At 47.7% G+C, this 70,205-nt stretch overlaps 3 protein-coding genes across 5 annotated transcripts; 1 reads left to right on the top strand and 2 right to left on the bottom strand.

The window, feature by feature from the left end:
• Positions 1–14,015: 14,015 nt before the first annotated feature.
• THNSL2 (threonine synthase like 2) lies at positions 14,016–22,779 on the bottom strand. Of its 2 annotated transcripts, none has more exons than XM_082050968.1 (9): positions 22,652–22,779; positions 21,823–22,050; positions 20,861–21,055; positions 20,464–20,616; positions 19,579–19,809; positions 18,579–18,727; positions 15,755–15,880; positions 14,643–14,782; positions 14,016–14,517 (listed from the first exon to the last, which is right to left on the bottom strand). In XM_082050968.1, the coding sequence occupies exons 2-9, from the start codon at positions 22,043–22,045 to the stop codon at positions 14,250–14,252; spliced, it is 1,485 nt and encodes a 494-aa protein (XP_081907094.1). In that variant the 5' UTR covers positions 22,046–22,050; positions 22,652–22,779; the 3' UTR covers positions 14,016–14,249. The 2 variants fall into 2 exon arrangements, with proteins under 2 accessions (XP_081907094.1, XP_081907095.1); XM_082050969.1 differs by lacking the exon at positions 22,652–22,779 and adding an exon at positions 22,259–22,314.
• A 12,419-nt stretch (positions 22,780–35,198) lies between these two features.
• FABP1 (fatty acid binding protein 1) lies at positions 35,199–39,097 on the top strand. Its single transcript, XM_082051253.1, has 4 exons — positions 35,199–35,284; positions 36,338–36,510; positions 38,369–38,461; positions 38,987–39,097. The coding sequence occupies exons 1-4, from the start codon at positions 35,218–35,220 to the stop codon at positions 39,035–39,037; spliced, it is 384 nt and encodes a 127-aa protein (XP_081907379.1). The 5' UTR covers positions 35,199–35,217; the 3' UTR covers positions 39,038–39,097.
• Positions 39,098–40,793: 1,696 nt separating this feature from the next.
• On the bottom strand, positions 40,794–69,109 carry SMYD1 (SET and MYND domain containing 1). Of its 2 annotated transcripts, XM_082051391.1 has the most exons (10): positions 68,919–69,109; positions 57,196–57,372; positions 56,289–56,502; positions 54,216–54,346; positions 52,264–52,302; positions 49,638–49,830; positions 45,924–46,016; positions 44,580–44,743; positions 42,856–43,024; positions 40,794–41,363 (listed from the first exon to the last, which is right to left on the bottom strand). In XM_082051391.1, the coding sequence occupies exons 1-10, from the start codon at positions 69,053–69,055 to the stop codon at positions 41,205–41,207; spliced, it is 1,476 nt and encodes a 491-aa protein (XP_081907517.1). In that variant the 5' UTR covers positions 69,056–69,109; the 3' UTR covers positions 40,794–41,204. The 2 variants fall into 2 exon arrangements, with proteins under 2 accessions (XP_081907517.1, XP_081907518.1); XM_082051392.1 differs by lacking the exon at positions 52,264–52,302.
• Positions 69,110–70,205: the final 1,096 nt, after the last annotated feature.

The following is a 70,205-nucleotide window of genomic DNA, read 5'->3' as shown; positions in this document are numbered from 1 at the left end:
CCACCTGGAGAATCAGCAAAAAACACCAAATTTCAACCCTAAAAAAAGAGCCTATACAAAACAAGCAGCACTGTGGTTTGGCAGCATTGCCTGAGGTTTGGGCTGATGATCGTTGACTCATCTTTGGGCGCTGAACCCAAGAGGAAGGCAACCTCCAGAAGGACAGGACTCCACAGGGACCTTGGAGACCCCCTGCCCAGCTCCTGGCATCGGTTAGCCACAGTCCCCCATGGACCCCATGGCTGGCTCCTGGGGCCAGTGGGGCTCTTGGGAAGCAGCTCGCCCTCTGTCTGGTGCTTCTCCTGCCAGGTCCACCTCATGGTTCAGAGCAGTGGTGGGAACCACCTGCATTTATCACAGAAGAAATAGTGCCATCTACTGACATTAATAATTCTTTTCCTAGAAAGCGAGGGGCAGATGCTTATCTCCTTTATGCTGATGGGTATTTGGGCTCATGCCAGCCCAAGAAATGCACACACTGGGCCATACTGGTAGGGCAACCCCACAAGTGACCTACATGAATGGCTGGGGTGCACAGGTAGCCCAAGACCACCACAGACATCCAGGGTGACCCTGTGGTTGGGGTGGTCTTGGCACCCAGCATGCAGACCCCGAGCAGCCCCAGGAGAACGGCTGGAGGGGAAATCAACTTCTTATTCCCTTCATTGTAATTGATTATCAAAGCTAAACCCCTCCAACAGGCTGTTCTTCAAGGGTTATACCCCATAGTCCAGCTTTTTCCTCCCTGATCTATGGTCCTGTCTCCTCTGGTCCTGTGAGGTGCTAGAGTTACTGGGGCTCCTGGAGGAATTACTGGACAAAGTCTCTTTGCCACTATGGTAGTGGCTGAGATTTTTGTTTAATGGTCCTTCCCAGACTCATGAAAGCCTCAGCTCCCATCCAAGTCCCCAGGAGGTAGCTCCATTCAGCACAATGATCCCTATAGAAGTTTCAGACTAGATATAAGGAAGAAATTTTTTACGCTGAAACTGATGAAACACTGGACCAGGTTGCCCAGAGAGGTGGTGGATGCCCCATCCCTGGAGACATCCCAGGCCAGGCTGGACAAGGCTCTGAGCAACCTGCTCTGGGTGAAGATGTCCCTGCTCATGGCAGGGGTTGGACTAGATGAACTTTGACAGTCCCTTTGAACCCAAACTATTCTATGATTCTATTTTTATATATCTATATATATATATATACACTATATATAGATTGTATTTATAAGATAGACCAGCCCCACTCTTTTGGTCTGGTGCTGAGGCCATCTTCTCACACAGGCACCATGGCAGAAGACACCACCAATCTCAGACATTAGCAAGGCCAAAGTCACTGCTCATGGCCAGAACTGCTGGGAGAAACTCCTTCGTGGGATCATCCCTTCCCATGCAGGGAGACACCAAGGACCCTGGGTGAGGAGAGCCCCATGTTGGTGAGGCGATCCCAACCCACCACCTCCACAGGGAGATGCAAGTTGCAGAAGACTGGGCTGAAAGAAGATGGCGTGAGCTGCGACGAGTTGCTGAAGCTTGATGGAGCTTGGCCTGGGAACAGCCCGTGGAAAGCGAAGCTGCTGATTTTCCAAGCTGACCTACCAATACGGAAATCATCAAAGCAGGAGGCGCATTCCTGAGGTCTGATCCAGCGCGCCAAAGTCAAGGAAAGGTTCCCACTGAACTCAACGGACACTGGACCGTGGCCACGACACTTACATACAAACAAGATTTATTTGTTATTTTTCCCCATGGTTTTATCCAAGACTTCATCCCAGCAGGGCTCTGTCTCATCCTGCAATGAGGAAGTCAAATTTGTCTTACAGAGTCATTTTAACATAACAGATATCCAAATATATATAGTTAGAAACATTACCATGCATGTGCATATACAAAAAACACATGTATATTATATACACATACAAGTAACCTTTTAAATGAGAGGCCAGTATAAAAAACAATCAGAGTAAACACTGCAATAATTCTAATTATGCAACATATTCTGCCTAACATATTTATTTTTAATGGTAGTCATTTTAATAGCTCTAAGGCCCTGAATTAGTCCAATATGTACTTAACAACGTTCACTTTAAATACAAATGTTAATGACTTTTCCAGAGGATCCAGTGCCTTGGATGAGCTTGCTGCACACCAGTATATTCTCCTCAACATGTTTACTTTTAATAACAGGTTTAATGATGCACTCGGGGCCTAATAACCGTGTTTAGTCACAAAGAGAAAAACCAGCTACAAAATACTTTCTCTAAAAACTAGGCTACAGGGGATTGCCGTGCCATTCCAAAGCCACAGCAGCCAGCCTTTAATGTGCCTCTATGTATTTCAGCTCTGCCCTGCTCTGCTGGGGACCCTGGCCACGGATGAGAAGACCTGATGGATTTTCGGAGCAGGTTTTGGGGTGATCTGGGGACCTTGCACAGTGGCCAAGCTATTTGGGGTGGAGGACCGGCGCCGAATGTGGCCTCGCCTCCTCCCACCCGCGATGCTCGGGGGTTGGATTTGGGGAGACACGCGAGGCGGGTTTCAAAGGAAAGTGTTTCTGGGCTCAGGCAGAGACGTCCTGGGGCTCTCGCTGACGTTGCCGGCAGAGACGTGCCAAAGGGGAGCACGTTTGAAAAAATCACACCCACCATCCATTAAAAAAAAAGAAAAGAATAAAAAAAAAACACCAAAAAAACCTAACAACAACAACAACAAAACCCCAACTCCTACTTTTAGCTTTAAGCCACTCACCGAGAGCTGGAAACACAACCAAATTAAGAGGTGGGCGGCAGCTGCTCTCTGCTTTCATGCCCAGATCAACCCATTCCCAAGAGCCCACAGCCAACCCTGCTCATGTCTCAGCTCTCCCGGCTGGGGCTGGGGTCAGGCGGGACCCCTGGGAACATCCACCCCATCAGAGAGGACCTTTTGGCTCCCCAAAAACTGAGATTGACCCAGCGGTGGGGCTGGCAGGGCTCTGCTCTCCCTGGCTGTGTCCAGACATGTCTGAGCCCAGACTTGTGTCTGGACCCATGAAATCTCACATGCTGGGGAGATGCTCAGAGCCGCCTCCGCGACCTGCAGGCGTAGAACCAGCCTGACCCATCCCTTTTTTGAAGGGCCAGCCCATGGGGTGTCACGTAAGTCCCCAATACACGTTGGGTTCACAGCAACATGTGCTGACAGGACTGGAGCTACCTCGGGGGCAACACACATCTCCCTAAAGCGGGACCGTCCCTGGGAGTGGATTTAGCACTGAAAACCCTTACACGTGGTCCTAAACTTAACCACAGCAGACTTCATCAGGCTTCAGCTCCTCTCACATGAAAAACACTTGCAAGGCTTGAACCAGGTCGAATTTGTACACCGTCTGCCCCAGGGCCCGAGCGAAACGGGAGGGTGGAATCCAATAGCATGTTGTGCATAAAAAGATTATGCCAAAGATAACCTTATTGCTAATAATAACCCTGGAATCCGATCCTGTGAATAGGCCCTATTGAATGTTTGAACACAGGCATTCCTCGGTTAGGTTTTTCTGCCTACAAATATTTCTCTTGTGTCTTTAAATACTAATCACAGAATTCAGGCGAAGGCTTTTTATCTTCAAAGTGCTGCAAGAAAAAAAAAATAATAATTCATTAATCAAAGATAATTAAAGGGCATAAATATGCTTCTTTTTTTCCAAATGCGGGCAGCCAACCAATGCAGCGTGAAGCCATCGGGGGGACTCCGAGTATCTCTCCCGCCGTGAACGTGATTTTCCCAGAGCGGCGCCCGGGCAGTCGCTTTGCTTGTTCCCAGCAGCTCCGCTCAAGCTGTCTTCCTGACATGTGTTAGGCTGTATGTCTTGCCACGCAGGAAATAGGGTTTGAAGCTCACAGCCAGGAGCAAAAGCTGAGATTGAGGCTTTAATGAAGCTGGGATTGAGTGGCTAGGGTGGTTCAGTGAAGCAGTAAATGCAAACACATTATCACCTGAGAACTTGCTCCAATTTCACACCAATTAACTAGGAATGAGAGAGGAGGGCTGGGGCTGGCTGCAGAGATGGCTGATAATCCCGTGAATGGGCAGAAATGGCGCTTGTGCCAAAACTAGTTTGTTAGATAACGCCAGTCCCGACAATTTTGTCTTGGGAAGCAAGCATGTCATTACCGGAGCTGCTTTTATTAACAAATATTAAAAACATTTACAGAAATACAGGTGCCCGTGAGGGAAGTACGGGTGGAAAGTAATAAAGCAATAGCTGATTGTTGCATTTCTCTGCCAATGCGTCATATCACAGGGCAGGGAGGGGTGAAGGGAGAGGAAGAAGAGGGCTGGGATGCGAAGGACGGCTGGTGCAAAGTCAGGAGCTCCTGGAGGGGAATATCCCATCTTCAAGGAGCCCCTTGGGATGCTCAGCCTGGATTTGGGGTGGACTCGACCCACCACCTGCAGAACTAGGTCTGAACCCCACAAGGAGGGCAGAACAGGCCCCCAAAAATCACCTCGGCAGCAACGATGGGACCCATTCCCATCACTGCCTGCACCCAGGACCCTGCTCACCTTCACCACTTTTTAAATATTTGAGCCATTTTCCTTTTTTTTTCCTGCTGGCATTATTTCCAGGTTAGGAGTTAGAGTGGAAAATGGAGCAGAAATTTAGGGGAAGTGCTATTAGATGGATTTCTATGGATTAAACCAAATCACACCTTCAGTGTGTTGTGCCCCGTGTTGTCCCTTCATTAACTGCTGGGTTCAACTCTGTAAGCAGCCAGCCTGATCCTCTGAACCACACCAGCCATGAGATGTCCTGCAACCAGCAGGACGAACTAGAGCAATTTCTTGCATTTAGATGAAATCTTCTCTTCATTTAAAAATGCATCATTGGTAAAGAGGTTGCTACAAAAGCAAGGGCAAGAAACCATTGCTGAGTTTCATGCTGACACATCAGGCTAGAGAAGATCTTAAGAAAAAAAACGGGGTTTGGGTTCTTTTTTGCACTTGGAGAGGAAATATTTGAGAGATGGGGAGTTTCTCATCTCCTGGGGAAGGTGGCGGGACAGGGTTGGGAACGCTCCTCATCCTCTTCAGCACGAAGTCAGATGGATGAGAGCGAAGCCAACCAGGCTCATCATCATGCTTCACCACTGCTGCTCAGCTGGTCCCATCCGTCAGAGGGACGTGAACAGCAGCAGCACCACCTTAAACCATGGCAAAACAACGGCCTGACTGGCAAATCATCCTGGTACCCTCAGACATGTAAGTCTGTACGGATTAACTCGGATGCTCTGAGGTTGGGCGCTCAAGCCGCACTTCGTTAGGGGAGTGCAAGAGACTGCAGCATTTTTAGAAGAGAAACTCTGTGTACACAGTGAACCCGGGGGAAGGCCTGTTCCTCGAAAAGGGTTCCTCGGTGCTGTCCCGGCTTCTCTGCAGCCAGGCAGCACCTGGGAAGTTGTGTGATCCCTACAGCTGGTGGGGAGCTCTAACAAAATCATTGCAGGAAAGGTGCAAACAGGGGAAAAGGAGTCACTTTCATGCAATATTGGATTACTCCAGGCTACGGGAGGGACTGAGATATCTCTCTTTATCATCAGAAAAATGTATTCTTTGGTCATGGAGGATGCGCACACGGCAAGGGACCAGCACAAACCATAATATCCCAAAATAACCCTTATGAAGGGAGACCGAGAGAGCTGGGGCTGTTCAGCCTGGAGAAGAGAAGCTGAGAGGGGATCTCATCAATGTTCATAAATATCTCCAGGGTGGGTGTCAAGAGGATGGACCAGACTCCTTTCACTGGTGCCCAACAACAGGATGAGGGGCAATGGGCACAGACTGAACCACAGGAGGTTCCAGCTGAATATGAGAAGAAACTTCTTGACTTTGAGGTGCCAGAGCCCTGGACCAGGCTGCCCAGAGAGGTTGTGGAGTCTCCTTCTCTGCAGACATTCAAACCCGCCTGGACACCTTCCTGTGTGATCTGCTCTGGTGAACCTGCTTTAGCAGGTGGGTTGGACTGGATGATCTCCAGAGGTCCCTTAACCCCCAAACACTCTATGGTTTGCCTCACTAAGAGCCAGGGAGAGTGCTGGGGCTGGGTGAAGTTGACACTTCATCTCTGGGCACCACTCTGAGTCTGATTTTTAGCATGCTGCTCATTTCAGGTGTGGGTTCCCTTCTGAACAGGCTTGGGAGGGACGAAAAAGCCATGGCTTGAATGAACAAGAATCATCATCTGCCAATCCCAGTCCTGGAGGATGCTCTCCTCTGAGGCAGATGGAGTGGGGTGCCAGGAAAACCCCTTACTACAGCTGTCCAGCCATGGAGAGCAGGAACCTGTGGTCCTTCCCTCCTTGCAGGAGAAACACAGCCGAGCAGCAAATCTCCCATCCCATACACAACGGTTTGCCCAAGCCCTGGTGTGAATCCACAGGGCTCTTCCTGTCCGCTCTCTCTCCAGCCTGTAATTATCTTAAAGGCAACAATTAAAACTATTGAAACGCATGTGATGTGTTTAGGGAGCACAGCCCGGCTAATCCCCACAAGCATCCCGGCGCAGCGGAAGCGAGGAGCTCCCAGGGGTTGGATGCTGGTGCTTTGTGGGGCAGGTAGGGACCGAGTGGAGCTGCAGAGGGCCAAGCTCAGGGTGAGGAGGTGGTAGCACCCCAGTCCCCACCAGTGCGGGACCCCAAGAGTTGCCCATGTGGCAGCACCCTACTGGATGGGCTGCAGGAGGGTGCCCCCAATCCTCACCCCATCTCGATGCTCCCCAGGGTTATTCAGAAAGTCAGCAGCAGCAAAGACCCCATCACCAAAAGCTGGAGCTTTTGCTTAAAGCTCTGATTGTAAACTTCAATGGCAAAAAAAAAGGTCACTTTTCTTTTTCTATATCGGTCCAGGACCTACACAGCAAGTCCTGCTCCGCCTCGTGTGGCAGGTGCCAAAATAATGTTGTTTATACACAGCCCCCTCTGCCTTCCCGTGCTGTGCTGCAGCATCCCGCTGCCGTTTCATATTCATCTGCAAAAGGCTGTGCAAGCATCCACAATACTCTCTGCTCAAGGAGTCCCAAAGCAAAAGCAACAAGATGGATAGCAAAGAATTGCATGAAATATCACTGTCCTCCTGTACTCATCATTTATTAATTATATATTTTCCAGTAATCATAATTTTTTGCTATTTTTCTCAAAGTGTCACCCTCCTGGAGCCAATTTGTATGTGATTTTCCACTCTGCTTTCTTTAAGAAGTGGTTTCTAACCTACCCTAAAAATACTGAACAGCTTTGGGAGCCCCAAAAGGCAAGGAAGCTAGGGAGTGAAAAGGAGAACACAAACTCTTTGTTCTCAGTATCTTGTGATCTTAAACTGCTCGGGGTGATCTCAGGGGTGTCAGGGCAAGGACAGAGCCATGCAGGGCAGCCGCTGGCTCCTCTCTTTTCCCACCCTCTTGCTCAAGAAAGGCAACACTTTTCCTCTCCTCCATACAACCTTTTTTTCATGATACAGTGTTTTAAAGATTTCTAGAATTTCCAAAGTTCCTAAATTTGCTTCCTTTTGTAAAACTCAAACACAATTTTAACCATTTGAAATAAAACTGAGTCAGTTTAGCTTCCAAATATTATTCTGATTTAGCCTAAAATAATTTTTAAAAGTTTGTGCTCATTTTTTTGGTAGAACAAAGTCTTCTGTTACAATCCAAATGAATTCAAATTCCTTTTCAATTAAATATTTAAATCCTGAATACGAGTTAGCTTCTTTTTTTTAATCGATTGCCTCCTCATTTCTCTCCCTTCCTTATTTCTAAAATGCAAACAGTTGGGATAAATCCTCTTCCGAGCCACTTCTGCTGCTGCTGACAGCAACATTCCCAAGGATGCTCCCAGCCCGGTGGTCCGCCCTGCAGAGGGTCCCAGACCCCCTTCCCTCGTTCCCTATGCGTACCCGTCAAAACCATGGGATAGACCCATCCACAGCGATGAGGGGACGGAAAGTCCCATGACCAATCCAGTCTTGGGTTGGAATGACCCCAAAAGCACCACGGCTGTTTTCTGGACTGTGTAGGGAGTTGTTAAGGTGGAGGAGCATCACTTGGGGGGCCTGAAGGGCCGTGCTGCCCCAAATCAGGGATCGCTTCTCAGACAGGCAATGCAACTGTCTTATATTCTCTGTATATTTATTACACATACTCTACAGATCTCAGTTTATGAATTACACATATGCATCTTTAAATGTTTTTATTAAAAAAGCAGTATGTGTGCAGCTTTTGAACAGGTTCCCCGCTGTCTTTGCCATGGTGAAGCTCTTTGCTGCTGTTGCTGATTTGGGGTGACCAGCAGCAGCTGGTTCTGTTCCCCCTGCACTCCTCGTCTCCCTCCCCTGCTCCATGCTGTGGCTATGGGACAGAAATTTGTCTTTCATAGCCCAGCACCAACCAGGGCATCCTCCAGGTGAGCTGCATCTTCCCCCACTGCTCTCATAAGTGATACAGCCGATGGCCAATGTCACTTCATGTATTTATTGATTAACAGCAGCAGCTTGGATAAGCAAAGCCCAGTTGCCTTTGAGGGCAGGAATAATGTTGGAAGCAGCTGCCATTCAGCATCACAGGCATATGGCAAATTTTATTTGGGGGTTGCCTTCCACCACGTGAGCATCTGACTTTTTTATTTCCATTTCTAGAGGGCTCTAGTGCTGAGTTTCTATTTGAAGCCAGGGAGGCGAGAGGGCAGCAGGGCTGGTGGGAGCTGAGGTTTCCCCGGGAAGCCCACCCTGGGTTGGGAGATTAATTTTGCCCATGGGAGCAGCACAGGGACAGGGATTTACAGCAGTGCCTGTTTTTTTTCACAGCAAGGGTGAAAAAAAAAATGAGGAAACCAAAAAGCAAGTGGGAGGGATGGACTCTTATCTCCAGATCTTCAGATTGAGATGTTCATAAGCCAACAAGTTTTTTCTGGGCTTGATGAACGTGGCAGAGTGATGTTCAACAGCCTGTGTTGCACCGGAGATCCAACAAAGTGATCTCCTCTGCCTTTAAAATGTATGAAGCTGCAAAATCTTAAGGGCATATCAACTTACTTTGATTGCAGGGCTGAGATCTTGGAAGACGCATTCCTTTAATTTCCTTGAGCTGGTTGCTTTCCCCGTGAAGGACATGCACAGAGTGGTGAGTTTTCAATGGAAACTGGTTTTGCCTCATTTTCCACTTCTGTTACAAGGAAAGAAGTGCAGAGCTCCAGAGGCCTGCCTGCCTCTTTCTATGCAGACAGAAAGGGCTGGGTGTCTGTCTTTAATTACAGCCTGAAAGAACTGCATTTAAAAGACAACAGCAAGCTATTTAATTAATACTTATCATTAGCACACATAGGAATGCCTAGCAGCAAATTGCAACAACAAAGCAACTCCTTTTTTTTTTCCCTAGCACTTGGGATAAATTAATTTTAAAAAAGAGTAAACAAACCATCTGCACCAGATTTGAGATGTCTTTCTATGGAGTGGGAGTACTGGGATAGTAGGTATTACCCTAGGACAGCAGAGATCTATGAGAACAGGCTTTTCAATCTCCAGCTCTCTTGGCCAAGAAGCTTATCTTCCTCTATCCATCTATCTACCTTTCTATCTTGGCATTTACACTGGGCTCATCCCCCTGTCTGAGCGCCTACTTGTCTTCATACCTGTCCATAAATTACACGGTGCCCTCAGGGCGTTATAAATAATAATTCAACTCCCAAACGTTCAGAACACTATTTTAAAGAATTGGCTTAGAATTTACTGCAAACTCCTCCTCCCAACCCATAAAGGTGACGTTGGAGCAGGACGTGACACCCCGGTCAGTGGAGGAAATGCCCCAAAATCAGTTCCTTGGGTGGGAAGGATGGGGTGGCCACAAGTTGGAAGATGGGGATGGACACCACGACATAGCACAGGAGAAGGCTGTACTGCTCTGCTCATGGAAAGCAGCATCCTCATCCACAGCTCACTGGGGATTTGTATTATCCCCCCAATTTTAGCTCAACCAACACTGCAGGCAGACAGTCATACCATGTCCCCCCTTAATTAATAGCACTCTTAACAGCACTGTTAGTGGCTGGAGTGATGAACCACAGTGTGGCTCTGCTGCTGATGTCTCCATGGGGAGCAACACCAGGTGACGACCGCTAGCTCAGACAGATGGTTTAAAGGGTAGACCCCACGTGTAGCCAGACAGATCCCAACCCATGCTGGGACAAACACCCTAATCCCTTGTTGGACACACCAACAAATGGCTACAGGACAGCAAGATGTTTTGGTATGTCTAAGCTCTTGTGTGGAAACCTCCAGCTGAACCATGGGGAACCCTATTCCTCTATCCCAATACATTGCATTTCCATCCCCATACCTTGCATCTCCATCCCAATACAATACTTCCTACTTGAGGTACTTAGGGGATAGGACCACATCCCAGCCTTGTCCCTTAGTGTGAAGGGTGTCTCAACCTCCAGAGAAACGTCCCTGCCAAGACATGGGGTCTCTGCAGACAATGGCCACTGGCCAGTGGGCAACGCTGTCTTCTAGGATGTATGGGTCAGATTTGCTCAGGGTGAGAAGCCAGAAACTGGAATTTTTGCTGGGCAAAAGTTAGAGCAGTCGATGTATGAGATAAATTATTCCACAAATCTGACCTGAACAGCTCTGAAAGGTGCAGAAGTAAACTATTGCTAACATGGGAACATGTCAAGCTGTCAAAGCTTGCAAAGCCTATCGAAATGTTGAGCAAGGAGGTACCGCCTTTCTGCATGACATTCCTCCTTGTGTTTTCCATCTTTCCATCAAACAAAGCTGACCTTCCCTCTCAGTCAGAAACCTGAAGAGGAGCAAGGAGAGCCCTGAGCACACGTTTTGGGGCAGAAGTGGGAGCTCCTGCTGTGGGAGCTGCCGGGGATGCCATGGTCCCTGAGCAAGGTGGTGGGACACAGCAAGTTCTTGAGGACAGGTCACATAGAATCACAGAATCCCAGAATGTTAGGGATTGGAAGGGACCTCAAGAGATCATCCAGTCCAATCCCTCTGACAGAGCAGGAACACCCAGATGAGGTTACACAGGAAGGTGTCCAGGTGGGTTTGAATGTCTGCAGAGAAGGAGACTCCACAACCTCCCTGGGCAGGCTGGTCCAGTGTCTGTTACCCTTACTGAGGAGAAGTTTCTTCTCAAATTTAAGTGGAACCTCCTGTGTTCTGATTTGAACCCATTATCCCTTGTCCTGTCATTGGTTGTCACCGAGAAGAGCCTGGCTCCATCCTCCTGACACTCACCCTTTATATATTTGTAAACATTAATAAGGTCACCCCTCAGTCTCCTCCAAGCTCAAGAGCCCCAGCTCCCTCAGCCTTTCCTCATAAGGGAGATGCTCCACTCCCTTCAGCATCTTTGTTGCCCTGCACTGGACTCTCTCCAGCAGTTCCCTGTCCTTCTGGAACTGAGGGGCCACAACTGGACACAATATTCCAGATGTGGTCTCACCAGGGCAGAGTAGAGGGGCCGGAGAACCTCTCTTGACCTACTAACCACCCCCATTCTAACCCGCCCCAGGTACCATTGGCCTTCCTGGCCACAAGGGCCCAGTGCTGGCTCATGGTCATCCTGCTGTCCACCAGGACCCCCCAGGTCCCTTTCCCCTACTCTGCACTCTAATAGGTCATTCCCCAATTTATAACAGAAGCTGGGGTTGTTCTTACCCAGATCCATCCCCACATCCCCCACTCAGGCTGCCACGGGCAACCATGCATTGCCCTCTGCAGAAGCATAACCGCTCTGCAAGCTGAGCCTGCCCATGCTCCCTCCGACTCTGCTCCGGCTGTGAAACAGGCTTTTCCTGCTACGCTTCTGCCCTGGAAATCTCAGAGAGAAGTTTTGTATTGTCCTGCCCCCAAAAAATCTGGTTTTGACTGGGGGAGAAGCAGCACCCTCGCCCCATAGGGGTACCCTCAGGGATGGCTGAGAATTAAACCCCTTTTCACTCCACATGGGCATTGTCTGATGCCTTCCCTCAGCGAGGCTGGATCCTTTTCCATCCGGCTGCTTGCTGGATGGAATATACCCCCAGAACATGGGGTTGTAATTGCCAAATTTGCTGCTTGCAAAACACACAGGCTAAGAGAGTTGGTGTTGTTGAACCTGGAGAAGAGAAGCTCTGGGGACACCTAATTGTGGCCTTTTTGTACATAAAAGGGGCCGATAAGAAGGATGGGGACGGACTTTTTAGCAGAGCCTGTTGCGACAGGACATGGGGTGATGGTTTTAAACTAAAAGAGGAGAAATTCAGGCTGGACATGAGGAAGAATTTCTTTACACTGAGGGTGTTGAGACCCTGTCCCAGGTTGCCCAGAGAGGTGGTGGATGAACCATCCCTGGAGACATCCCAGGCCAGGCTGGATGGGGCTCTGAGCAACCTGATCTGGGTGAAGATGTCCCTGCTTATGGCAGGGGTGGCACTGGATGACCTTTGAAGGTCCCTTCCAACACAAACTATTCTATGAGTCTATGATTTGGCAGGCCACAAGCCCAGCACCCCTCACCCAGTCCATCCCCGTGCTCCCCGAACAGGGTCCACGTCCAGCCCCTAACCCTCTCGCCTCCCCCTCCTGCTCCGGTCCCCACCAACAAGCTGGATTTGCAACCTCTCACTTGGATGTGGAGCTGGGTGCAATTTCAGGCCTCTCCCCCTTGCAGGGTGTCTTAAGCTATGATTAAGAGCTAAATTACAACCGGGCAGCCGTCCCTGGCTGAGAACTGCAAGATTTGGGGAGGCAGTTTGTTATTAAGGTGGTGGAGTCCAACGAATACAACGTGTACATCAATGAAAGGGGCAGAGGAACATGGGGATCAAATGGGATCGGGGGGTTTCTCATCGACACCACCAGTGACTCGCTGCATCAGCCCCCAGCACAAAGCCATCCTTTAGGGCAAGGTTATTCTTGAGGATAAGACGGCATTGTTCCTTAAATAAGACATATTTTCTGGTTGGTTTGGCTTGTAAAAAGGGATGAATGGTAGCCTCGCAAAACATAGATCTTCCCCGGACCTCACCACCATTTTCCTCTCAACTGCTCCATCCATGCAACTAGTAGAGCTGTCAGCATTAAAAATATTCAGCACCCAAGCACTGTGGGTTTTTTGCTTTATTTTCAACTAAGCTGCTTCCCTTACCCCTGTGAATTGGGATGGGGCAGCCTCAGCCCATCTCGGTGGAGATATGGGTCTCTTTTCTCCTGCAGAGTTTCGGTGGGATGGAAGGAGGCGGCGCGAGGGGGATCCAAGGAAAAGGTTGCCCAGGTGCCAGCAAGGCGGCTCACAGCCCAGGCAAAGCTTCCCACTCTTCCCGCACATTCTGCAACATCCCATGCCGATGCACTTCACAGAATTTACTTTACCCCGCTAAATGCCACTAAACATTCAAATTAATCCTCCCATTACGGGACTTCTTTTGATGTCAAAGGGGGAATTTTTTTTTTTTTAATGGCAAAGGGGGATTTTTCCCCCCTGGTGTAATTATTCCTATTTTTTTCCCCCTCTTTTTAGGCACAAGAGATCCCTGCCAGATGCATGACTTGTGGAGGCAGCTCCCACATGAGGTATTTATATATTTATATGTGTATGGTGAGAACGTGGTATTGAAAGACCTGAAGTTTCGGGCTGAAGGGGAATTTCCCATTTCCTATTTGTTTCAGTGGAAGAGTCTGCAGCAGGACGAGGACCAAAAGCTGTGAAATACGGCACTGGAAAGTAACTCCTTAAAATAAACAAGTCCAGGGAAAACTATTGCTTTTTAACACTATCGCTGAACAAGTTTCAATGCCCAGGAATGACCCCTGGCACTGCTTAATTTATAGGGACGGGGAAAGCAGATCCCCTCCAGCTCTGCATAATTTTCCTGTTTAGCATGTTAGGTGCTGCTGAACATCCCAGCACGGAGCCAGAATCACTGGAAAATGCTTAGGAAGATGGTAACTGGGTAATGCTAGGAGAACTTTCCGTAACAGCATGTAATGATGAAACGGGCAGCTTTATTCAGAGTTTCAATCAGTTTTTATGAATATGTAAGGAAGAGAGGATACAATTGCAGAGCTCTTCACTGGAAGCATTATGAAATATTCTACATAATTCAATGGCGAAGGGTGTTCCTGCTAATAATTCATTGCATGGAGACCCTAGGCTCCTCTCCCAGTGTAACACGGGGCTCTCCTGGGCATGGAAAATGAGCCCTGGGAGGCACTGACCAGCTGTACCCTGGTAGCTCAGGTCCGGGTGACTCCCTGCCTGGTGACCTCCCCTTGTCCTGGGGGTGCTGACTGACCCCCCTGTGTCTCCCACCGTTGTGCCGCGGCTTTGATCCGCTCCCGGAGCGCCTGTGCCCAGTCCTGCCCCCGCTCCAGGGGGATGGACCTGGTCTCCATAGACGTTAAGGTGGTGATTTCAGGGGGAAGCTGGGGAGCCAGCCCAGCTCGGAGCACGGCGTCCTGAAATTTGGCTGCAGAGGCTGGAGCTAAGCAACACCGGGGCGTGCTGGAAAGGAAAAGAAAAGCAAGAAAACTTCTGATGGAAGCAAAACTCAACCTGGAGGTGCAGCAGGAGCAAAAGGAGAAGTGATGCTCCGCACCCCAATGCTCCTGGACCATGTCTGTCCTTACCTGTCCAGCTGTGAGTAGTGGTAGTGAGCAGCCACGGCAGAGTGGGGACACAGCAGGTAGCGGTTGTTCTCCCAGCAGCGCTGCATGGCTCGCACAATGTCCTCGTCAGAAGCTGAGCATGACTGCAGGGTCTTGGAGAGCTGCAGTCCCAAGGGGAAAAGGGGAGGTTTGCTCAGGACATCACCACCCCAGGCATTCCCAGCAGGGGCACGCAGCAAAGCAGTTCGAAATAGGGAGGCTGGGGGATGAGACTTGCCAGGGACTGAAGGAGAAGGGGTTAGTGATGCAGCCAGGGGATGAGGCACTGATGGAAACCACCACAGGGTCAGGGCAGGAGTGAGGGGTTTCCTTCCCAGGTGTTGGGAGCGTGGGTGGAGAGGAGCCGAAACTCAGCTGTTCAGCTCCACGCTGCTATTTGCATGCTCCGAGGGAGTTTCTGAGGGCTTGTAAAATGCACCTCAGTGTAATAGTTCATCTTTCTTTGAATAATGTATTTTTAAGTACTTATTTTGCCCCTGTGCAAGCAGGAGTGCATGACAGGCAAAGGATGCACAGTACGGGACAGCACACCTTGAGTGGGAAGAGTCAGGACTTTGCATCTGGCCCAAAGAGCCTCACAATTCAAATGTTCGGTTTCCTCTTGTGTTTCTCTCTGCTTTGTGTTTGTGTTTGTCTGCTTTGTGTTGCATTTATCGAAATACAGAGGCTGAATTACAGCACCAAACCCAGCAGACCCACTCCAAAGCGCCCCATCAGGTTCAAGCCAGCACACACAACGTGATGCCCTGGTGCATGGCCAATGCCAGAGCTGGAGTGGCCAAGGAAGGAGAGGTTTCATATCCTACTCAAATAATTGTAGGCATTTTAAAAAATATTTTTGCAAAGAAGAAAGAGCTTTCTTTCAAAAAGCATAATTTAAAACGGTCTTTTAACATCTCTATGCACACATGTTGATATATAGCTTCTCTGGCCTCATGCTAAAATTTTTGGTTGGAAAGTCTCCACTATGATATTTTATTCTGAATATGAGTTGAAAACAATTGGTAGTGGTAAATCTCCTTGCACACTCACACACCCACACACACATGGTGCCACACACGTGAGGAACTGACCTTCCTGTGCAAATCCTCTGGCAGTTTCAGGCTTTTTGACACGCTGAATTGCTCCATCAACATTTTCGTCAGGTGGCTGTCGGAGCCTGAGAGCAGCCAGAAGATCCTCTCCATGTTGTAAGGCTCCTGGGATAACAACACAACAGGTAAGTAGTGGAAATTCAAGTGTATATCTCGGAGGAATAGCACCTGTGTGGATTCTCTGATGTCTAATTAGGGTTGAGGTCCTATTGCCACCTTTTTTTTTTTGATGGAGTCTGAGGTGGGCTTTGCGTCTTCTCCTTGCACACCTACATCCTAAGACAAGCCTTTGGGAACCCAGCATCCTTCAGTACTCTGACCTGTCAGAGCAGTCTGGCAGTGACCATCAGATTAAAAAAAAACTTAATGAAAGGACAACTGATAAATCAATGGCATGACCACATCTGTACAATCACCTTGAGGAACCCGGGCTAATAACACACTATGTATTTGAGAACCAGAAATATCCAGCTGTTTACTCAGTGTTGCAGATGCTGCTGTGAGTCACCCAGCTTCCGCGTGACTTAATGAGACACCCAGCTCCCTGCAGGGCTGACCGATAAGCTTTATGAACATATAATGTACATATAGGGCCTGACTGGCCTGTATGGCCATGTAGCAATCGGTGTTGCAACACTGCAACTCTGTGCAAGACCATGCAGGAGGGTCCCAAACCAATTTCAGTGCTTGCTGCCTCATTCCTGCACGCTCACAAGTGCCAAGAAACGTTCATCCAGGTGGTTTGGCCAAGACACCTTGTAGGGACAGACAGGAGAAGTGGCACTGACTACTGAGTCCTCATCACATCTCCTGGGTTCCAGTGCTGGTTTTGGATAAGCTCTTTGTACCTTTTAGCAGCTGACAGTATCCATGACCTTTTGTCTCTCCATCCTGTCCCACCTCAGAGAGTCATCAGGAGTTACTCAGATTTTAGTGTCCTTATTTGGGTGGCTTATGACCCCAGTCCTGTTCTTCATCTTCCCACCATCATTTCCAAGGGCCTCCAGCCTGCAATCTTCAGTCTAGTCTGGGCATAGCTTGCCCTTTGCTTTAGGCTGTCCCCTGGTTTAGGCTGTCCTCTGCTTCCCAACCTGGCTGTCCTGAGAAGCTACATGTCATCGTATCTGGACTTCAATGACCTGCTACCAGAGGTGCCGCCAGTACCATCCTGCTGACATCCCTTCTCCTGTCCTTCCTTCTACTGTTTCCACATCTAGACCTTCGCCTTCACCATCCATTTGTACCAGCCTTACCATTTCCACTATAGATTACTACATTGACACCAGTAAGTTGAACTGGGCCAGGACACTGGTGTGAGCATTGGCCTTGCTGCTGATTTTGCCCAGTGCCATTAGAGTTGTCCAGAAGAACACTGGGGCCCAACTTGGAGGACAGATCATGCTGGAGACTGTTCCCAAGGAAAGTTTTGGCACATGGACGTAAGTTACATGGTGCTTCCTGACCTCAAGGCCAGAGAACAGCTCCTGGTTGGTTTCAGGTACCACAAGGACACAGTGTCTGCTGTAATTCTCATGGAATTTCTCCTGAAATTGCAAGGCTCATTCACACTAGAGTTTCTGCTTCAAGTCCTCAATTAGTGTCTAACTGGAAATTTTTCTCTGCTTTGGCCTGACTGCAGTATAGGCAACCTGAAGAGGTTGTGCACTCTCCATTCTTTAAGATTTCCAACACCTGACAGGACAAGCCCTGACCTTGCTTTGAGCAGGTCCCAACTGGAGACCTCCTGAAGTCGCCTCCAGCATGAATGATCTGTTGAGCTGTGGAAATATTTGTATGGATGCTTCAGATGTGAGCTGAATGATGATGTCCCACACAGCCATGGAGAAGGATACACCCATCCAGCTCCTTGGGAATCTTTGGACAACCCCTCACCCAGCTGCCTTCCCTCATGACCACAAAGTCTGGCACAAGCTTAGATGTCTCAACAGACCAGTGCTACTGAAGGGACACAGGAGCCCAACTACTCTTTGAGCTCTGAGGAGCCCCATAAATTCACATCACAGGAGGAAAGTCAAGCTGCAGACCACAGCAGCCCGGTGACAGGGGCATAAGGACTTCTGCAAAGCATGGCAGTTCCTCCAGGCTCCCAGATCCTCCCACTGTGTTTGAACAGCTTTTGGGAAATCCAGGTAGCTTAAGGCCACAGTGATACAACCCCAACTGCTTCACATTTTGGTCATTTGTTTGGAAGTAGATTCAATTCCTGTGGATCACAAGGTAGGTATGAAATGGGAGGTATTTGCTTCCAGGTGTTTGGTTTCTGCACCTTCATGACTCTTCATTTCTGAGGCCTCTGTCTGCCTGCTGAGACTTGTTTTGCTCTGAGCAAACTGTAGATGGCCATAGATGAGGCATTTCTTCTGGGCTTCCCTTCCTTCTTCTTGGTCTCTTCTCCTGCTCCTGGTGGAGCCTTTTAGGAGCACCAAAAAAGCCCTTGAGACGTGATGGGCTTTATAATTTCCTAAGTCTCACATTTTCAGAAGAAACATCCCTCTCTTGCTAACTTTGCACATAATGAAACCCCAGAAACCCAGCATTTAACAGTGAAGATTACTAAGTCAAGCCCTGAAAAGTGAGGAAGAAGGTGTTTGATCTATCCCAGCTCAGCAGTCTGCAGCATAAATGCTGAATATGAGTCACACCTTTTAATGCATCGCTGAAAGGCATTGCCAGCGGCAGAATTCTGCTCTCATAAACCAGGTAAAACAGAGTACGAGGAAAAAAACGTTAGAAAAATATATAACATTTGGTATTCTTGCATTTTGATCAATTCATTACATACCTGAATGTCCATGGCTGATGCTAATGTAGCCTTCACACTCTCTGACACTGAGAGATCTCCATGTTGAACAGTTCTGTGAATTATGTCATTGCTGTTAACAACGGCAACAAGCCGAATTGGGAGACCCATTTTCTGGGCAATACAGCCAGCTAGGAAAAAAGTGAAAAAATATGTGTGTGCTTGATGAAGAAACATTCAAAGGAGATTTAGTAAAGAAGTCACTGTACAAGTTGATTGAGCATATAGCTCAGAAGCAGACACAAATGGCAGTCCCCAGCAGATGCTAAGATATCTGTCTTTAATGTTTTGGTAGAGCACTAGGGATGCAATGCTCCACCTGCCATCGAACGCTGACCCTTGGGCATCTCCACATTTGAAGATGGGGACCAAGAGGGGACCAAGAGGTCAGGCAGCTGCCGTTCAAGCACGGGAAATGAAGCTTTTGGGCTCTTGCAGCTTATTAATGCTGCCTCAGATGGGCAGCCTGGAAATACAGTGAATGCAGTTGGGTGCATGGAATCCTTTATTGCTTTCGTGAGACAGTTGTACGCCTGTTTTGGGATGGAGGCAATCAAGGACTCATATTTAGAAGGCCAGACTATGCAATTAAAAGTGGTTCTCTTGGCTGTGCACTACCACGCAAACCAGAGTAGGACCAGGAAGGACTCCACACCTCTGTTAATGTCTCACTTAGGAAATAAGAGCCACAGTATTTTCCCTCTTTCCTGGATCAAACACATTCTGTCCTCTTCTAAAGTGACCATCCTCAAGATAGCTACAGTCATCATCAGAAGGTGGTTTGGGATTTTCTGCACCTTGCATCAGTGACACCTAAATTAGTAATAACCATGCATGAGTAATAAAATATAAGTGGTTCTGAAGAAATCCTACCAGACAGTGGGTGTTTTAATAAATAACAATACCCAGCATCTGCAAAGTGCTTTCAGTCCATAGGTCACAGTGTTCTCTTCCCTATCTAACCTATCTTTTCTCCCTTCACCTGTGATATTTCCTCCTCCTCCTGTTGGCACAACAATTTCCACCACTGGCAGCGGGGTGGTATCAAGGGACGGGGCACACTGAAAGTAAGCGTAGAAGTGGTGAGCGATCTGGACCATAATCCTAGACCAATTGATCGAATTCAGGCTCATCAGATTGTATTTTCTGGCAAAATCGACATCAGCAAACAGTTCCTTGATCGGCTCATCGATTTCATCACTGTTCCCATGAGCTGGCAAAGGAGAAAGGAAAGATTAGATCTGCCAACATCAGCGCATCAGACATAAAGTATTTCTGCTCAAAAATAGGGCCAGTTTCAAGCCATGGGGTTTTCTGGCATGTCCTGAGCTATAGGAGCCAGGGGTTGAGTAGCACCACGTGGATGCCAGGTGGTTTCTATAGAAGTTGCACTCTGGGATCTTGCTTATGCCAAGAATATATATTTGCCAGGATAGGCCAAGGTGAGACCTGTTTGAGCAGAGGAGTCCATGGGACAGCTCAAGCACCCCATGGTGATCCCCACCATGAGGCTGGTGAGATGGGAGGGGATGGACCACCCATGAAGTTGAGGTGACAGAGGGAAGGGGTGACTCTCCATCCTTTTAGTGCCAAGAAATGGTGCTGAATTCAGTGCAACTAAACATCAAGCACCTGCATGGAGACAGCTCTGATCTGTGGTCAGGAGAACAGGACGCCTTGGACCACTTTTCATCCAAGTGGGGACATCTGATATAGGCTCCTGTTAGCCAGATATCTGGGCACGGTGGCCATGATAGCAATGGCCCAGCTGGCTGCAGGTGCTAAAGCAGCAGCCCCCTGAGACTTTTAGGGTCACAGTTCTGTCACAGCAAGGCCATAAAGTAGACAGTGCAACAGCAATGCCAACCAGCAAAGACGTGGACGTTGTCTTCAATGACAGTGGTCATCTGAAGTTCCTGTATCTGAGTGCAGAGGCCCTTGGGCAGCAGAACGAAGATGTCCATGTTCTTCTGCCCTCTCACGCCCTCGATGGCCGAGCTCCCCGTGTCCCCTGAAGTCCCTGTTTCAAAGTGAGGAGGAGCCAAGAAAAGCAAAAAACTGATTCACCAGTCAAACCCGTATCACTGCAGAGATGCTCTGTGAGATGTTTTTGGCTAGATCTGCCACCCTGGCATCGCCCAGAGACCACTCACCCGATACCCACGTGCAATACCACCCTTTGGCATAAGGAGGGCAGTGGAATAATGGCTCTCAAGGTAAAGGCATGCCCAAAAGTTCCATCATCTACAAAGAGGCATACTCACCCACCAGAATAGTGACATGCTTCTGCTTTTTCTCCAAGAAGTACTGTAAAAACTGCCCCGTACAGGACAAGGACAGATCCTTAAATGCGTAAGTAACCCCATGCCAGAGCTCCAGCACATTCAGCCCGTCCTTCAGCCTGGACAGATGGACAACATCCTTGTGCCTGAACCTGCTGAAGGCCCTGTTGATCAGGTCTAGAGGGAAAACCGTTAAAGAGGCTGTTAGGTAGAGGAGTATTCTTTTTCTGAGCAACCTGTTCTAGCTGAACATGTCCCTGCTCATGGCAGGGGGGTTGGACTAGATGGTCTTTGAAGGTCCCTTCCAACCCAAACTATTCTATGATTGCTGCATCTGTGCTCTTCATGCTCCTGGGAATCTCTCTGCACAACCAAAGACTAAGTTGCTGGAGAGGTGACAGATATCCAGCAAGTTATTCTTAGTTATTAGGAGTAAAACATCTCAGATTTATTATCTTCAATAGCTCTATGGCAAGAGACCCCAGGGGACACCTGACGCAATCAGAGCAGACTGTGTTACAATGTAAAATACAGGAAACTGGAATGTTATGAATGCGTACTGTTTAGACAGAGGTTGCAGCTGCCCTCTGGTGGAAGTGATATCTGTTAAACGTAAAAAACATTAAAGATTTAATCTCAATGAGAGTGTGGAGCAGCAGAGAGCTGTGGCATCAGGACAGGTCTGGAGCCCATCAGAGCAGCAGTGTCCCCCAGCAGTGAGCAGGACCCATCAGCCATCCCTATTGCACAGGGGACACCTTTTCCAGAAGGTAACAAGCCCCAGCAAGGTGAGAGAGAAGAAGAGAATAGAGAAAGGAGCAGGTGAGGTGCAGCGCTCCATTCTCTGGGGGCTGTAAAGGGGTGAAGGCAGGCAGGTGCATCTGAACACCCCAAAATCCTCGCACACATCACCGCGAGCAGCTCCCTGCGTGGCTGGGGCTCACCATTGAGCGTGTCCCGTGGGACCAGCTCGGCCGTGATGAAGAGGGAGCAGAGCTCCTTCACCAGCTCCCGGTAGGAGAGGCGGCTCCATCTCTGCAGTGTGTCCCGGTCCAGCGTGGGGATGCACTGGGGCATGAAGAGGCCCCCATCGGGCGCGTAGCCGGAGAAGAGGGCTCCCTCGAAGTCAACAGCCCCCACACCTCCCCGCGTGCTGATGTACTCCATGGGTGCTGTGGAGGCACCAGAGTCACTGCTGGGACCCCTGAGCATCCCCTCACTGGGGACACCCCCACATCCCAGGCTGACTCCCCCCAAGACGTGGATGGGCAGAGCTCCTCAGGGTGGAAACCACTCCCTCCCAAAAGAACGCCACGGGGAGTAGGAGCAGCCGGGGCTGGGGAAGGGTGCACAGAATTGTGCACAGGGTGGAAACGCCACCTGGGATTCCTCCTGAGGTGGCTGGAGACTCCCGGCCCCTCTTTCCCCACGTCCTTCCCACCCTGCCCCGGAGACACTTCCCGGCCGGAGCTAAAGCCCTGCGGCGCAGGAGTCGCTGCAGAAGCACGTCATGTCCCCTACAGGCCGTTTGCGAAAGCTGGAGTATTACAAATAGAATTAATAAATAAATAAAAGGAAATAAGGACGTGTTTAGAGCAGGCTGATTCTGTCCAAAGGGGTTAAACGAAGGACGGGATTTAACTAAATGTGGGAAAGACTGAGCTAATTACCCCGGATTCATGCAAATCCCACCGAGCAGCCACCAGCGTTGCTGGGAGAGACCCCCTCCCCCGCCCTCGCCCCGATCCCGTGAACCCCCACAGCCGTTCTCACCTGGGGCGCTGGAGTTAATTGTGCAGCCCCTCTGAGTGGCCACAGGACGCTCGACCCCACGCGGAGGCAACAAAGCAGCTGAGCAACTCGCCACCGCCGCTTGCAACCCCGCCGCCCTTTGCGCTTGTGCTCATGGAAAAGTTCTCCCCGTTGCACGCCGCTGATGTTCCCCTCGCTGCGGTGCTACCGGCCGCCCTGCACCCGGCTTGGGAATTGGGAATATGTGGGGAAGAGGGAGCTGAGATGCTGCTGGCGGTGCTGAGCACTGGGGCAAGGGGCAGCAAGCACGGGCTGCGGAGAGATCTGCTTAAATATTAGGAGATAATAGCTTTTTCCACGAGGTTGATCAAGCATGGGGCATAGAAAGCTTGTTGTCTCCAGTATAACCACAGAAAAACTGCAAACTCAACTGGGAAAAGACTGAGCCACCTGGTTTCAGTATGAAGTTGGCTTTAAAGTTGAGATTGAACCTGCTTAAAGCAGGGTTTGGGTCAGAAATCTCCAAAAGTCCCTTTCAAACAAAATCAGTCTGTAATTCAGCTGTGCAAAGCCACTGCAGCCTGCGAGGCTGGGATGTCATAACAGCTCCACCCCACTGACGGGGAAACTGAGGCACGGGAGAGAGAGGGGACTTGTGCGGGGCTGTGCAAAAAGCCTCAGCTCATCTTTGTAGTGGGGGGCTGTGCATCCCTTTCCTTACTTTTTAGTTTAATAAATAGTGTTTTTTGAATGGCGAGGTCAGCTCAGGACCGGTGGCTGCGCGGAGCTGGGGTGCAGCACAGTGTGCGCTCCTGGAGCATGTGCAGGGACTTCAGCCCAGGAGGGCAAGGGGCAGAGGTACAAAGGATGGCTGATAACAGCCAGCCATGAGCAAGGAAGCCCACGTCTGCAGTAGGGGACACATCGCCTGCCAAGGCATCAGAGTCCAACCCACCATGTGTTGCTTCTTTTACTCCAGAGAGTAACCGGAGCCATGAGAAAAATCTCCACGGAGAGTGGTCCAGACCTTGCCTTCAGCACCAACATGAAAAACCTCTTCTACACCCAACGTCCAGCTTGTTACTACAAGCTCCAGTAACAAGCTCCAGCTTGTTACTACAAGCTCCTCAGCAGGGGACAGAAGCTAAATTTCAGGCTCTGGTGCGCGAGTTGCCCCTGATGGTGTTGCTCAAGGTTGAACAGGGCAGCGGTAGCAGAGCAGGAAGCAAACAGCAGCTTTTTAATAATATATTTGGTATAATATATATTAATTTTATATATATATATATAAAATATAATATATTAATAATATATATATTGTAATACATAAGCTCAGGCTTATCCAGTAGGCCAGAGCAGTGTTAATAGTCTCTATTTTCTGACCACCTCTAGGAACTTCTAGGGATCTAATTATCTACAATTATATCAATTATATCACCCAACCAGCCTGCATCTTCCCACTGTAAAGAGATCTCTGCTCATCACGTTCCAAAGATGAACTATGAACCACCCAAACCCACTGTAGCCCCAGGGTCCTCCTTGTACCTGCAGCCACCAGCTCCTCATGGCACATAGGGGTGCTGACCCCAGAATTGGGGTTTGTCCCCATCCCAAAGCGGCATCCAAGTCCTTTCACAAGGCCCTGGAAAAACAGGGAGCAGGGATGGACCTTGTTCTTCAGGAACCGCTGATGGTTAAATCAATGGTGAAACTTTTGCAGGGCCATCCCTAGAGTCACCAAAACCCTCCAGGGTCACCTGGCGAGCTGAGGCGAGCGGACGATGTCCCCGAAACGGAGCTTTAGCTCCGTTTCGGGGACATCGTCCGCTCGCCTCAGTTTAGTATCATAGAATCATGACCCCCAACATACAGGGCGAATCCCACCTTGACAAAGTGGTGTAAAGAGATGATGTTCTCAGTCCCATGTGGTTTTAATGCCCTGTGTATTTTTTGGAAGGTAAATGACCCTTTAATACCCAGCTGGGTTAGTTATTAGTCCCTTCCTCATCTACCAGCTCTGAAAGGGTTTTTTCCCCATTGCGATCCAGTGGTAGCTGACATAAAAAAATTCAAGAAGCATTTCTGAAGAAATAGTGAAGTAATAGAAATAAATAAAGTACTGAAAGCTGTGGGATACATGATTCATCTCCTCTACTCTAACCTCTCCCATGACAACATATCGAGCTAAATTCAGGATTTTCCATCCTTGCAGTAATCTCTGCCCATGCAGAGGTACACACTTTGGCCCAAATTTAGGCCAGAATGAGGAAAGGATCAAATCCCTGGGAAAAGCTGCACAAGCTGATATTAAATTATTACACTGGTAATAAAATCCATCACCAATGTGCATCTGAGCATCTCCACAAGGGACACCTGGCACATCCCAATGGGACCTTACCTACTCCCAACACCATGGGACTTGATGCCTCTGGGCATTTACTCACTGTGCATCTAATACTTTCAATGTGTGCATTAGCTGTGTGAGATAACTGCAGTGATTCATCTAAAAAAGATCTTTTATTGTTCAAGTGCTTACAGTGAGATCAATGAGCCCTTCAGCATCACATCCCTCCGGGGTGCATGCAAGTACTCTGCAAGAAAAAGGGTTATACCAGGACATTTGCTGCTCCGTGTTCACAGACAGAAATAGCAGCAAGGGTGTTGCCACAGATTTATCTATGGCCTGGACCTCTCGGCAGTGACAGCTCTCACTAATGAGATCATAGGTTAATGCTGTGATGGCAGGGACAGTTGGCAGCCACAGGTGAGTGCAGAGCGCAGTGGAAGCACTAGGGACATGCATCAGGAACACAGTGCCATTTATTTTCCCATACCCAGCCTTGCCATTTCCATGCACTGATGTTTAGAGCACCATTTTTTGGGTGTTATTTTGAATTTTAAAAGAAAGAAGGGGAACAGCATGCCCCTGCTGCTGCACACCAGCCCACCAGGGCTTACCCACTGCAGCAACAGATCAAGAGTTGGAAAACATAACAGGTTTTCATTAACCCAGTCTTGCCTCCGTTTTCCTGCCAGGATTTGCATTTCCACTTTGGACTTTGTCTGTTCTGAGCAGTTCATGCACTTTGGACTCACCTGTCAGAAATCAGCTGTATTTGCAAACCCTAGATAATGCAGCTGTCAGACTTCTACAACTTTGTTGTTTTTTTTCCCACTGCGACAGCTTTCATCCCTCCAGACACAATTTCCTCAGCCTCTCCACCTACCAAAAGCATCCCAAAGTGTGCTGAGGACCAAGGAAGCAGAAGAGCACATATAGCAGTGAGAAACCAGTTTTTTTTCCTTCACAAGTTCCCCCAAAATTTCAGGTGTCACCCCAGAGTGTTGCAGCACCTGAAGGAAATCACTGCAACACCCTCAGCTTTGTGTTTGCTGAGCAGCTTTCTGTCCTCTCCACCAATGGGCCCCTCTGTATGTTTCAAGAACAAGCAAGGCGTTGAGTTTGGGCCCCCTTTTGATAACCCCAGCAGAGCATCCCCAGGTCCAGGAGCACTGGGGACCAGAGGCTCGGCCAGAGCCACCAGAGCTGGGGTTGTTCAGCCTGGAGAAGAGAAGCTCTGAGGAGACCTTATTGTGGCCTTTCCATTCTTAAAATGAACCAATAAAAAAGACAGAGACAGACCTTTTAGCAGGGCCTGTTGCGATAGGACAAGGGGTGATCATTTTAAACTAAGGGAGGGGAGATTCAGGTTAGACATGAAGAAGAAATTTTGATGCTAAGGGTGGTGAAACCCTGTCCCAGGTTGCCCGGAGAGGTGGTGGATGAACCATCCCTGGAGACATCCCAGGCCAGGCTGGACGGGGCTCTGAGCAACCTGAGCTGGGTGAAGATGTCCCTGCTCATGGCAGGGGTGGCACTGGATGAGCTCTGAAGGTCCTTTTCAACCCAAACTATAATTCTATGATGCTATGTCACTAGATGGCGGCAATGCCTCATATCCATGGAACAGATGCACAACCCCAGCCTCGGGGCAGCCTTGTCCTGCTTGCACCCAGCCTTTCCCACCCTCCCACAGGTTCCTCCGTGTTTTGGGCCACGTGCACTCAGCCATCCCACTGGGATTTCAAGCAACAGCCAGGAAACACCTCTCCAAAGAGCCCCATTCTGGAGCTGAGGAAGAGGAGGTAGGGGCAGTGTCCTGCAGCAGGATGGCAGGCTATCAAGGTGGGTGGCCTGAGCCAATGCAAGGGCTTGTTGAGGGAGAAAAGAGGTTGTTCACGTTCACCCCATCTTCTCCCTGAGGTCCATCCTGAGGTTTTATCAGCATTCTTCCAGCCTGGTCGCTCCTCCCTGGAGGGTCTCTGGATCCCCTGGAAAGATTCAGAATGGAGCACGTGGAAAGACCCCAACTCGCAACCAGGACCAGAATGCTCCAAATTTAATAGAAAAGCATCACATAAGCCTGACCAGCATGAAAATCTCCCCGTATCTCCCAGTCCTGTCTCTGTCCATGAGCTGGCCAGTGTCTGCAAACCATACACAAACAAAAGCTTTCAGATCGACGAGTGACCCAAGCAACTCCAGGCAGGCCCAGTAAGTGGGTGACAAGGATGTTTGGGGTTTTTCAATGTCATTTACTACTCTGTACAGAGTAGTCCCAGTGGAAAGCGTGTTATGTTGTCTGAGAAAAAATATCCAAGGCTGTCACTGGGGGTGAATGAAGAAGTTGTGTGTCCCCTTCCCTTCTCATGTGCAGAAGCATGAGCTTTCACAGAGAAAATGGGAGTTTCCAGGTAAAAACTGTGAATTTTTGGCCAGAAATGAAACTGTTATTTCAGTTCTGGCTTTCTCAGAGGCAGATCCATGACTTGGTGAGGTTTGGGGACCCGGAGCAGGAAGGCCGTCAGGGAAGTTTGCAGAGAGAGTCTGCAGCTGCAAATGCACACCCAGAATAATTTGTTCAAGTCTCTTGTCAAGGAGCTGTTAGGCAGAAATGAAGCTGTCCCTTTGTTACAGCAAATGTGGCTCTTTTGTCCTCTTTCTAAGTCTGATATAGGTCATCAGTATCTCAGCTGACATGAAGTAGGACTTCCACATGGGACAACACCCCTTCTCACCTACAAATGTGCACACAGACACACTTTTCCACCTCCACCTCTGGTGATTTTGCAGGGCAAGAAGCTTCCAGCACTCTGCCCCTTTCCCCATAGCTGGGTGCAATGCCCTTTCCTTACTGTGAGGTGTTTCACCAGGTCATGGACACCTGTGTTGTAGTTTGGGTCTTGTAAACCAAAGTGCAAGACCTACTCATAAAGGTAGAGGAGAAAGAGAGCACGAGGATGGGATTGTGCAATGCCGGCTCCTGTGGTGGGACACTGAAGATGCTGTAACCTGGAGAAGCTTGTGCAATCTGGTGCTAGTATGTCAAAGTTTACATTAAGCCACAGGGACAAATTTTATCTCAAAATCTGCAGTCCCAAAGAATATGGGGTCTATGACCACCCACTAGGGACTTGACAAGGAAGATGCTGTGGTGGCTGAGCAGTTACAGCATGTTTGCTTTATCAGCTTCTCCAGGTGACTTTGGAAAGCCACTCAGTCTCTATGCTCCATTATGTCCAAAACAGGGATACCTGTGCTCAGGGAGATGATTTGTAGCAAATATGGCAGCATTTACCAAGCAGGACATGTGCAGTGGCAATCCTGGACTTTGTCCACAGCTCTGGCCTTGCTGGCACCATGGTCGTTTCTCATGGAGCAGCTCCCTGGCTGTGAACCTGGTGAAAACTCGGGTGCTCTCAGACCTCCTGAAATCTCTCTGCCCTCCTCGCAGCAGCATTTTACTTCAGCACTCAGCCTCTGGTCGGTACATCGCTCTTGTGTCATTGTTTTCCCCAGTCAAGGAGCACCATCTGCTAGGGAAGGTCTCTGGGGACTTTGTTTGGACTTTCCTTAAATTAAATGCAAACTGTGGTTACATATTTGGCTCAGAGAGAGACAGGAACAGTGGTCTTTGGCACAGCGCATCTGCACATTAACTCTGGAGCTGTCAAGCTACCAGGGTGATGATCATCCCAGAGTGTGAGGTTTTGCTAGATGTCATGGGTGTAGAACATCATGTCAATTGCTTTGACAATGATATTACATTTATAAAAAGCCATTTCGGGACACAAGACATTCATATAGTGCACGTGTGTGGTGAGATGCACATCAGGACTCATGTGCAAACAGCAGGTCATGCAGATGCACAGGCTTCTCCTCATTCCTGTATAGGCCTGAGAACTTCTTCTTGACTAATTAGCTGCAACCCACTGTGAGCAGTCACTAAGTGAGCTGCTGTGCTTCATAAATCATGATTGAGGAGAGCTCAGGCCAGCTGGAGAGGTGAGCACAGGCCCAGAGTGACAGCCACGTGTCCCTCCAGGACTGAAGATCATCTGACAACCTGTAGACACTTGGAGGATGCTGCTCTTTGCATCCCAACATGCACGTTGCCCTGTGGTCAGATGAAGCTTTGCTTATCCCGACTCAGGGGCTCTTCATGCCCCTGGATCAGGTGCAGACAGCTGCACTGCAGATGTGCGGTGGGGTGAGACGAAACACATCTGCACTGGTTAACCATTTGTTGGTTCTCTTTTGGCTCTTCCAGATCTTCCTCACTCAAGAACATTAACTGCTAATGGTTCCATTTCTTTCCCAACTTCTTCTTTCCCTGCCCTGGCACAAACTAGCTCCATAACTAATGGGCACTGTTTTCAGTCCATAACATGGGTGATGGGTTGGAGGACAGCCTCATCCCACCACAGGCCAAGCTGCAAAGGCAATACCTGCCCTCTGAGGGCATGAGCAGGGGTCCATGTGCCCAGAGAGAGGTCACAGCACAGCATTGAAGAAGTTTGAGGTAAGAGAGGGGAGTATGAGTGTCACAGCCAGCAGTTTTGGTCCTGCTGTAAGGCAAGACCCCAAGCCAAAGGCCAGCTCTTCTGCAAGCTCTATTCCTCAGGTGATCATCGGCAAGCAAACCAAGGCAGCGACAGGTCTCTTCCTACAAGGAAAGAACTGTCTTGACACTAGATAAGCAATACTGAGCCTTTACTCCCTTTGGGACCTTTGTGATAAGATGACATGGGTTGAGGGCTGCCCTTCGCTGAATTTCAGCCTTAATGGAAAGATTTATCAAGTGGCAGTGTTCTGTACAAGCTGCCGCTTTCGGAAGTCTTATCAAGGCTCTGATAGTGGCATATCTAATCTAAACCAATATGAACCGGCGCTTGCATGTCTACAGCTTGGAAGTTACAGCTTGGAGGCAGCCAGCCCCCAGTGGACTGCCACAGACATTTAGAAAAGAGAAAAAGCTGGGAAAGGTGCTTTATTTAATCCCAGTGCTGTCTTGGCAACGCAGCACGATGAAAAGTTGGTGGAAACTAAGAGGGAGAGAAAGTTAATGGAAGCAGCAGCAACTTTTCCCATCCCATCCAACCTTTTGAAGCAATGCAGCCATGTGGCCTGCGGAAGAAACCTTTGTTCCTCAAGGTTAAAAATAATCAGAACAAAGATGTGAAAACTGGGCAGCGGACCAGGTTCCCAGGTACAAGCACAGCAGAAAAAGGGATGATCCAAGTAATAATATGAGTTGAGGCAGAGGGAAAGCCATGTGGGGATTTGTGATTGGCAAGCTTGTGATCAAGGTTTTCAAAAAGTGACTAGGGCTTTTGGGGTCTCCCACTGCACCTGCATTGGAGAAATCCATGACTGAATCAGCAAGACACCTGGCTTGTAGCCTTTTCTGCTGTAGAGTCCAGTCCCAGCTTCCCAAAGCACTGAGGTGAGGTCTCACAAAGCCTGGGGAGTCACTGGTGGGATAGATAAGAAGAGTAAGAGAAGAGGCAGAGGCACATGAAGACATTCCCAGACCTCCACAGGGCTGCCAGGTACCCCATCCCAGGCTACAGCAAAGTGCCTCTCCCCACACAGAGCTCCAGCTGTAAAGTCCTTTTCAGAGCTCAGAGCTTAAATCAAAGTTTTGGTTCAAACTGGAGGAGGCAGAGCAGGCTGAACGTGAGCCAGCAGTGTGCCCAGGTGGCCAAAAAGGCCAACAGCATCCTGACTTGTATCAGAAATAGTGTGGCCAGCAGGACTAGGGCAGTGATCATCTCCCTGTACACAGCACTGGTGAGACCAAACCTTGAATCCTGTGTTCAGTTTTGGGCCCCTCATGACAATAAAGACATGGAGGTGCTGGAGGGTGTTCAGAGAAGGACAACGAAGCTGGTGAGGGGTCTGGAGCACAAGTGTGATGAAGAACGGCTGAGGGAACTGGGGCTGTTCAGCCTGGAGAAAAGGAGGCTGAGGAAAGACCTTATCGCTGTCTGCAACTACCTGAAAGGAGGTTGGAGCATGGAGGGTGTTGGTCTCTTCTCCCAAGTAGCAAGTGATAGGATGAGAGGAAATGGCCTCGAGTTGTGCCAGGAGAGGCTTAGATTGGATATTAGGAAAAATTATTCACAAAAAAGGTTGTCGGACATTGGAACAGTCTGTCCAGGGAAGTGGTGGAGTCATCATCCCTGGAGGTGTTTAAAAGATGCATAGATGAGGTTCTTAGGGGCACAGTTTAGTGACAATATTAGGTTAATAATCAATGATCTTGAGGGTCTCTTCCAACCAAAACGTTTCTATGATTCTGTGATTTTCGCTGCAGGAGCCCTGAGACTCAAAATCCTGTTCCCCACCACAACATCCATATTGTCAAGAAGGAGTGCACATAGGAGGAGGATTTCCAGTGCCCTGGCAGACACTGAGTGAAAGTGTTTAGTTAATGGGAGCCAGGATGGGCATCCCAGGCAAGGGGATTATTTTTGGTTATAGCAGTTGTTATAACCGAAGGCACCAGCCACAGCTTGCCCTTTGGGAGGTTTGGGTTGGACACCTCTTCTTTGAGAGGTGGGTGGTGCAGCCCCAGGATGGTACCCAGAGAGCCAGAGAGGTGGCTTTTGAGATTTGAGTAAGGCCATGGCTGAGCTGCTCTGCTGTTGGTGATGTTCTTGCTTTGAGCAGGAGGTTGAAACAGAGACCTTCAGAGGTCACTTCCAACTGGTTTTTCACCTATTCATCACCTTGGGACACAAGATACTTCCATGGCTAGTAGGGAGCTGAGAAGTTTTGCATATCCATATCTTTGACTCCGGTGCAAAAAGCAGAAATGGGACACTTGTGTCCTTTTTTCTGACAGGCTTCTAAGATCCTACGCTTTATTTTCAAAGCAACTTAAACATGGAAGTACCTGCTGTCTTCCCACAAGATATAGCCTCCTTGATGATTTTTGAAAATGACCTATGCCTTTTCTCTTTCTACAAACTGGGTCCAGTTTTTATGGTATGGATTTAGTTTTAATCAAATGGTCAGTTGACTCAGTCTCGTGTTCATGCAGTCAGGTGTATTTTTTTGGCTCTGGAAAGTTAAAGTGATGTCATGTTTTAAAAGGCCCTGTATTCTGATGGGGAGATGTACAAGGATTCTGAACTTTGCTATTGAGATTAAGTTTATCTCACCTACTGTTTGCCCAGCAGGCGTGGCTAGATAATAATTACCCTGGATAAATTTAATTCAGTAACTGTTTCTTCTTTTTCTATAAGAAATTTTGCATTTCTTTGCTACAGGAAATAAAAGAAGATGAGTCCAACAGAACACTTGCAGACAAAAACAAAACAAAAAGTTTTATTTTTGATCATTGATCAAAAATCAGTTGGTTGCATTTCCCAACCACAGTGACCTATAGTCCACATTTATCCAACACGCCGAAGCTGTGAGCATAAATGCATTATATCTATCCACAGTAAGTGAGAATAGGAGAAGATACCAGCGGAAAACAAGTTTGGTCCTAAGTGGGGTGAATTGTCTCATGAGTTGCCATTTATGCCAACTTTCTGAGAGAGCATTGAACAATTCTATTCTCTTTTAACGTTTGGTGGGTCACATTCAGACCTTAGGAGCCTGGCTTGTCCAGTGGGAGTTCTCACCCAATTTCTGGTGGTTTTTTAAGTGGTTCAGCTGCCCAGATCAGGCATGATAACTGTTTAAGAGCTTGTGGGACAAAACCTGGTGGGATTTATCTAATCCTTTCCCCAGCACAGAGCTCATTAGCTTGGTGGTTGTATCTCATTTCAAGCTGACATGGGTCTCCCAGACAGAGTGTGGGCCTGGGAAGTCTGTGGTGGCTGAGATATCCAGCTTCCTTGGGGGCCGGGAAGAATAAGGTGTCACTTCAGGCACTTAATATTGGATTAATTTTGGCTAATATGAAATGTGGGCTTCTTTTGGAGAGGCCAGAGAGGATAGGCACCCCCGGGACACTGGTCATGAGTTGTTTCTCCTATTTCTCTTCTTTGGCTCATCTAGACATCAGCTTAAAGGTTATCATTGCACTGGATGTGGCTGGGGTTACCTGAGAAAGGTCTGTCCCCACTGACATAGTGACCACCCCCTATCGCTATCCCTCATGTGTAAATGGGTGAGGAGTGGGCATCTGCACCAGCAGCAGGATATAGAGTCATATAATCACAGAATCATTTTGGTTGGAAAAGATCCTCAAGATCATCAAGCCCATTCACCTCCAGGGATGGTGACTCAACCACTTCCTGGGCAGCCTGTTCCAATGCCTCACAACCCTTTCCAGGAAGAAATTTTTCCTAATATCCAATCTAACATGATCAAACGTGGCCAGTCTGAGGGTGCATCTCACTTTAAAAGTCAATGAAAACTGCAATTTCAGGAAGGTCCGGTTGATGACAGTGGGGAAAATGAGCCATACAGAGCAGGACCTTTCCTGTGGTGACCACTCCACAACGCATCAGGAGCTCTGGGCTCCAAAATGAGTCAGATGATAAAACAATATTCAGGTGTTTTTACAAGTCTGGATCTCTTTACTCCTTATGCAATATGAGGGGATGTGAATTGCCTATAGGAGCAGGCAGAGGTCCAGGGCATGGCTGCATGGGAGACACACATGTGGTCCCAGGTGGCCCATGGCCAGAGGACATTACCTGGCAGGAGTCAGGGAGCTGCCAGCTCCATCTGCTGCCAGGACATGGCTGGAGGGGTCAGTCACCACTGTCCCCATGAAGAAGACACTGAAAAGAGACATGTGGCAGCACAGCCCTGCGTGACCCCAGGGTCACACCCAGGGCAGGGGAAAAAATGAAATGCAATTCCTAAGGTGAGATCATTTGTGTTGGGAAGCCCAGGATAAAAGGGAAAAAAGCTGAAAAGCTGTTTAGAGAAATTGCTGAATCCACCCCACCATGAGTGCTCTCTGAACCTGCCCAGAGGGATGATCTGATCTCCCCCATGAGTAACGCCCCAGCCAACTTCATCTGCCCCGCCAGCAGAGGTTTTCCCTCTCCTGCCTCATCAGGCAGACTCTGCCTGTACTAATTAACCAGAAATTGAGGATGAATCTGGCCCAGGCAGCAACACTGTGCTCCATGGCAGAGCAGAGAGTGGACATAAGTGGCTGTAGAGGGCTCTGGCAGCATCTCTGAGTTGGAAAGAGACAGATTATGATGCTATGGGAAGGCAGAATGTAAGAATTGCAAAGAGGAGAAGTCATGTGAGAGAAAAGGGGGAAAATCCCTGAGCTGGTGACTTTGGGAAAGAGGTGGAATTCATTGGGGCAGAGGATGGATGCTCAGATGCCGAGCACCAACACAGGCCACTCGGCCAAGGGGACCGCAATGGGAGAGGAGCCTGGACCTGAGTCCTGCCTTGGAGTGAGAAATTTGGGTTGGCTTGGAGGCTGCTGATGTAGCATTTGGGAGAAATGCAGCTCCAAGGGCTGGGATGCTCCTTCGGTGAATGAGTGACTGTGGTTCCTCTGGGGAATGGAAAGGAAAGGGGGTTTTCAGTGGTGGCTCCTGGCTGTAGCCTGGATTGATCACTAGCATCACTGGTCCATCTCTCCACACAAAACCCTTTTCTGGAGGCAAGGTCATAGTGATGAAGTCTGAACTAAACCACAGCCTTCAGCATGGGCCAGTTCAATCCCAGAATTTGATTTTGAGTTATGCTTTTTTCCTTAGGTGACGGTGATGATTTGGGCTCTACTGCTACACCAAAACCCACTGTTACAGAGGACCAAGAGGTATCTGGAGTCACAAGCAAGTCCAGCTAGTGTGCGGCCACTATTCTTCATGCTCGTGCTCAAGACCCAGCGTGCAGACATCAAGCAGGAGAAACATCCCCACTGTCATCTCCAGAGGACACCACGATCTTCCAGCACTTTCTCCTCTTCCAGATGAGCGCTTCCAGACTGATTAGATGATTTGGCTTGTTCCTCTGATAATAATCTCTTTGTACTATTATTTTTTTTAATAACTTCTTTATGGATGCCACGTTGCTACCTCCATAAAATGGGTTTATGGGATCTTCCCTGCCCCCGCGTTGTCCGTAAAATGCAAAGCAATTTATCACTGACCATTGCCCAGTTTTATGTTAATGTTTGAACACAGCCATAAAATTACATCATCTTACCTCTGACCAGCCTTTAGGGCAAAAGGACCTTATAAAACCAAGCTCTGCTCACCAGCAAGGCACCTTCTCTTGTGTTGGGAGCACAGAGAGCCTTTCCATCATGAGCTTCACTGGAAAATACCAACTCCAGTCCCAGGAAAATTTTGAGCCTTTTATGAAAGCCCTTGGTAAGTGCCTGGATGTGCTGCTTTGCCTCTGCAGATCCCACTGGCATTTGGGAGTCCAAATGTGTTGATGATGTAGATCAAAAGCTTCTCTCAGAATTCCTGTTTCTGTCTATCATCTTGCAATTGTTGGTTTGGGGTTTGGTTTGGTTGTTTTTTTAATGCATGAGCATGGAGATGTGATCTCAGAAGAGAAAGCATCTCTCTGGCTGGTGGCTGGAGGTCAGGAGATGCTGGGTGAAATTTTGTGACTTGCAGAAAAGTGGTCCCAGCAGTCTTTGCAGCCACGGGCCAGCACAGCAAAGTGTAGCAGACACGTGACAAGCCAGCGGGACCTTGGTGGCTTAGGACAGCTGCAGATCTGCTCCATCGGGCTGTGAAATTTGAGGGTGAGCAGGACATCACTCAGCAACAGTGCTGCTGCTGCTCAGCAATGCTGCAAAGCCCCAGATTCCACCATTCATCAGAAAAATAGTGGGGGTTGTTTAAACGCTTAATGGTGAATGTGGCTAGCTGAATTTCCACCAGTGTCCATGACATGGATCATGTTCCTGCAGGGATTCAGGAGGCTTTGCACCCCTTCTGCACAGTTATGTTCCAGATGTGCTTTACCTGTCAGAGCAGCTTCAGGTTTTGGGAGAAGAGTTTAATGAACTGGTTCTTAGGGACCCTGATTCTCACTTGATTCTATCATTGTGCCTCAATTTATTCCATTTTCTCTGCTTGTCTCCCAGCAAAGAAAATAAAACAGGATTTTTCTTTTCCATGTGATAATTACCCAGGGAGGTAGCTGTTCTGCTCCCAGCCAGGTGGGTGAGACAAGAGAGATGTCTCGTTCCCCCACAAAACTCAGGCTGACAGCATTTGTTATTCTTCCTCCTCAGTAGACTCAGGGCCTTGTGGTCCTTAGGAAACCATCATCACCACAAAGTTTTCCACACTGGAATAGAAATCCTCACAGTTGTGGGTCCCCAAGTCCCGCCACATTCATTTGGCAGCAGGAATCTGCTCGCCGATGGCTCCAAGATATACCTAATATCTCTTGTTCCTGGACAGGGCTTCCCGATGAACAGATCCAGAAGGGAAAAGACCTCAAGAGCATCACAGAAATAGTGCAGGATGGGCAACATTTCAAGGTTACTGTGACCACTGGCTCCAAAGTAATTCACAACGAGTTCACCATCGGGCAGGAGTACGATATGGAGTTGATGACAGGAGAGAAGGCCAAGGTGAGTGACCAGCTCCTCTTCTGCCAGGGCTACAGGGGCTCAGGGACATTAAGTTTCCTTTCCAGACATTCCCTCTGCACTTGAACCAAAGGGATTTACCAGACCATGGGTGTTAAAGCTGACACAGGGCAAAGACCTGGATAATCCCCCAGCCCAGTTCTGTCTCTCCCAGTTTGCACACATAATTGAATATAACGGGAAGGGGTTAATCGCTGTAAACAAGCCCGCAGATGTGACACCCACTGCCCTGCTCCCTGCAGGTCCTCAGCAAGGCTCCTAGGGACACATTTCAGAAAATGACAGTGCGTTTCAGAGCCACCTTCCTGAGAAACTCAGAGCCCAAGTCTCTGAAGTTCCCACCTCCCCTCTACACTTTTACAAAACACCATGCAAGCTCCCCAGCCAGCACTTCTGCCGACAAAGCCTTGCATTCCTAAAGCTATTTTAATGGCCAGTTTGGAAAAGGGGAATAGAGATGCTTTGGTAAATCCTTCTGACAGCAAAACATCTGAGAGATGCGGGTTGGAAAAGGGTTGAATTTCTATGATGTTGCAACACGAAGCATACCCCTACTTTCATTTTGTTGACTTAAAGGTAGTGCAGGAAGGTCAGCAAATGAATTATAAAACAATACATTCTTTTAAGTCCCAGAAGTTGTTTGCTTCTCTGCTAGCCTTTTCCACTGCTTCAGTTTACACCAGGTGAGATGATTCGGCAAGGTGAGGATTTATCACCCTTGAAATTGGGTCAGCTCCCGTTCCTGGATATTAGTTTCCAATGGTTCATAAAATGTCAAGACAGCACTACTGGCAAATATTGCCTCTCACCTTCAAGAGAAGATGATATTATAGGGACTTTTGAAAGGAGGAGCAATGATCACCAAAGAAATGCCCCCGTGAGTCAGGCTCTGATAGCTGTACTGACTGTATCATGGTTTCCAGCATCACCAATGTCCCTTGTGCAAAAAACTAGGGGAAAATAGCTATTAGAAAAGCTTCACCCTCTATAAATCAGCAGCTCAAGGGCAGACAAATGTGTCTTACAGCTGGGCAGACAGATGAACAGAAACATTTTTTGCTGAGTTATTTATTTGAGTCATTTCAACGATCAGTGATAGCTGCCCTGGGGGTGTTGGTGCTGTCTGTGGCCTTTTTAGATGTGCAGCTCCTTAGAGGTTCAGAGACTCAGCAGGTGTGCCTGTGCCCCTGAGAGCTTTCCAGCCATGACTGTATTTCTGAAATCTCCTTTAATCATCTCCCCCCTTGACAGCGACTCCTCCCAGCCCCACGCCATTGCCTAGCTCCCCATCAGCCCAAACCAAGAGAGGCTGCTGCTGCAATGTGCACTGGGTGGATGGTGGAGAGGAGACAATCTGGCATGCTCAGTAGTCCCCTCCTTGGAGGTGTGCAGGTCGTCTTGGTCTTGGTGCTGCATGAGGAGTTGCCCCAAGGAGCAGCTGGGCTGCACGGAGGCACAAGAACTGTCAGGGTGAAAAGCTGTCCATCTTCTCCCCCAAAACTCATGTTGGTGTGATGCTGAGGATCCCTGCTCTGGCATCTAACAGTGCAAGAAGCCATGAGGGATTCTTTGGTTGGAGGGGAGACAGGTAGGTATGGCAGCAAAACCGCACCACTGTAGAGCCCGAAGTGAACATCCACACCCTTGCTGTGCTGTAGTCACCACCAGCACAACCCTCTTTCCAACTCCTCCCAGGAAACCTCTGAGGAAGCAGTGTCCTCCAAACAGCTTGCAGAGGGGACAGTGGCACCTGAGGACAGAAGGCGAAGGACAAAACGCAGGAGGTGATATGGTCTGCAGTGATAACATGAATGTCTCTGTCTCATCCCCTCTCTACCAGGCTCTTGTTCAGATGGAAGGTGACAACAAACTGATTGGAACCGCGAAAGGGGTGAAATCTATCACCGAACTCAACGGTGACATCATCACCAATGTAAGTGTCAAAGAGAGGAGCAATGGCTGGAATAACATTGTCTACAGCTGCCTCCAGGGTTCTGGCCCTACAAAGCCTGCCAAGATGCTGGGTACCTCAGAGAGATACTGGAGACATGCATGTGCTTGCACTTGGCCCCTGCAGCCAAAGCTGGTCAGTGGGCAGGCACCGAAGGCAGTTCTTCCTTATAGTCTGACCCAAAAAGCATTCTTTGAAACCCCAGTAGGCATTTCTGATCAAAGTTTCATGCAATGAAGGCATGTTCTCACCCAACCAGATATACATGTTTGTGGTTGGGCCTGGCACTTTCACAGAGAGGTGCAGCAGACTAATCCCAGCTGAGCAATGTCAGATTATCCTTATCTGATTTGGGGTATTCGTGATGAAATCTAAAGCTTTAATAAATCAGTTTATAGGAGACAGACTGGGGATCAGTCCTGTTACGTTTTGCAAGACCAGATCCTTTCCAAGTAGAGTTTGGAGCCAAGCGTCGTGAAAACCTAACGTTTTCCATTTGTTTTTCAGACCATGACCATAGGAGACATCACCTGCAAGAGAATCAGCAAGAGAATCTAGAGACCCTGAGCATGCCCATCATTTTACTGTGTTAAATGTGTTCATTAAAGTATTAAAGGCCTTTTCATTATTATCATCAGCGTCTTCGCTGTTGCTATAAAGAGGTGTGAGTCTCCAAAACCCACACAAGCTCACGTAGAAATTGGGCAACAGGCCCTTTCCTTACAAACATATGCAAGGTGACTGGCAGGGCCGAAGCATGGGGAGGTTCAGGTTGGATCAAGGAGATGGCAGTGATCCCAGCGAGGAAGCTGCTTTGGGGAAGCAACTAGCATGGGGACAGTTCTAATGTCACAACGCCATACCTGACCTCCCACCTCTGCAGCAGGATCCAGCCCTACAGGGCAGGCCACCCCATCCCCACCTCCTCCCCATCCCTTCCCACCAGCAGGAGGGTCCCGGACAGCCTGATGGTGTCCTGTATGTGTTTCACCCCAAACCACACCTGATAACTTGAGTTGAACTGGAGTTGAACTTGCCCTCCAGGGTGAAATACAGGTTTTCTCTCCTGGCAGGAGATAAATTATGTTTGTTCACAGTGTAGACACAGAAAGACCACCAAAGTCATCTCCCACACTCCCACTTGGTGCTGCAGGCTGGGTGGAGATGTGGTTTTCTGACACACACAGGAGGGGTGACTCTTCCTTCTTTAATGCCTTTTCCAAGCCCTGTGCTTGGATGGTCGTTGGGAATCATCACTGGCAAGTGGATATATGGCTGGTGTGACATATCTAGCTGGGATGATGTTCTTACAACCACTCAAAGCTCATCAGGATGTTAGGAAAACACCACAAGCACTTCCTCAATTCCTCCTGCAACCCCAAAATGTGCCACTAAAGGACCAATTTGTCCTCACGTGCATGTCTCCCATTACTTCTCTCTCCTCAGGGAAGATTTTCATGCTACAGGTTGACATTGATCCTCTGGCTGAGAACTGAGCCCATGTGTATCATCATACTGGGCATCAGTTGGGCAACCCATGGACAAATTGGATGGCTTAGCTCAACAGCACCTGAAGAGCAGATGTTGGTCTCCAGTGAAGTCACCTTAGATCTGGCGAAACATCAGCAAAAACACTGAAAAATGTGAAAGAGGAAAAGCCCTGGGTTTGTTTTCTTGCTATTCTGCTGAAGAGCAGGTAGGGCACTCTTGAACAGACCATCCCTTTTCATCTCCTGGCTGCCACTGAAGGCCTGGAGCAAGCCCATTAGATTTTGAGGCAGATGGGCAGACATCTAAGATCTTTTTTATCTAGAAATCCAACCATTGCCTTTAGACTTTTCCTTTGCTCCGTTGGCCGCCCACTGACAGCTGAACTGCAGCCTATTCTTTTTTTTGCTCAGTGCAAAATGGATTAAGCACCTTTCTAAGCTGAAAGGCAGGTGCTGAAAGGCATCAGAGTCCCCAGCTCACCCTGAAGATGAGCAAAGCTGGATCCCCTCCCTGGAAACGGCTTGTGCAGTTAGAACTGTGTGCACAGCCAGCACATCCCACCAGGGGAACCTGCTCCTAGCACGGACTTGTCTCATGTCCATCTGCTGCCATCACTGCAGATGTTCTCTAATTTTTAATTAGGGAGACTAATTTGCCCTAATTATTTTATCCTGATGTACGAATCCCACTTGCAAATGCCCACAGTTTGATGTTGCACCCATGTCAGCTGCAGAATTGTTTTTCAGCAGTTTTTCTTCAGAAAAACACCACTTTACACAAAACACTGTCTGCGAGTCTTATTCAGTTTGCTCTCAATGTGCACAAGCGTAGATTATGCTTCCCACTTCTACCATCCCTTGGTCAACCACCTATGGACACCACTGGGAAAAAATGATGTAATCACAAGGAAGTGATGGGGAAGGACTTCAGCATCAGGACTGATATAGAGAGAAACAGGCTCCCAATCAGAATGTAAATAATTTTATAACAGGGTTTTGCTTTGATTTTTAATACTAGTGGTAGAAAAAAGGACATTGTTTCTGCCAAGATCTCTTCTGTTTTGAGTCGTCAGAACATTCTTCAGGACTCTCCTCCAGTAGGTCCATGCTCTCAGGCTGGTGCCACTGGAAATAATCTTTATGGATATATCACACTCCTATATACCATTCCCCACGTCTTCAGGTGCCACAGGTGATGTTATCCCACAGGCACAAATTTGTGTCAAGCTCAGGGTTCATTCCTTCTTGTGGAAGAGGCCTGGTGAGGTCTCATTGCTGGGTTCAGGCATGACTTGAATCTTTTGGTTTTTGAGGGCGGCTTCCCTCATCTTGTAATACATGAACTCGTTCTGCTGGAACATGCGCAGCTCCATCTCTGTCTGAACACGCATGACCTGAGGGACACAACAGGTTACAAAACTTGTGACACAGGGAATCTCAAAACAAGGGAATAAAAGCACTGCCTAAAAATGGGGACCGTCCTTCAGGGATGTCCTGTGTAATGACTGATTCAACTTAACCTAGGTGTCCCACCAGCAAGATCACAGAATCACAGAATGTTAGGGATTGGAAGGGACCTCGAAAGATCATCTAGTCCAAAGCCAACTGGACACAAATACCAAAATACTTCCTCAAACTTGGTTGCTTGTGTACGATGAAGGTGAAGACATTGGCCTTTCCTGCACTCAGCTCTTCCACAGGCTGCTGGGGTGCCTCATGCTCCCAAACTTAATGCAGGACACAGAGGTGACGCTGAATGACTCTGCCTCCCATTCCTGTGCTGGGCCTGACCTGCGGTGTGATCCATCACCGGGATGGGGGTCAACTCACATGGGAGAAGGCAGGAGAGGAGCAGGGGGATGCTCAGCACTTCTTGGGCCATGTCACAGCTGCATCCCCTGCATCCCAGGGTTCACCGTGAACAGTCATTCCTAGTGCTGCATTACGGCAGAGGCTCAGGAGGGATTCTAGGAAAACTTTCTATACCTGTCTGTGAGTTTATTCAACCCTCGGTTTAGGAGAACAGAGATAAGCATGTGCCATATAACTGCTATTTTCCTCCTGAAGTGGGAAACAAAATATACAAATGGAGGTGCTGGAGTCTCGGACTGTTCTATATATAGGCAAACAGTCAACAGACAGGTTTGCTTTAGGTGCTAGATACTCATTTTTCTGATTATATAAATTTGCACTAGTAAAGGTTATAGCTCTGCTATACCAGGGACTAGACATCAATAAAGGATTTCATTTGGTACCATGTAATATTTTTGGTTAATAAAGGAGAATGCTATAAAGCCAACAGGTCACATCAGGTGAGTTAAAGGCTAAAGAAATTATAGATCCGTAGATGCCATTGTAAATAGCTCATCATAGCTGAGCAGATGTATTTCCCTGGGATCTGCAGCTCTGGACTGTGAGGTGGGAAATACACCTGTCAGCCATTTGAGAAGAAAATACATTGCAGCTCGGAGGGACTGGGAAGTGGTGAATAAAGAAAAACTGATACCAATAAGGGAAAGGGGTCGGTAAACTGGGAATATCCACCACACAATTTGATATAGTCAAATTGTAACGCCATCTACATCTGAGTGAAGCAAAATCAGGCTGTTGGAAAAATGAGACGCTCCATCCTAGGGAGCTTAGTGGCCATTTGTAATGTATGTCCTGGTGCAGGATAAAAGCTATTTTTCAGGGATTAAAATTCCCCATAGGAAGGGACATGTGTTTTTCATCAGACTGTAACATAATCTAGAGAAAACCACAGCACTACTAAGAAGCAGTGAGTACCTGATACATCTCTCAGCTCTTACATATGGGTTGTTTCTACAGCTTGGATGTAATTTTGCCCAGACAGACAGCAGAAACAACACGGGAGATGACACCTACCTCCAGGTCTTTGGTAATTGGGTGCGAAGGTCCGTGGGTTATCAGGAGAATGGCATAGGCTTTACAGATCAAGCCATGCCCAGCTTCGATGAGACCAGCGTGCCAGTGGGTCACTCCTGCCCGCATCACGGCCATCCCCAGCTGTGCATTGTTGGGATGGTATATTTTCCTGGAAAAACAAACAAACAAACAAACAACATTGAGTAATTTTAGTTCAGGAAAGATTTGGGCTCCCAAATGTTTGTCAGCGATGTGATATGTTTGCCAAAGAGCAGATTGTTTACTCAAGTGAAGAGCCTGTTGCATTCAGTGCCACACAAACATGCAACCCTGCTGAAAAAGGGGCAAGAGTGACACGAGGACACAGGTTATCTGAGGACATGAGTTGCTGTGAAAGGGGATGAACAACCTGCGAATGTGGAACGCTGGACACCTGGGTGGGACAAAGCCAAGCTCTGTCATTCCACATTATTTTGAAACAAACACAACCCTGATCTGACCCAACAGCCCAGATGGCACCAGCTTGACTTCAGACACTTAATAAAGTGCTTAAGTTGATAATGTAACAACACCAGCTTCTCGTTCAAAGTGGGGAGAGAAACGGGTGGTTCCAGAAACTCCAGAAATGTTTATCTCACCCTCCGGAGATGTGTCTCTGCCTCCAGAGACTATCAGATCTCTCCCCTACAGTCAGTACCCCAGGTGGGCAGGATGAATCCTGGCCTCTACATCCAACTTTAGAAGCTCAGGCAAAATTAGAAGCTGATTTACCTGAAAACCTGCCTTTAAGGGCGTATTTGGTATATTGAATTGGCAGATCTTCAAGGAAATTACTGCTGTCCCTACTCTGGACTGAGAACCTGAGAAATGGGGAGGGGAAGCAATTTCTTCTGTGTCACTGAATGAGCTCAGTGCCAGGGCTGGGACACGAAGTGGCTTGTCAGGCCTGCAAGCAGGAGGGTTCACTCTAGACTCTGTCACCCCTTTGACAAAGAAAAAAATATCGCAGGCCTTTTGGGATAGAACTGACCAAAAAGGCAGGTGATGGGAATGAGGTGGTCTCACCAGGAGGGTGAATGAAATGACAAAATGGGCATTTCTCGTCTGTTCTCTATGGTTTCCATTACCTTTTTTTTTTTTTTTTTTTCTAAGTAATACTCATCAGTCCTGTAGTAAAACCTCAGTAATAATAAAGTACATAATTTTTACTGTGAGGTTTGCCCTGGATCTATGTGAACCAAGCCTGAATTTCTTTATTCTCACCAAGCCTTTACCACAGAATTTGTGCATACTAATTAGCCAAGACAAAAACCTGTGTATTATTCAGGAGTGAAGGGTTATCTTGAGTGACAGCCATTTGACAACAGCTTCTCTTTTCTCTGCAGATCCCCCTTCTCACAGGGTGCAGGAGAACAGACCATCTCCTGCAGTTACAGCCTTTCTGTCCTGCACCCAGGCTCTGTGTCTTGCTACCAGGGCAGCCCTGAGATGCTTCTGAGACAAAACAAATAGGTCAATGAAAGAGGTATCCAAGCCATTTGCTGGTTACAGTTCAGTACATCAAGGTGTTTAGGAGCTCTTGTACATTTAGGAAGGGTCTGGTGATATAATCAGGCCCCAATCTGAATGCCCTGGTAGGAGCAGACTAAGAAAATTATTCCTATAACACACTGCCTAACATTGCATAACCAGAGAGAGCTGCCCAAAACAGAGCACAGACATACAGGTAACCGTCCACCATCCTCTTGGCGTAGTCAGCTGCTTCCTCAAACATCTGGAGGTAGGAGAGCACCTCGGAGGCAATGCTGAGGATCCTCAGGAGGTAGATGTTGGTGTCCCCCAGCACAGGCTCCTGTTTCTTCAGACACTCACGGCACAGCTTCACAACCTGCGCCCGGGGGAAGGAGGCAGAGGAAGGGAAAGTCAGAGCAACTTTGGCCCCACAGCTGTCACACCAAAGCCCTGTGGGTTGCATGGTCCATACCAGTCCCAGAGGCCAAGTCATCCTCCATGAAGGTTGGAGATGATAGAATATGCTTTGATGTGTCGGGAAGCATCAGCATAGTAAAATGTTTGGTGCTCAGAGCTTTTTTTCCCAGGGTTGCATTCATAAAACTGGTGGGGTAAAACAGATGTCTACTGTTCAGGAGAAGAAAGACCCCAGGAAGTTGGTTTTGTCAGAGACCAAGTGCCTACAGGACTCTTATACCTCAACACCATCCACTCAACCTACTACAAGCACTTGATGCAATAAAGGCTCTTAATGACCCCAGGGGGCTGGAGACATGCAGCTATACTGTCCCATGCTTTACTGCTCTGTCTGACCCCTGACACAACATCCAGATCTCTGCTCTGGAGGACTTCAACCTTTTCACAAGTAAGCTCAAACTCAGAGGCTGTTGCTCAACCTGGAGTGTTTTCCTGGAGCTGTTACACTCTGAAGAGAACAATTAAATATTTCCTGAGTCAGCAAAATAGGGAGAAAGGGAGAATTGACTTGCGCTCTCTCACCACTTTGATCTGCGCTCCAGGTGGGATACAGGTCTCCCACACCACACACTCAACCTCAGCAGTCAGCAAATGAACATCATGCAGAAGCCAGGAGGTGAAGAGGAGACCAACACAGACAAACAACCCACGGATCAATGTGGCAACCGTCCTGACTGTCTTGTCCCTCTCCCAGACCCACTGTCCTCCTTTTTCTGAGACCACCTGGCAGAGCTGACTCGTTACACTTCCCAGTAACTCATGGGTTTTGCCCAGAAGACCGTTGGTTCAACAACGGTGTCAATCGGAGGTGCTGGAAGTCACTGCAATCTCCTTGTATCCTCACTATGAAAGAAACCAGTCTGCGACATTGTCTCAGACACAGTTGTGCTTTACAGAGGACAGAAACCAGTGTCAGCTTTTGCATTTTGAGCTGATAAGAGGGCTGGAAGCATGTGGGGATAATCAGGTCACAGCAATGGGGGTTTGTATCATCCTTAAATAACTAATGCAGAGAGGGACAGGACAAGCTTTCCCTGGCCATGCGTATACAGCAAGAGAGCAAAAGCAACAGGACTCACTTCATGGTAAAGTCCTTCCATGCGGGCCTTGCTGATCTTCTCCAGCGTGTCCTTGGAGAACTGGATGACCTCCTTCACCGTCTCTGCAGAAGGCTGGGGACAACATTAGGAAAACCAGTGAGGAAAATGCACTACCTGATAGATGCCAAAATAACTTCGTTGAAGAAATGCTTGTTCTGCAGTTTGGAAACCCAAATCAGCTCAATGAGATGCCTCTCACATTACCTGCAACCTTCCTACCACTGGCTGTATATCCCAGTGTGCCCTCAGACCTGCCCGAGACTGGGCTGAGGTGGTCCCACTACCAAGTTGAGAGGTGTTGCTGACTTCGACAAGGGTGTTGCTCATCAGAGTAGCGACCCTGTACATCTGGCATCCATAACTAACCAGGTTCCTCGACTCTTCCCGCCACTTCTCTCCTCTGGAAAAGCAACAGAATTGGCAACTGGGAGGTCTCAAGAGACACCAAAAGGTCTCAAGAGACACCAAAGGTCACAAGACACACCACAGTGGCTGTGAAAGCCACTGATCAGTGTCTATGAGGTGCTCCCAGTGCAGTTGCTTGAAGGAAATGTCTAGCCTCTGTCAGGTTAGACACGAGGAAGAATTATTTACACTGAGGGTGGTGAAACCCTGGCCCAGGTTTCCCAGAGAGGTGGTGGATGCTCCATCCCTGGAGACATCCCAGGCCAGGCTGGACGGGGCTCTGAGCAACCTGATCTGGGTGAAGATGTCCCTGCTCATGGCAGGGGTGGCACTGGATGAGCTTTGAAGGTCCCTTCCAGCCCAAACTATCCTATGATTTCTGTGAAATGAGGCTCCTGTATGACAGCTGTGTGAAAAAGGACAGCAAAGATCATTAAGTGTCACCCACTCTGAGAAATGCTGTCATTAGGTCCAAACACCACAAGATGGTTGACCTCAGATTTCAGCCACATCCAGAGAGTGAGATGAGTTTTCCCACACCCCTGAAAGAAGTTTGGATTTCACCATGTGCTTGAAAGCATGATGCACATCTAGTCATGCCTGGCAAAACATTAACCAGCTCCTAATTAGCTGCCTCCTCTCCCTCCATTTAATGCTGAAATATAGTATTATTATATCCAGCACCATCATTTATCTTCCATTTTTCTGAGCCTTTCAAATTTGCATTTTCAAACTATTCTAGCATCGCAGCCTTCCTTTAGGTCAATGGGAAATCTGCAATTGGCTCCCAGTTGTGTGACTCCAGGAGCCTGCAGAAGAGCCTGGTCTGGAGACACACGGTGGAGCCGGAGCACAGGGACCTTTGGGTGCCGATCAAAAGCAGAGACCCAACGTTGCAATGAAGGAACCACAGATTTGGAGTCAGGTCTGTGGACCTGTGACGTTGTGTTTTTCCCACAGCTGGTCAATCAGATTTCTGAGGAATCTGTGAAATTCAGCTAGTTGTGAACAGCTCTTGAAAGTTTAGTATGGAAGCAAAACCAGTAGCTTTTCAGAGCAATACATCCCTCATCTATTTATGGATACATATGTATGTGTTATGATTCATTAGTCTATATTATTAGGCCAAAGCTATCAGAGCTAATCAGATTTTGGCAGCTGTTGGAGCAGCATGCAGGGTGTCCTAGTGTGCAAAGGCATTGTTAACGCCAGGGCAAATCACATCGCTATGCTGGCTGAGTAAAGACTCCTAGAATAGGTACTTTGACCAGCATTTCTGCAGCAGCTTTGTCTAATAAAAACCCTCTCTTGCATTTAGTAGACTCCCTAAGCCTGTTGCCATTATAAACAATAGGAACTTTGCTACTATTTGGAAGGGGTGGAGGACAGCAGGTCGGAGCGGCTGTTGAGGATGTAAGCTGTCAATCTTGCATATATTCATAGCACTTTTTCCACGCAGCTGCGAGCGCTGCCTGAATTCCAAAAACGCGATACAGCCGGTGTCCAGAAAACGTGCTCTGCGGGTGAGGTCAGTCTGGATACTTATTGTCTGTGGAGGGAGTGTATTTTTAATATCTGAAATCATGTACCTTGCATAGTTACAGGCTTTTTCTAGGCAAGCACTTCAGATTGTGGAGGACATTTACCCAAAAGTGCACGTCTTCACGCTGCATGCTGTAGGGCACCTCTAACGCTCATGGAAAGGGGATGGTGCATCTCACTGCTCGGTCAAGGCTTGATAGCAGGTGCTGAATGAGAGCTGAGATATTTTTATGCCATCCACTGGAGGACGTATGCAAAAATACTTGTACAGAAAGTCAGATGAAAATTATTCTGCATCAGAGGACTGAACTTTGGGATAGTTTACGTTAGAAGTAGGGACTTCAAGGTTTAGCTTTAAGATGAAGTTTTGGCAATTTAGTAATGGGATTGTCTGGCAGGGTCTTTTGCACTAGTGGGGAACCCTACAAGCAAAGAGTTTCATCTAGCCCAGTGTCCTACTTCCCATGGGAGCTCCCTGATACCAGTTTGATCCTATTTCTCCAAACATTTCTCAAGGACAGACTTTTGCTCTGCAATATCCAGCCTTTCCTGACTGCCACCTATACGAAAAAAGAGTCATGGGACTAAGCTTGGTTTTCTGGCAACTGTGCAACTCAATGACCTGACAATACATTAAAATGTTCTTTCCGTGCCTTGTCTTGTCTTCCCTTGTACACTTTGTAAAGCTTGCAGGAGTAGAAACCTCCTAAGCTAACACTTTCACAGAGAGAAAAAAAAAAATGAGCAATTATATCCTTGGGCAGAGGAACCAAAAACAAACTCTTAGAGCTACCAGCGTGCTCATAAACTGGAGCCACTGGCCAAGCAACACATCCCACTGCCAACAGCAGGACATAGACTTACATCCCCCCACCCGATGACTTGTGAGACCTCCAAGGAAAACGCAAATTACATAAAAATGAAAGGTGCAACATGTTAAATCTTCACAGTCAGTCTGCCCACAGCAGCAACACACAGAGAAATGTCAAGCAATGGTACAAGATAGGGACAGACTTTTCAGCAGGGCTTGTTGCTATAGGACAAGGGGTGATGGTTTTAAGCTAAAAGAGGGGAGATTCAGGCTGGACATGAGGAAGAAATTTTTGCCCCTGAGGGTGGTGAGAGCCTGGCCCAGGTTGGCCAGAGAGGTGGTGGATGAACCACACCTGGAGACATCCCAGGCCAGGCTGGACGGGGCTCTGAGCAACCTGAGGTGGGTGAAGATGTCCCTGCTCATGGCAGGGGTTGCACTGGATGAGCTTTGAGGGTCCCTTCTAACCCAAACTATTCTATGAAACTCCCTGTGACAGGCCTTTGTAAGGAGGGGCTGGAATTTCAGGCTTCCCTCCTGCCCAGAGCCCATGTGATGACACATGGTACACACTTTACAAACCACACAGCTTCAGCAGACCCTGCTGAGTCCCGTCACCGTGAACTACCTGCAGCGCGTTTTCTGTTCTGCTGTTCAAAACTTTGAATTCTTTTCAGTTAAAAAACTTGCACATATGTTACATAATAGGGTTTAAACTGGCCTTGTGTGGTGGGCTCAAATTGGTTTGGTCAATCAAGGTTCAGTTTTGTTCTCATTTTTTACATTGTCGCTGGTTAGGCTTCTGCCAAGATCTGACTCTGTTGCTATTGAGAGTGTCCCCTGGCTAAGGAACCACAGTCACAGAAACACAAAGATGCCTTTGGTGGAGGAGATGCAGCTGCCTCTGGGTTTGGACACAGCAGGACAAACCATACCTTGCCTTCCCCCTCCTTCACCGCCAGCATCAGGTCATCCTTGATCTGCTTCTTGCAGTGCTCGCAGGTGCAGTCGAAATAATATTGCTTCTTCAGCTGCTTCCGCCGCTCCTCACTCACGTTGAGGAAATCCACGTAGGAAACAGTCAGCTCGTCCCCTGGAGAGATCTTGGTCAGTGCCCGCAGCTCAATCCTGGGTGCAAAGGAGACAATATATGATCTTGGAGAAGCAACAGAAGCGAAGGTGCAACCACAGAGCCAGCGGGGACAAATCCTGCGACCTGCCCCTGCCTTGCAGGGCTGAGCCCTCACTCTTCAGAGAGGCAAATGCAGAGATGGGCAGCAGTCTGGTTAACTGAATACAGAGCAAAACTACAGTCACACCAGTTTCTGCTGCCCCTCTGCAAGTCCCTGGCAGGGACACGTAAGGGTCTGAGCTATAAACAGAGTACAGCCCCATTATTTGATCTGGGTAGAGGCTGAACCTAGGCATAAAGTTTTATTATGTTGCAGTAGATCTCACCAGAAGAAAACCCTGAGATCAGAAATACACAACAAACTTGTAAAATGCTGAGTTTGGACTTTGGGTCTTATTTTAAGTACTGCTTTGCATGATACCCACACATCCCTGGCTAGACTCCCAGAAACCAAGCTGGGCTGCTTTCGGTATCGTTTTCACTTGGAAAAGTTACGGGACATTCTCTCTGGGTCCTCAGTGAGAGATTCCTTCACCCTGTTCGTGCATCTCTACATAAAGGCTTAGAAACCATTTTTTTTTAAATAGTCTATTTTTTATATATAGCCCATTTGACCTGATATTGCTAATATTAAATACAAGGAAATCGACAATCTACGTTACTAAACCGAAATCTATAGCAGGTCCTTAATGTCAGGCTTTTGGAAAGCCAGGTCTTGGCACCTGCCTTGCTCTCATGTCTTTCTTCACAAAAGGTCTTGAATAACGCGGACACTCAAAACTGTTCCTGCTACAAGATGGACCTGGCGTGACCTGCTGGCTCCCACCTGAACACAAGAGGCTTTAGATGGGACCCAGTGAAGGTGTCACCAAAGGCCAGGTGGTGGCATAGGACCCAAAGATCTCACCAGGTGCATCATAAATAAGTCTTCTGTTGAGTGCAAGACTATTTCTGCATTATCATATTTCTGCAAAGGGATTGTAATTCCCTTGTAATTCCCGTTAAAATCTTTCAGTACATCTGAGCCTTTCAGCTGTACAAAAGCTGCTGTGAAAACTACTCTCTGAGGCTGGTCTTGACCTTCTCTGGGTGTCAGATGATATCAACAGCATATTTAATACCAAATTTTTCACTAAACATGCCATCATCACAAAGGGCAGCTATTAGTTATGTCGCAACAACAGGATAATGCCAGACAGAGAAAGGTGCACCCTGCTATTCCAGGAGAAAGTGCGTGAAAAAAAGAGCAATTCCCATCAGAAAGGTTTACACGTATAAACATTCCTGTTCACACTTAACAGGATCCTCGTTAAAGGGAGTCATGCAACCAGAGAAGCAAAATCAAAGCCTCTGACTTTTAGACTTTTATGATGCCCCTGATAGCCCAGGCACTGTTGGTGTATTTTAAGCAGCCATCCCTTGTGTCGAGGGGATTGACAGCATTCCAGATAAGGCTGGAAACACATGGCATATTTTAAAAGCTACGGTTAAAGAGACACTGTCAGCCCAGAGCAGCACACTGAGCTCTCCCCGTGCTTTTTCCCAGCATCTGCCCCGAGCACCAAGGACTTTGAAAGACGCACACATAGGCACAGTGAGTGCCCGATAACTCCAAACTCAAATTGCTCCAAAATAGCAACTCTAATCAGAAATGACACTCATTTGCCTGTTTTTATGGTCCTATCTATAATGCATTGTCAATGGTGAAAAAGAGCACTTTAATTATTTCACATCTTATTTGATGAAATTGCAAGTTTGCCTGAAATTAAAGTTTAAAGACAACAGTGTCCCTTTAACAGGACTGACTACAATATACCAAGTGCAGTGAGCTAAGCAGAGAACTTTTTTTTTTCATATATTTTCATGATTTCTTTAGTCTAGATCAGGTAACAGTGGCATCATTAAAAGGTAAAACATTAATCAAGTATTATGATAAAAAAGGATGAAGCCTCCATCTCATGGTATCACTATTGTAGTCAACACATTCAACGGGCACCGTTTGCTGCAGAAGAAACGTGGACTATTTAGTATGTCAGTAATGCAATCATTTCTCATTCCTAATACGCAAGGTTTTATTTTGGGCTGTACAAGATTAGCGAGACCTTGTTCTGACTTTCATGCTCTTGCCATAGGCAGGGGAGGAGAAATGAGAAGTGGAGAGGGGAAATACTGACAGGGAGGAAGGCAAGGCAGAGAGTGGGAAGACAAAGAGGAAATTTGCAGTATTATCACTATAATTTTAATTTACTACAAAATGCAGAGTTAAGTGAGGTTTGGGTTTAGTGGGGTTTTACAATTCAGAAAATGGGGGAAGTGAAATTTCCTGCAAACAGAGGAAGAGCCTCGGGCTGGTCGCAGCTTCTCCATTAAACACGGGGCATGAGGGGTACAGGGAAGGGGGGAGGATGATGCTTTCAAGACTGACCCACCTCATCTGTGTGTGGAACATTGATCTTACAGCCTCATGACTGAAAGACAAAACAAACATCTGCAGTTTGCACAGGTACAAGTACAACAACAACAGAAAAAGGGTACACACATAGGGCATTGGGACAAAGGGGTTCCCTGTGCCTAGCTTGTGATTCACTGCATGAGAGCTTCGCTTTTGCCCTGCAGCTGCTATAACCAAATTTTCCATCACTGGGATGTGGAGGATTTGTCAGAGAACACTGGCACTGTGATTTTAGGAACGGTCTCAGCCAGGGGGTGTGCAAAACACACTTCTGACATTTGGCAGGGACGAAGGGGATAGTTCTGTTGCACAGAAATGTCTCCACTGACACCAGTAGTTGTGCTCTTCGAAACACAGATAGAAGTGGAAATCAGACTGGCTTATCAACAACAGGGACTGTGCTCTGCATGGGGAGTTTAGTGAGTCCTCAAGTCTAATATTATGCCTTGAACTCTAATAGAGAGTTCAGCTCATACAGCAGGGGCTTATAATCATCTTTCCACACAAAGACTTCATAATTTACCTGGCCAGTTACCAGATGGTCAAGTTTACCAGGGTACATGTGGGAGCTTCAGCAAGCTGCCTGGCAAACAAAACGCCATTCCTCTACTTACCACCCAGAAAGTCAGACTTCAAGGTTGCTATAACTGCTAGAGACCTCCTTCACTTCCCAGGCTGGCTGGAGCCTCTCTCCATCATCCCACTATGGATCTGATCTGGGGCAACTGGATATCAGAGCACAGACTCCAACCTGACTTTGGATCAGAACCTATTTCCCAACAAGGTTGGGACAAGGTTCGTCCTCATGAAGTTTTGGTTTCTCTTTGCTCCTTTACCAGTTTATTGAGAAACTCTGGTATAACTTTATCGAGAAAAACCAGCAGCAAGTACTGGAGTGCACAAGCAACATGTTAGTTAAAGAAGGGGAGGCTGGGGTGGGAGGGGTTAACTTATAGCACATAAATATGGTGAATTTGTAAAATCTTAAGACCTAGAGGAAAATTCGGATGAAATAATGTGGCTGTGCAGTTTCTCGAAAGCAGTTTCCCACAGTTAATGTCCTTTACATGATGCAACTTGGTGGATCAGCAGCGGTTTGTATCTGTTGTGGCCCAGAGGCTGGGAAGTGCAGAGCATCCCTCCCGGGAGCTGCCCCCACTCCCATCTGTGCTGGAATATCCTGGTATTTCCCACTTCATCTTTACATCTCACACATCCCACAGAAGCTTTCTTACAGGTTTTGGGTGGGACTGGGGAATGGCCAGTGGCTTAGGGCATCCTGCACTCACACGTGACTCGGTTTGCAGTAACAGTCACAACTGTCACTAGGATCCCATTGCTAAAGAGTTAATCAGCGATTAACAGAGATGGTGTGCTCTCACAAAGATGAGGGTAGTGTTAGGAATGGTTATAAACACATCAGCAGAGAGTGATACACAGCTGGTCACAAACTTTGATTATGAGAAGCTCTTGGATTGTGGATTTGGTATAATCTTTAATAACTTATTAACTGTAATTTTTCCTTGATTATTTACATATAAAGCTTTCATATAGGGGGTGATCTAGGCAGCTACTTAGTACTTTATCTTCCTATTTTGAGCCTGGTTTCAAAACTTGCAGGAACGAGGGAAAAAATCTTTGGTGGTTCACTGGCTTTGGGATCAAACCTTGTGTATTCTTTAGTGCATCAGACGATAAGTTTAAAAATAACAACAATGAGAGAGAAAACAGATCCTCTTTAGAAAGAAAATCCTGCTTGGTTTGGTTTGATTTGGTTTAGTTTGGTTTGGTTTAGTTTGGTTTTTCTGAGCTAGAGAAGGAAACAAGAATGAACAGATTTTCTGGGGCAGGGACCTGACACCGAGGTGAGCTGCTGAGTTACCCATTAGGACATGTCCCCACTGCGCCCAAGGAAGGAGACCCACTCACTTGCCATTGTTGAAGATGACGGTGCAGTTGGGCCAGCAGTCATGGTTGGCCTGGCAGAGGTTGGGGAAGATGCCCACACCAACAGCCTGCAGTCCTCTTTGGTCACTGAGGGTAAAGCCGTTGCAGCTGATCTAGTCCCAAAACACAGGTGGGATGAAATGTTAAAAGAGAAAAACTGAACTCAGCCTCATTCATGATTTTTCAATTCCCACTGATCCTTTAGAAGAGGTGTAGCTTGAGCACCCCACCTCCAAACTTTAGGGAGAAAGGAGGGGTGCCTACAAGGTTAATGCAGAAAGTATTTGCAGAAACCACATCTTTAGATGGGATAAAATATCAGAAGAGAAGCAATGCAGGACTCAAGCAGATGGACCAACTCGGAGCCGGGCTGAGTAAATGCTGCAGAATATTGCTGTTAATATTCATTTGGGATGTCTAAGATAAATTTGGTTTGACCATGCGTTGGTTTCCTTATATTAATATTTGCTTCCTGCAAATAATTCAGAAAAAGGTCACAGGAAAATTAATTTGAGGCAACTCAAGCAGACCGTTGGCAGAAAGCAAAGTTCACACTTATTAAAACAGGTGTCAGGTAGAAATTAACCTTGTGAGCTGCATTCAACCTGGACACATTTCCTGGGTGGCTCACAGAGCTTATAAAAAACAATTACTACTGTTTGCTAACGAGTCCCAAACAGTTTTCAGAATGACTAGTTTTACATGACATATATACCAAGAATTATACTTTTCTATATGGCACATTATTATCATCACATATGAGTGGAATAGTTTTTAGTCACAAACATGACCAAAGGAAGTATTTACAAAGAGAAAATACAATGGGATGTACCAAAGGAAATAATTAATTCAGTTGCTAATTATTTCACTCTGTTAACAGTTTCATTTCCTTTCTTAGCTGATTCTGTACTTTATTTGTACTTCGTTACTTCTGCACAGGCAAGTTATGCCGGTCACCAGTACCTGGATCTCCCTGTGCCCAGTGAACTGGATCTTCTTTGTGGTGTGGGTAGCAAAGGATTAATATATATACTAAACCAGATCTCCAATATTCAATTATAACCTAAGTACATGGTGTTTCAAAAAGATGGCCCAAACATGTTACAATTACACAAAAATTTACAAAGTTAAATGAGTTATCAAGTTGTAGCAACCTTTTTATAAATGCTCCGTGTTCCTTCCACCTGCTGTACGGACTGTAAGAGTTTCATTCATGGGCAGTTCATGGTTGCAGAGATATAGTGATTTCAAATTGGGTCCATCTTTCTGAAACACCCTGTATATTTAGTAAAAATACATGTAAATGTATTTTCTCAAGTCTTCCAGGGGCAGAGAGATGCTCAGTGGGACTTGTGATGACCATGCAGCACCCAGGGTTGAGTGAGCCACTTCCCTGCAAGGTTTGACCAATAAAAAGTTTCAGACCTTGCCCTTGCTGTGCCTCAGTTTCCCAGTGTCAGTGCAGAAGGGATGCAGATGTGGAATGCAGCAGAATTCAAACGGCTTGCAGCAAATGCCAGTCTTAGCTCTCCAAATTGCTCTGGCCTCTTAAGGGCAAGAGAGGGCTGAACTGAGCCACCCACAACTCAGGCCAGCTGGAGACTTTCTCTGGGAAGCTGGAATTAAAAGCAGCCCCAGAGAGTTGGGTTTGTTCAGCCTGGAGATGAGAAGGCTCCAGGGAGACCTTATTACGACCTCTTCGTACTTAAAAGGGGACAATAATAAAGATGGGGACAGACTTTTTAGCAGAACCTGTTGCAAAAGTACAAGGGGTGATGGTTTTAAACTGGAAGAGGGGAGATTCAGGCTGGACATGAGGGAGAAATTGTTTACAGTGAGGGTGGTAAAACACTGTCCCAAGTTGCTCAGAGGGGTGGTGGATGCCCCATCCCTGGAGACATCCCAGGCCAGGCTGGACAGGGCTCTGAGCAAGCTGAGCTGATGAAGATGTCCCTGCTCATGGCAGGGGAGTTGGACTGGATGACCCTTAAAGGTCTTTTCCAACCCAGACTGTTCTATGACTCTACAATTTGCTCTCCCACCCCTCTGACATACCACCCCAAATATGTGGGAGATGTACTGCATGCCGAACTGCTGGCTGTGGGGCGGCCAAAACTCGAGGAAGCTCTCCACGTCGGCACGGAGCTCCTTCTTCTCCTCCTCATCGAAGCTGTCCACGTGGTTCTGCAGGTCATCGATGGAGACCAGGCAGCCTTCTGACAGCCCGCTGCCTTCCCTCTCGATCTTCCACATGATGCGGGCAGCCAGCCTGGCCAGGAGAGAGCACCAGAGTTGGAACCACCACCCAGTGCAAGGATAAAGACCAAAAAGGCCATCAAAATTCGTATCATGGGTGGAAAATTGTGTGCAGACAGACTGAGACAGGCTCAACATTGCGTGGCTGGTGGCTGGTCACCATCCAGGGGCTTTTGAAGGAAGGGGAGACACAGGGATTTGCTCTGGAATCTATGTTCTCATCTGGAGAAGTGCTACAGACCCTCCAGATCCCCAGCCCCCCATGGCAGCTCTCATTGCCTTGGGGATTTCATTCGTTTTCTTATGATGAAATTAGGATGTGAATCCAAATCAATCTACCCTGTAGACAAATTGGGGAAGAGTTCATCTCCTGTTCCACTTTTCCACCTACTCCCCACTTTTCCACACCTAAACAACCTCAGGTGGGTTTTCCTCACCACATTCATCTGCAGGAGAGTTTCTGGGGCCCAGCACCAAAAAAATAGGGGGATCACAACCTTCTCACATGCCAGGTGCTTCTCCAGGGCTGCATCCCATCAGCTCAGGGATGCTCCTGGCTTTTCCCAAACCACCTCCCACCACCACCCCATCCAAATCAGGCCACCCAGCTGTTCCTTGCCACACTCTGGAGGGATGTCCTGTCCTCTCCCACCATCCCCAGGCTTGACAATGAGCCAGGGAGCCAGGACCTTGGGCCAGCTCTCACCTGATGTTTTCGGTGGGTGCCTTGCCGTGCCTTTTGATAGCAGAACACTCATTTTTGTGGTTCAGCCAAGCCGCTCGCTGGCAGGTCCGGTCGCAGTAGTAGGCAAACTTGCACTGGCCGCAGCGGTGGAGCCTCTCCTGCCGTTTGAAGCAGGTGTGACAGATGACATGCGTCAGGCTGGAAGGACAGAAGGACGCGTTGGCTCGCACCTCAGTGAAGGGCCAGTTCCACCCGGTGACGGTCTTGCCAGCTTTGCATCCCTGGGCTCCCCACACCCACTGAGTATAGACCCTCTGAGAGTTTTTGGGAGGATGCAGAATCCTCCCACCCAACTTAATCCTCCGGCGCTTGCCCGCTGCTGTTGTTTTTCTGTTTGGCTACACCAAAGAGGCAAATATTTTCTCTAAAGCAGGACAGCAGTAAAGCATTCCCCGGCTCCCAGCCCTGTTGTCTGCAGCCCATCTGCTCCTCCTCAGCACTGCCACAATTAATAGGACCTTCAGTCTGTTTTTATTTTCTGTCTGGCCCGTGCTGATGCACCAGCCACCCTTTTGCTGAGCAGAAAGCAGATGCCAAATGAGCCTGTGGCTCAGGCGAGCATGAAGAAGACCACAAAGGCAAAGAGCCAGCCTGAGAGCTCCACCTGCCCACAAAGCCTCTGAATTTGGCTGAAGTGAACCCCTCTGAGCACCAAGGCTGTCTTGGGCCTCACATGGACCAACTCACAAAACGGAGCAGTGGCCGCCACCATGCCTGAGACTTAGGAAAACATTGGGTGAGATGGAGCACAGCTCTGAGCCATCCTAACTGCTGTCCTAAGCTTTCCTTGGGCACAGTGTGGGGATAAAAATATACATCAGAAATGCCCTGTTAGAGAGCAGGCCAGAGGAGTAGCACAAGGAAGAAAACTGATAGATCAAAGTGCTTGCATAGGGAAACCCTGTGTTTGTACTGCTTGAAACCAAAATCTGTTTCCATGGATTACAAAGCAGCTTTGTCACTTCTTTTTGTCACTAGGCCAAAGGTGTAGCTGTACTAGACGCATTGCACTTGACATTTGCAGCATTCTGTTGGAAGTCACATGGAGAAACAAAAAAACCTGCCACCTTCAAGGTAGATCTTCTCATCACAGAGTGGTTTATGCCTTCTCCTTCCTTTGGTTGTGGTACAAGTCTCCTGGCTGTCCATCATCAGCACACAGCAGCACAGAGCCCTGGACCAGGTGGGCTTGGGGCTCTTCTGGTCCCAGTAACTCCAGACAGATACTTATCATGGATTAGTGAAGATCTGAGGGACCAGGGCAGGCTCCCAGCTGTCCAGCAGACCTCCAAGTATGAATGCCAAGGCATGAATGGACTTTGAAGGAACACCAGGCAGCTGAAGACAGAGGAAACATGAACTCTCAAGAGCCCTCGGGGGCATTGGCTGGGGTAGGACATGGGGTGCACTGGCAGTAATACCAAGCTCAGGGAGCAGTACTTGCGTTTATGAGCATCATAAGATTTTATTAATAAAATTAGGGGATCTTTCATTTGCACAAGGCTGGTGTGTTGCTGAGTGGAGAACATCAATGATGCACTGCTGGTCAGTGGCCCAGAATATGCCACCCATGAGGGTGTTGTTAATCATTAAAGATAATGAGCACAGTGCCTGATGTTCTCTGCTATGAGGGCATGAAGTCCTCCCTGCTTAGTCCAGCATCAGCTTTAGTGCTGTGCTCCTCAGGACACTTAAAACCTTCCTGCAGACAGGCCAGCAGTGCAGATTTCTCCTCCGAGTTCAAAAGCCTCTGGTGCCAGCAGCAGTGAGTGCTGCTAACCAGCTATTCCGGCTCCTGGCTCTGCGGTTTAACTGGCTGAGAGGTTAATTGTGAGTTAGACAGTCAGAGGATAGCTGGGAAATACTTTTCAAAAGGAACAGGTTTCTTGTTTGGGGGTTCAAAACAGGATTTCCAAGAAGCATCCTACGATTGTATGCATGTAAGTATAACCAAGGCTGGGGGAGGAACACATCAGAGGACACTGATGAAGAAGTCTAACCTCATGGCCTTCCTCCCAGAGTTTCCAGGGCCCCAGACCAAGAGGAAACCCCTTTCACATGTCCAGCTGTTTGCTCCCAGGACTTAATCCATTGGGAAGGAGGGGTAGACACTTTAGTCTCCTGCCCAAACAACTTTGGGAGTCTGTCCTTGCTGCTAGAGAAGGCTTTTCACTGCCTGATTTGGTACCCCCAGCTATCTGCTTCTCCATGCAACTGCTCACTTTATCTCTGCCTCCAGCCAGGCTCGACAGTACAGGCGAATTTGAATTCCCACCACTTAGACATTGCTGGTCTGAGGAGGGAGGTTCTCCTCATTGCAAAAAGCTCACTGACCACAGAGGCTTCACCACCAAGGGAACATTATCATCACACACAGCCCATAGTGGGGAAACCGAGGCACAAGGAAATAAAAATATTATTGATAATCACATGAAGATGCTGTGCCACAGGTGGGAATCAGACCCACAGTTCCAGAGTCCCCAGCCACAAAACTGACCTGCCTCTCCACTATATATATATATATATAAATACATATGCATATTTATATCTGTCACAGTACACTCAAAATGCACTTTCATTCCTCTGGCAGTGTTGCATGAGCTGCTGACACAACCCGGCCTGTGCCTTGGCTCTTGCAGGGTAAAGAGCTCCACTGATGTAAAGCAGAGGGCCATTGATTTAGAGCAGGGGCAGACCCACAGCAGACAAAACCACGTGTGAAAATGAGGTTTGGAAGGTGAGAGCGAGCAGTGCCTGTGCAGGGGAGGGAGCACAATGCCAGGTCAGCATCTGGAACGGGGGCGGGGGGGGGCACATGTCTAGGAAAGGGGACGCAGCCAACTCCATTAAGTCAAATGAAAGAGCTGGGAGATGGTGAGAAATGTGAGGCTGTGCTCTGTCAGCTGTCAAGTCAGAGGGGCAGAGAGATGACACTCCTTGTAAGGCAAAGGATTGCTGAGAGACGATAAAACTTGCGTGGATACTTTGTGCCAGGAAGCACGGGGAGATATCTCGGGCAGGGGATGGGGTCCCTCTCGCCGCCTGTGTGTTTTGAGGGTGGTCAGAAAGAGAAAAGGCAGTTAAACAAGTTTCCCTGTAAAGAGGAATGACAGCTCAGAGGAAAACCCAAGTGCTCAAAACCCAAGTCCTCAAACAGGGTCTTGTCTTCCCTCAGCTCTCTGAGAACGGAAAAATGCTGAAGTGTGAGGTCTGCATTTTGCTGTTTATCATATAGGGTGCCCAGAGCTCCCAAAGGAACCCCAGCTGGCAGAACTCACCAACAGCCCTGGAAAGCCCTTGTTTCTGAGGAGAGGCAGAAATGCACAAAAAAAACCCCAAAAGTTATATGGGCCTTCCTGAGGAGGTGAAGGAACAGTTCATGTGGTATTGATACTGCAGACACAACTACTCACAGGGTAATCTGACTGGCAGGTATAAGAAATACCTCATCTCTCACAAAAGAAGACTGGGGTTATTGATAATGTGCATTACCAGGACTCCAGAGGCTTGGGCTCAACTCCTGGCACAGTACAAAAATCAAGAGACACAGGTATTTGAGATCTGTTGCCTAAATCTTCACCAAACATTGTTCAAGCACTGCTTGGCCATGCAAACTCCTGCAGTCCTGGAGGTGCTCAGAGCCAGACGTCCCAAATGGGATGGCAAAGTGGGTCTCTGCCTTGGTCCCAGGGCTGGATCTTCTGACAGGCTCTGATACCATCTGTTCTAGAGGCAGACAACACCAAGGACAGCAAAGGCTTGCAGTGGTCCACAGTGTCCCCGTCATCCCCTCTGCAATGGTTAAAGTCTCCCAAGGATGGGGGGAGCAGCCTGAGGTCACCAAGTCTCTCAGCTTGTGGAAATCACTAATCTCTGTCTGGCCTAGAAAGTGTTTGTCACAACTCAAAATGGCTCCAGGTAGCCCAGATGGAGTTTTCTCCCCCTGTAAAGAGAACAGCCCATGCCATGTGGTCAGGATGATGGATCGCCAGGCGGCACTGAAGGTTTCTGGAGAGATTTGTGGTACCTCCACAGGAGCTCTGAAGGTTTGAACCCTTAGACACTCGCAACTCAATTTCCCTTGGTTTAACACAAGGATAATACAACAGCTTTCTGCTGCGTCCATGTACACCACAGCCTCTGGGGTGATCTCCGGCCACTCATTCATTGACATCTTCCACACATAGTGAGAACTTCTTTTTTTCACCCTGTCCAAAAGCAGGATCGTCATTAGCACAGTGATGTGTCCAGCCTTTCAAAACCTTGCCAGGTCAGGGATTTAGGGTTGACTTGGAGGGCAGATGCCACTGACTGACTCACTAAATGACTTTCTGTGGAGCCTCAGGTTTCCTTGGCTTCTCATCCAAGTGTCAGCCCAGCTGAACTCTGCGGGGCTCACGAGCTCTGATGTTACGTGGATGAGATGCACAACTACAACTAATTCTGGACGTAGCTACAGTCACAAAAGCAATGATTCAATGTCCCAGTCAGCAAATGCAAGAGGTAACAGCACTGTCAGCTAAACCATGGCTCCTGCAAGCACGGCTCTTGGTGAAAGCAGAAGAAACAAATAGCTCTTGTGACTGCTTGGATGGGATTCAGATGGATTAAGATCTGTTGGACCTGCCAGGACAGAGGCCTGAGCACCATCACAGGAAATATATTAACCTCATCTCTGAGATATGCACAACCCAAACATCTGCCAGTCATCTCCCGTCCAGCACTCACAGCGTCTCATTCACTGATCTGGAATCGCAGAATCATAGAATAGTTTGGGTTGGAAGGGACCTTCAAAGCTCATCCAGTGCCACCCCCTGCCATGAGCAGGGACATCTTCACCAGCTCAGCTTGCTCAGAGCCCGGTCCAGCCTGGCCTGGGATGTCTCCAGGGATGGGGCATCCACCACCTCTCTGGCCAACCTGAGCCAGTGTTCCACCACCCTCAGTGTAAAAAATTTCTTCCCTATGTCCAGCCTGAATCTCCCCTCCTTTAGTTTAAAACCATCACCCCTTGTCCTATGACAACAGGCCCTGCTAAAAAGTCTGTCCCCATCTTTCTTATTGGCCCCTTTTAAGTACTGAAAGGCCACAATAAGGTCTCCCTGGAGCCTTCTCTTCTCCAGCTGAATAACCCAACTATCTCAGCCTGTCCTCATAGGAGAGGATGAAAGATTAAAAGATGAATTTATGTTCAAAGTTCCTTCTTCATTCATTAGACGGAGGCTTTTTCAATCATGCATGGATTCTGGAGATATGCTTTAAAATTCAAGAGGCAATATAAAATATCTAAGTATGCATGAGAGTCAAAGTCCCAGAGACAAAACCATTTTAATAACAAAGCCCCGTCAAGCAGGGTCTTCTGCTGACTTAGAAAAGCAAGGTGAGATGGCTGTAGTGAAAAGGAATAAAAGGAGGATTTCATTGAATAGCTAATGGACATGGTGAGAAGCTGCCAAACTATTTAACGTGAATTTATTCCATTCTGTACATGACAGATGACACACACAGATGACCTAACTTACATCTAAGTCCACCTGCTCCATATTTATTATTGGCTGACTAGGCATCTCTCTCCTCAATGTCCTACAGAGGACAACATAAGAATAGCCTAAGATGAAAGTAAAGTCAACTTGGCTTTCAAAAGAGAGGCTGAAACACTTTATTAAACACAACAGCCTAAGGAAATGCACCTCCCCTTTCAGCAAGGAAAGGAAAAGGAGTGAATATCTGGCTTCTACTGAGGATACATGTAATGGTGAATTATCAGCATGAGAATCATTTTGCTCCTTTAAAAAAGGGGGTTGGAACTTAGTACATTTATTTCTAAATGTCAGGGATGGCACATCCCAGTTTGTCCAATTTGAGTAGCGGATTTATTTGGAATAATTTTAGACTATTTAATTTTACTCTTTAATTACAGGCTTTCTCAGCCTCTTTTTAAAGAAGTGTGGATGTGGTTTCCTTTAAAAAAGTTTGGTTCTCTCACAGGTTTTATTTAAGCTTTTGGGCAAATTAAACAATAATAAAAAATCAAACCCCAGAAAAATTTAAACAATGTGATCACATTAGCTCTCAGTTTTTATTGGTATAAAAGAATTTGCTTCCTTAATTTTTTCAGAGTCATACTGGTATGGAAAATTTTACATTTCTTGTATCCATAAGTCATCCCAGCTACAATCATTGAGCTCCCCACGTTTCCCTTGGAAGATGTTTTAGGCCTGCTTCATACATCAGAAAGGAGAGCAAAAATTGCATGATCTCAGGTTTTTAAGCAATTTGCAGATCACTCATCAAGCAGATCTTCAAGTGATCGTGGCTTTCTACCACATGACACTGTTTGCCTTGACTACTGCCTCTCAAACCCCGCTGGTTAAAGAGCAAACCTTCTCTTGACGAAGGTTGGCAGAGATTTATATCAGGCATCCCCATGCCTGTAGGAAATGTAAACTCCTACGGGCTCCAGAGCCAAGTGACACGGCAGAGGAGAAGGTCACATACTGTACATGGAGCCCAGGCGACGGGAATGCCTGAAGGTGGCAGAGAGGAAAGGAGACCTGGGATCTTCAAAGAGAAAGTGAAGAAGAAGGAGAGAAAGATTAAACCCCAGCACATAAGCAGAGCACTAGGGAAAGTTTCACTGGGAGGTAATGTTAGCGAGGAATGCACAGGGGCTTTGCTAATCCAAAAATCACACCAACAAAGGCAAAGAATCCCTTGAAAAGAGATATTTCCAACATTCTGTATCTATTTTAGGGCAAAGCAAGCCTAACACTGTTGTTTTCCGAGAGCTATTTCAGCTGGTAACAGTGAGGCTGATTCAAATGCAGATCAGACAGGGTGTCTGCACTTTATCCAAACAACGAATCCCAGAGATCACACTGAGTTCTGCACCCTCTTTCAATCAATATTCACTGTCTCTCCAAACAACCTGCTCTAGTTCAGGCAGAAATAACAGGCTTGATGCAGGAGTCAACACCAAGTGACCATGTGTTAAGCAGAAGGTTCTAGAATCATAGAATCATGGAATGGTTTGGGATGGAAAGGACCTTTAAAGGTCACCCTGTCCAACCCCCCTGCAGTGAGCAGGGTTAGCCTGGTGAGTCATACCCTGGCCTTGAAATCTAAGAAACTATGAGCTGGCTGCTGTCTATAGGAACTTTCTTTAGCTTCACTTTGAGTTTTATGAACTTCTGGACTCAATGTCTGTGACACCAGGTAAGAAACCGCTGCTCAGGTGACCATCATTGGGTTGAAGAGTACAAGCCCTCACCAGCCTTAATGACTTCGGGAACCTTCAGTGACCTTCAGGGCCCCTGTGACCTTCAGGACCTTCCAGGGTGGGATGCAGTCTGCAAATTTAGACACCTAGATGTGCTCATCTGTACCCTCAGTGTCCAAGTTCCCATCAAAACACTTAGTGGGGTCTGGAAAGATGTTCAGCTCAAAAGTAGGTGTGTGTTTGGCGCACACTATAGTCCTCCATTTATTATGACGGGCACTTAGGGGTGGTTTCGCTTGCCTGGACACAGGGGTTTAGTGTTATTTTAGGCTCTGCAGGGACACCCATCTGGCCTGAGAGGAGGCCTGATTCTCATAAATCCTGTTTTGTACCTGTCAGCCCTAAGAGGATGTCTGAGACACCCTGGGGCATCTCAAATGACACTGAATGCCAACGGCACCAAGTCCTGCCCTTAGCACCACACAGACACTTATAGCAGACCTTCGTTTTGGGTGTCTTAATTCACAGGCTGAGTCCCAAAGCATGTTGCTGGACAAGCCATCACATCATCTTGTCCAGTTAAATCAATGGGTCTTACTTGTTGAGAGTATGATGGCTGATTATAGCATTTTGTCAAAGAAAATATTTCTCCTTTTCCTGGCAAAATAAAACTCTCAACACCTCCTCAAACTCAACCTCCCGCTGAAAGACAGACATTCATACAGACATTCATACAGTGCAGCTGGGCAGCAGCCTCAGGTCCAAATTACTACAGCAGTTCCTCACATCAATACACAGAAAAAGGGCCTTGGCATCATTTTAGGCCAAAGCATGGTGTATCCCCACTTTCTGCTGTGAGCCCCTGTCACTGGATGCCGAGATTACTTGTCCAGGCTCCTTGGATCCCTGTACAGTTGGGGCAAAAAGGTTTGTTCTTCTGATAGTTCCTCAGAGTTTCTGCTATGCAACAGTCCTGTGGAGGGGTTCCTCACTTACACACCTGAAGTTAAACACCTACAGCAAGTAATGCAAATTTTTCATTTCATAATTATGTTCTTCACAAGGTCAAATGATGATCAGTTTTTATGGGGCTCCTGTTTCTGAAAAAGTAACAACTCCCATTTTTGGCATCTTTGTGACTGGGCACAAACACAACCCACTTCCCATCCTGCAGTACAGCCAACCCAAGAAAACAGTTGTATCTCTGATGATCTGCTCCTACTAATCTGATGAAGAGACCTTCCCTTTGCCTGCTGTGTCACCACATCACATGCAGCCATGTAGCACATCGCAGTGTGGCCACTATAGCACGATTGCCACCTGATTCCATCACTTGATTTCCACAGCAAAATTCAGGGGCAGGATTTCAGGGGCTCAGCACCCACACTGGAACCAGGTTTCCCAAAGGACTGAGCTCTTCAAAGGGCTGCAAAGTACAGACCAGCTCTGCACGCTGGTGCTTCTGTGGTGGCCTTTGTACACAAAGAAAGCTGAGCTCTGTGGAAAATCTGGTCACCAGGACCTGAGCTGAGAAATTAAGACCACCAATCCCTCATATTTGAATTGCCTTTCCACAGTACACATACACACTGTTTTCAGCAAGAGACAAAGATGTTGAATGGAATTAGGATGAGGGACTCTGGAATTAGGGTTTCCCAATGCAGGGTGAGGCACTTTTTAACCGTGTAGAGTCAACACTGGTTTTAGGACCTATACAGGTCTGTTGGTGGGCAGGGAAAAACTCATGACTCTTCACACTGAGGTGTTCAGTCTGGAGAAAAGAAGCTCCGGGGAGACCTTATTGTGGCCTTTCTATACTTAGAAGTGGCTGATAAGAAAAATACAGACAGACTTTTTAGCAGGGCCTGTTGTGATAGGACAAGGGATGATGGTTTTAAACTAAAAGAGGGGAGATTCAGATTAGACATGGGGAAGAAATTTTTTAAACTGAGGGTGATGAAACACTGTCCCAGGTTGCCCAGAGAGGTGGTGGATGCCCCATCCCTGGAGACATCCCAGGCCAGGCTGGATGGGGCTCTGAGCAACCTGATCTGGTGAAGATGTCCCTGCTCATGGCAGGGGTGGCACTGGGTGAGCTTTGAAGGTCCCTTCCAACCCAAACTATTCTGTGATTCTTGATTCACTGGAGTCTTCATCCATGCAGAGGCAACAGCAGAACCTTCAGTGCAAAACCAGCCACCGTGGCTTAGTATGGATTTATTCTTGTAAGTCCTACAATGATCCAGGCTACCCTTCTTTGATAGCAATCAGTTCAATGAGCGTTTAAGCAATTAAGTACCCTGCAACAGTAGAAGGTACCTTCAAAACCAAAGCTCTGTGTGTGTGTGAAAAGCATCAGAGCAGTTTTCACACAAAAAAATGTATGTTCCCAATATATCTCAGGCCCAGGATATCACCTGTCAATGAGCATTTAGTTGGCACCACCTGCTTCAGAGATTTGGGGAATACATTTCACCACTTACATAAAATGCTTTTGGAAGAAATCTGCTGCGGGTAAGAGTCTCTTACTGCACAGCAGCATAAAGAGGCAGAGAGAAAATGACTGAAGCCATCCCCATCCTCTGCGGTTGAGAGCAGGGATGTGTTTACTTTACTACTGTGCTGCTCAGTGCCTGGACCTACCAAACAAACCCAGCCTGGGGAGGGAGGGAAGCACATCTCTCCCCGACCGAGGTTTGCTGTTGGAAACCTAAGCCTAAGACACAAGTCTGCAGCCTGAGAGCCCGATGTGGTGACAGTTTCTCCCCTTATCTCACATTACACCGTGACATTTGAAAATGCAGTGAGGTTGTAGCTCTTTGCCACGGGCAGCTCTACTCTGGGCCTGATGCTCGCAACATTTCACATACAAGAAAACAAATTCTCAACCAGTAATCAAAAGGTAAAATGTTTTCAATGGTTTAAAGGACAGTTAGTGTTTTTAATAAAACATATGGGAGAAAACATTGTCCATAAGCACTTCTGAAGCAAACATTGTATCACAGCCAGATTCCAGCTAGTGACAGAAGTGAAACTAAAGCACAAGAGCTAAAAGGGCATGTCAAGGAGATGGTTTCGTCATTAACTACTGTAATTGGGCTCGGGGTTAAGAATTCTGGAACTTAACATTTTAAAATAAAAAGTAACATTTTTAATATGAGCTCTTGCAATGATGTATTAGAATACAACTAGAAAGTGTCATTGCTGCTACTGTAGAGACTCATGAACATGTTTACCCACTGATAGTACAAAGGCAAGGAAAAAGTGAATGAAAAACACAAAACCCCCTGATTTCCTGCTCTGTCCATTTAATCTCCAATTCTCTGCTATTGCCAGGTCACACAGTATCACAAATTAGCTTCAGCTACAAGATGATCCAGATTAAAGCAACAGCATGAGCTCTGCTTGCATCCCAGACTTCGTTTGCGCAGCTGAATCAAACAGGGAAAGCTCAGCGAGGCAGAATCACTCACCGCCCTATTTTGTGTGCAGAACATTCACTGAAGTCACTGGTAGTTTGGGGCAAATAATTCAGTTTCAGGACTCACCATGATGCCCTTGAAGAACGTTTACAAACTTCCTAAGCCCAGAATGAAACCTTCAGCTGACATCTAGCTCCTTGGTTTAGAAGTTTAGACTAAGCTCTGTTACAAGGCTGAACAAATTCCATTCATGTCTGAGGCTTTATTCTAGATTTATCCCATAAGAGATTAACATGGAAATGGGTTCTTTGTGTCTTTTAGCTTTCAGGGTATTTAAGTGAATCTTGCACTGATTTGAAGGATAGAAGTGGGCATGTACCAGACACACCAGCAGTGCAGGTTGATTGACTGCTGTTTGTCTTTGAAACAAGCAGCAGAAAAATTCAGTTTCTGGCTACATCAGTGTGAATAAAACTTTAAAACCAGTCTCATGCAAGAGTGAAAGCAAAACCTTGTCTCCGGTTAACTCAGCCAGCTATAAATATAAAATCACTTTAACAGAAACAAGATCATTTGCAGATCCCCACCGGCTTCAGGTTTGAAGGCAGCGGGCAGTGAATCTGTGTGTGCAGCTCGGGGTTCTATCACACATTATACACAGGAGGCTCCAGCAAAATCCATCTGAGATTGCCGTACCTGAATTACACTAAGTCCTGGCAGCTCACCGGAGTGTAACATGGGTCTGGTTTTGTGAGGCACTGAATACACGCAACTTTCACCGCATTTGGTAAAAGCTGAGGGCACCGAGCACCTTGCAAGATCACATCCTGGAAACAGATTGCACTGTATTAAAAGTAAAAAAGCTGATCTGAAGCCAGGGAAGGACATTCCCTGTAGGCTGTGAATGTGTCTTTACAGAAGACTTCCCCTTGCACCCTCCTGTGATGCTGTCCAGACGCTTTCAAACTTTCACCCGCCCAGCCAGATGAAATTTTGCATCGAGACGACTTTCAGCCTGTGTTTTACAAGCGCTTTTCTCTTACCTATCAAAAACCACGGCTGCATAGGCTGGCTCCGCAAAGATGACATCCCCGGGCAAGAATTCCTTCTGCGCTTTCAAGCCCCTGCCTTTGCCTTCAGTTGTGAACACTTCGACTGACTCCATTCCCCCTCTGGTCATCCCAAGGGACCCCAAGGTTCGGGAGGTGGGTATCTCAGAGCCAGCCAAATGTCCCGTCACTCCTGTCAACTTCGACTTGCTGCAAGACCAGGCTTATAAAAGGACCGGTCCACCCCCACCCCCCGGCCACACCATTTCCTATAGGAGAGCGAGGGGGTGGGAGCAGGAGAGGGGAAGATCCTCCACGTAATATCACCAAATTACGCAGAGGAGGCACAGGGCTGGGACCACTGCTTCGTTAGGAAAACCCCCTCCGAAAACCACGTTTGGAATTGTTTCTCCCAACCACAAGCAGTTGTATATGTTACGACTCAGATTAATTTATAGTCTCCCATTGGAGAGAGAATGTATTCTCTTTGCAGGGTATTTTTAGCAACCACATGCTTCTGTCTCTCAGGAAGCAACAGCTGAGACAGTGGGACAGGGTGGGCTGGTCTGCATATTTCCGACCCCTTCCACTGTCATCTGGCTTTTTCCAGAAATTAAACAATGCTGCTTTATTTTTACCCTCCAGGAGATGGATGGTGTGTTTCGAGGCAGGGATAAGAGCAAAACACACACACCCTGAAATTCTCAGCATCCTCCGTCACCACCAGAGCCTGGAAAAGGGGAGTCACCTCCCAAATGCTGGTGGCAGCGGGAAAAGCGTGAAAGGAGCTGGAATCACAGAATCCCAGACTGGTTGGGGTTGGAAGGGACCTCTGGAGATCATCCAGTCCAACCCACCTGCTAAAGCAGGTTCACCAGAGCAGATCACACAGGAAGGTGTCCAGGTGGGTTTGAATGTCTGCAGAGAAGGAGACTCCACAACCTCTCTGGGCAGCCTGTTCCAGGGCTCTGGCACCTCACAGTAAAGAAGGGCTGCAGTGGTTCAGTACAGGCTGCAGAAATGAGGACACCTTCAATACTCACACAATTTTGGATGTGCTAAACCTCTTTGAAATCGTCCTGCATTGAAGGGCTTCCCTCCCCTCTGATGCTCAGCCATGGAAGAGACAGGGGAATCTGAGCCACTTGAGTGGAAAAGGAGGGTGCATCAGTGACATCAAACCCCCGGGAAGCCAAGGCCTTGCTTTGCTCCCTGCCCCCAGCAGCCTGTACAAGTTTGAGGGGACAGAAGGGAAAGCCTCCAGGTACAAGAGCGAACCTC

This window comes from Streptopelia decaocto, assembly GCF_964273445.1.
Source record: "Streptopelia decaocto genome assembly, chromosome: 4".
NCBI lineage: Eukaryota > Metazoa > Chordata > Aves > Columbiformes > Columbidae > Streptopelia > Streptopelia decaocto.
Note: the sequence above shows the minus strand (reverse complement) of the source record. Positions and strands in the feature narration are given on the sequence as shown.

Excerpts from the sequence above, each read along its gene's own strand:
- THNSL2 (XM_082050968.1), bottom strand. The coding sequence starts at position 22,045 with ATGGAGTACATCAGCACGCGGGGAGGTGTGGGGGCTGTTGACTTCGAG. Across the intron at positions 21,056-21,822 it reads CCCACGGGACACGCTCAATG|ACCTGATCAACAGGGCCTTC; the intron begins GTGAGCCCCAGC and ends TTTTCCCTCTAG. Across the intron at positions 18,728-19,578 it reads AGGAGGAGGAAATATCACAG|CTGGCTGTATTGCCCAGAAA; the intron begins GTGAAGGGAGAA and ends CTTTTTTCCTAG.
- SMYD1 (XM_082051391.1), bottom strand. The coding sequence starts at position 69,055 with ATGACCAGAGGGGGAATGGAGTCAGTCGAAGTGTTCACAACTGAAGGC. Across the intron at positions 54,347-56,288 it reads TCTCCCACATATTTGGGGTG|ATCAGCTGCAACGGCTTTAC; the intron begins GTATGTCAGAGG and ends TTTTGGGACTAG. Across the intron at positions 44,744-45,923 it reads TGGAAGGACTTTACCATGAA|GTTGTGAAGCTGTGCCGTGA; the intron begins GTGAGTCCTGTT and ends CCCCGGGCGCAG.
- FABP1 (XM_082051253.1), top strand. The coding sequence starts at position 35,218 with ATGAGCTTCACTGGAAAATACCAACTCCAGTCCCAGGAAAATTTTGAG. Across the intron at positions 35,285-36,337 it reads GCCTTTTATGAAAGCCCTTG|GGCTTCCCGATGAACAGATC; the intron begins GTAAGTGCCTGG and ends GTTCCTGGACAG. Across the intron at positions 36,511-38,368 it reads TGACAGGAGAGAAGGCCAAG|GCTCTTGTTCAGATGGAAGG; the intron begins GTGAGTGACCAG and ends CCTCTCTACCAG.